This window comes from Rhamphochromis sp. 'chilingali' (assembly GCF_963969265.1).
Source record: "Rhamphochromis sp. 'chilingali' genome assembly, chromosome: 1".
In the NCBI taxonomy this organism is placed as follows: domain Eukaryota; kingdom Metazoa; phylum Chordata; class Actinopteri; order Cichliformes; family Cichlidae; genus Rhamphochromis; species Rhamphochromis sp. 'chilingali'.
The window spans coordinates 67044439-67116527 of NC_137929.1; the positions used below are offsets into that span (position 1 = coordinate 67044439).

Consider the following 72089-nt stretch of genomic DNA (forward strand, 5'->3'; position numbering starts at 1 on the left):
AAGTCTTCACATATCTCGCGCCAAAACTTCTGAACTGGTGGACAGAACCAAAGAGCGTGGATGTAATTGTCTGGTGTATTTCTTTGACAGTGTGAGCAGTTGTTGGAAGATGTAAAGCCCATCTTGAACATCCGATGACCTGTATAGTGCACTCTATGTAGTATTTTGTATTGTATTAATTGCAGACTGGGATTTTTAATTAATTTAAAGGTTTTTAAGCATACCTGAGACCAGAAGTTTTGGTCTAAGCTGACTGATAAATCTGCTTCCCACTTTGCAATAGGAAGGGATATTGATTCATCTAATTTAGAAAGTGTTCTGTATATTTTAGATAATAATTTGGGGGATTTAAGAGTAAGGAAATGTGCCGCACTTGGTGGTGTTTGTAATTCAACTTGACTGAGGTTAAATTTCTTTTTTATTATGGATTTAATTTGTTGATATTCTAAAATATTTTTCTTGTTGATCCCATATTGTGCAACTAGTCTGTCAAATGGGATAAATTCTGTTCCCTCTAATATATATTCTAAGTATTTAATTCCTTTACAACTCCATTCTGGGAAATTAATCATATTATTGTTTTGTAATATGTCAGGGTTATTCCAGATAGGAGTATGTTTGAATGGGATTAATGAAGACTCCGTTATTTTTAGAAACTCCCACCATGCTGTCAGAGAAAAGCTGATGTTGATACTTTTAAAGCATTCATGTCTTTTGATGTTTGAGCTAATAAATGGTAGGTCTGAAATCTCTAGATCCTTGCATAGTGCCTGTTTAACATCTAGCCGGGGCTCATCTAGGAAGGTATGTTTTGACCAAGTCCATGTAGAAAGTACTTCTGCTGCCTGAACCTGACCAAAGTGTAACTGAAACACATTAAAATACTAAACTGACTCTGACTGCTGTGAGTGTTTGAAGAAAACGTCTGCGTTTCACAAAGCTGAGAGGTCAGCGGTCCCCCACAGGCTCTCTGTGATGGTCTGATCAGCTTCAGTCCGACACTGAGAGTCTGTTACTGGAGCTCTTTGGTTCTCAGCACGTTTCTCCCAGTCCAACAAACCTTTGTGGACTGGGATTTGGCCTTAATGCATCCCTGTAGCAGGGCGAGGGCGCCCTCTGCTGGTGGACATCAGTGCTCACATAAAGACATTCCGCAGCTTCAGCAGCTTCAGTGAAGACTTATTTAAATGTGTGTGACATCACACAGGACCCATTTTTTACCCATTTTTTAATTTAGTTTTTACTGACAGTTTTATGAGTAATGCATACTTTGAAAAATTCTTATATTTGTACAGTCGTACCTAATCACACTGGACAACACATGTTTGCATGTTTGCAGTGTACGTTGTCACAGAAACCTTGAGACCAACACACTTCAGACCCCTGGCATGTCTGGTTGCTGGTGAAAAATGTGCATTCTCCACCCTGACTGCTGGCTCGTGAAAATAGTCACAAAGAGGGTCGTCCACCAAAAACCTCCATGTGACTGCTTTGATGGACTGAAGGTTGTCCAGATTGGCTGTAGCTTGCATGGGAGACACCAACGTGCCTGTAAACACGCTGAGGATTAGCTAATCCTTGGAAAGTGTCTTTAGAGTAAAAGTTGAAGCTGAAGCACGTTGGTTGCAGAAGCAAAGCCCAGCTTTTACTTTGAAAGTGAAGCTCTATGTCTCTTGTTTGGATTGCACTTTCTCAAGTAGTTGATTTTGCAGGTAAACTTCTATGCAGACTGTGGGCAACTGCAGCAATCTGACAAATGTTCTAGGCCCATGTGTCTGGGACATAACTAAAGCTGGATTTCCATCTTTGTGTCCCTTCATGTACCTGTTAGATGAGACAAAGCAAAATGCCAGTTCAGCACCACAAACCTGTGGAGATGGATCGTCCCGCAGTTCTTTAATAAGACAGTAGAGTTTAACCTCTGTGCTGCTGAATGGCAGCTGGTTGAAACGTCAGCTTGAATAAGAAGAACAAAGTGAATTTGTTTACTTCAAAAAGCTCTTTGTCTGTTATGATTTCTGTCTTTTCCTGGCAGGGAAGAAGTTAAGGACAAACAAAAAGCAGCAGCTTGAAAAAGCTTCACCTCCTTTAGAAGCTCTTCTACATATTTTTCTACATATGATGACAGCAGCTCTAAGCCTTGCATAGGACCAGTACAGTAACAGGACCCTGACCAGTTCTTTTCATTTAGTTTTTAACTCTGGTTAGCAAACAGCTCGTAGGCGTCTTGTTGTCAGTTTTTATTGCGGCTCTATTTTATATTTTATCTCATTTAGTCCTTTTATAGCTCTTTTAATGCCATCCTGTGACATTTGAGGACATTTCAAAGGGATCAGATGTGATTTGTTGTCCCCTGAGCCTGTTTGGTGGTTGAAACGTTAAAATACCACAGAAATGGGAAACATGATGCTCTCAGTTTAGTCAAGAAGCCGGATATGTAAATAAAGCCCTTGGTGTGCCACATACAGAGATAAGAAATTTTTCACATGCACACTTTAGTTTGTTGACAGCTTATTAAATGGTACGAGTCACTGTGCCAGTGTCATTATGAGCCTCAACATAGAGCACTATCAAACATCGCTGATTAGAGGAAAGTTTGGTCTCGTCTGTTCACCAACAGCTATTTTCTAAATAACGGTAACATTGTGCTCAACAGGAAGAGGCAGCGATTGGCCAACAATCCTAATTATTACTGTTCTTTTGGTCTGTTTGCAGAAACATGGCAGACATATTGCTGCCCTCGAGAGAACATCATTGAAGTGTAACACAGAAGGCAACAAAGATATTTGTAATGTGAGAAACTGCAAGGACATGAGCCAAAATCCAATAAAGGGAGCATCACTCCCCGAGGGGTTTAATGTCTTCCCACATTTATGGAAATGTCCAAAGTTTTGCAGTCGTGCCTAAAAGGCAACAAAAGTGTAAAAGTGTTGTGAGCGGTCAGAAAAACTTTGATGTTTGTCACTGGAGGAGGAAGTTGTCGGCTGTGTTTCTCACAGAGGGGACAAAAGCCAAACAGTCAGGTTTCACAGAGATACAGGATGGAGCTTAATCCCAAACTAGTTCAAAGCACTGACATCAAGTTATGAAGAGCAACATGTTTCCTTGGTCCTCTGTCCCAGAGTGCAGTCTGTACCTCTATCCTGGATGATCCTTGTGGCCTTTGGGACACACTCAGGATCCAGAATGACTCCACCTGAAATGAAGCTCAAAGGGAAAAAAGGCTTTGACTGAGCAGCTCAACTTCCAGTTATGCTGCTCTTTGCAATACATTAGAAAAGTTCCCCCTTTTTTCACTCTTCACACAAACATTTGAAATTAAATTATATATAGAGACAGAATGATCGCGCCAGTTCGTTTTTCACAGACAAACTCATAGTTTGAATTCTGTTTAACCCTTGTGTGGTGTTCGTATTTTTGTTACTCAGCCAGTGTTCATGGGTCTGGTGGACCCGCTAGAGTTTTGGCTTTCCAAATTAACACTATCAAACAATTTTATGTTAAATTACTCAACAGATGTTTATTTCATCCCAATTACAAGACATATGAACAGCAAACATGGTTAATTTTTTCCCTTTACCTTTGTTAGATCACATTTATGAATTAATGTGCTTCTCGTTTTTCTTTTATATAAAATGTTATAAATAAATCAGTTATAATCAAGTGGAGTGAGTGGAAAGACACAACACATTTACACGTGAAAAAATAATTAATTGTTTAATTTTTCTTTTGAAAAAAACTGAACACGGGTCTCACAGACCCGAACACCATACAAGGGTTAAATATTTTCTTTTTCTCAGCAAAGAACTATTTCTTTTTTACAATAGCGGATGTATTTTACTTTCTTAAGCTGCACCAGTGCTTGTAATGAAAAAAGAGTGACTTCCTATTGCCTGTAGAGAGCCATTTCTTTCAATAGCGGTTGTAATTTTACTTTTACAGAAAGATCATTAATGCAGCGGATTGCAGCAGCTCTTGGATTTTCACTCTCTCGGATTTCGGAAGAACGGTCACATGAATTTCATTACAAATTTTTTGCCTTTGCTTTAATGTGTCTTTAAATCACTTCTTGTTCAAATTGTTTATTCACATAGTAAAGAAGTAGCTCGGGAACTCAGTAAATAGGAACAGTGATAGTTTAAAGACATTTTCTACAATACAGAGGATTTCATCATCCGCAGTTAGTGAAAACTGCAGTTAAAAAACAAATCAGTAAATATTCACAAATGATGGACTCTTTTCAGAGGTACACTTCATGTACTGATTAACATACAGTTCAAAGATCTACATTAGGGTGCACACTGGTTGTGTGGATTTTGCTATATGAATATGCTCAAGAGTCTTTTTAGCTAAAAACTTGAATATATTTATATTTTAAATCAGTAACATAGATACAATGTTTTTGGATAACAAATGAGTCACATTGTAAACACTGTTTGAATAATCAAAGAGACATTTACAAAGGGCATGCTTCAGCAGACATGCTTACCGGGAGCTGTATTGTCTCTTTTTGCATAAGCCACACCAGAAACGCTCTGCGTGGATACCAAAGTCTGCGCTGTGGGAGTGCCTGGACCCTCCACGCCGCACAACCTCGCACTGGTCCCCAGGGGCACGGCAAACGTGTAAGCCCTAGTTCGGCTCCCGAAAGAAAGATGCTCGAGTTGTTCTTGTGTCCAACAAAAACTGAGTTCTAATATGTTTTATTTTTTAATATTACTGCGTTGAAGTTAGCACAATTTAAGTTCAAAGAATGATTAGTCTCTTAAATGAATGGCATCTTGACGTAGCTAGAGTCAGTGAATGGCTTAAAAAACTAATAGATTGTTTTACATCTTGTGCACTTGGATACACTTCAATGAAACTCAAAAAGTGGGACACACAATATGGAGATGATGACTTGGCATTTCTTAAGGAGGAATTCCTACTTCCCATTCATGTACTCTGCAATGTGCATTGTGTCCTTGTAACATGTTTACTTCTTTTTTTTTTTTCAAAATAAATAGCTGTGAAAAAACCCATCAAAGTTGAGGTAAGTATTCACCACAGTATCGTTGTAGAGGCTAAGCCTACGCTTGAAGCCACTGAGGTGGTCGTTAACGGGGGTGACGCGATGTCACTGGTATGCATGAATTAAGTTCACAGTCCAATAAATCCAGCAGTATGTATCTTGTCCTTTTTGGTCTTTATTCCGTATCGACATAGCATAACAGCGCAACGGTCACAAACTGTTTGCCTTCTCAATGACACACCTGACGCCGATTACGTGCGTCTACCTTAAATACCTTTACATTACATAATCAAAACAGAAAAAGGTGACCTCTAGTGACCACATAAGGTATTAACCCAAGAATGGCTCCTACACCCCGGCCCCTAATTGAAATGGCTATCAGACATGGCAATTCTAATCACAAAGAAAATAAGGAGCCACTAATACAGTCTACTTTAGACCTATACATTCACATAAATAAACATAAGTAACACACTTTTAGATTACAGTCTCATGTAACAAGCAAAGTTTAGTTACAGGTCTTTCCAGAATATTAGTTTTTGTTTTTAAACGTGCAGATCGCACAAGTCCTTTTTTGTCACGAATGGCTTCCAGAACTCTTCCAAGTGGCCAGGAACCACGTGGTGCATCACAATGACTATATCTCCAGGTTTTAGATTCTTCTTCTTTTGGTTCCATTTTTGTCTCTCCTGTAACAAAGGCAGGTATTCGCGTATCCATCGTTTCCAAAAAAGATCTGAGATGTACTGAGCCTGTTTCCATCTTCTCTTCAGATACATATCCTGAGGGTCAAATAGTCCGGGTGGTAAAGATGGTTTTCCTTTCATCAGGAGGATGTGATTTGGTGTAAGTGGCTCTAGGTCTTTTGGATCATCAGAAAGCTTTGTGATGGGTCTGTCATTTAAAATTGCTTCAATTTCACATAGAACCGTATTTAATGCATCGTCGTCCAACTGTTGTTGCTGAAGAACAGTATTTTCTCCTTAGTGTGGATAAGGTGTGGTTACGACCGCTATGACCAAGCTGTTGATGAATGTGCTTTAGGATGAGATTTGCTACATGTTGATCTTTTGCAAGAACAAGGGGATGCTTCGTTTCTTCTGGTAAGGAGCCCTTTGTCAGTCGTCCCCCAACTCTTAAGAGGCCTTCATCGTCAAGATAAGGATCTAATCTATAAATTGAGCTGTGCCTGCTCACAGAACTTTTCCCACTTGACAATGTAGCAATCTCCTCTCCAAATCGTTGTTGCTGGAAAAATCTAATAATGGCAAGCTCAGCTTTCAGAAGATCCTTTGAAGATAGTCTGTACAGCTGCGGTTTCTTTACTTTCTCCTTTGTAGTACTTTTACAAATTGGGTTATCTGAGTAAGGTTGCGGTCCTTTTTTCTTATCCCTCATTGACTTAAGGTCCTCCCTTGACAAACCCTTTTCCTCTGTAACCCTTTCATTAAAGTCATAGTTATATTGACTTTTCAACATCTCCTCCAGCTTACAAACAGATATCCTATTTACAACTGTTGGTGGGTGCTCGCTGTCCAAGTTGCTTTTACCATCTTCCATGGGCCCATTTATGACCCAACCCAATGCTGTTCTTATAGCATATGGGCCATTCCCCTGGCTATGAATGACCTCCCATGGTTCCAATAACTTGGGAGCGTTGCATCCAATCAACAGGTCCACATTAGCCATTATGTGGGGAATTTGAACCTTTGACAGATATGGCCACCTGATCAGATCTTCTTCCTTTACAAAGTTATCCGTGGTGACAGGCATCCTTTCCTGTGTTAGAATTTCTGGAAGTTCATAGAAGGCATTGCTGCCTAAACCAGAAACTTCAAGACCAGTAAGTGAATGGGCAGAGACGACCTTTTCTTGACCCATCGTTTGTAACAGGAATTGAGTTCTTTTGCCCACAAGATTTAGCTTTTGCATGAGGTGCTCTGAACAGAAGCTAGCTGAACTGCCAGGATCTAAAAAAGCATATGTCTGTATGACATTAGTACCTTTAACAGACTTTATTTGAACTGGCAGAATGGAAAGCAAACCGCTTTCTCTTCCGGCCCCTGTATGACCACAAGTTTTTACATTCTTTGAAGAGGAGGGCTCTCCATAGCATTCAGGGATTACACCATTGTTATCAATATGGAGGACAGTGGGATGACCTTTACCACACGTTCTACATATCAAACGCTTAGCACAGTCCTTGCTTATGTGCCCAGCACCTAAGCAACCAAAACACAGCCCTTTCTCCTTTAGAAAAAGCATTTTGTCTCTGTGCTTCTTCCGCCGAAACTGTTGACACTCCTCCAGTGTGTGTTGTTGAGTACAGCAGACACAAGATGGCTTTACTGTAAAGTCATGGCTTGTTGTAGTAATCAGCCTTTCCGTGCTGTAGGTTTTATTCATGTTCATGGGTGTGGTTGTAGCAGCAAAGCTGTTCCCTTTAATTTGTTTGATTGGTTGTGACTTCAGTCTGTTGTCAACCTTTGAGACAGGGATTATTGACGTTACATTCTGAATGTCCCCAAACAAAGGAGCCGAAAGAATTTTCACCTGCCTTTCAATAAATGCAACCAAATCTTGAAACCGAGCTCTGTGTTTAGAGGTTTCCAATATATCATATGCAAACGCTCGCCATTTCTCTCTCATTTTATATGGCAACTTGCACAAAATGATTTTCATGTTCACTGGCATGTCCAGTTCCTGCATATGTTGCAATGTTTTCATGACATTACAACTCCCACATAAGAAAAGGGAATATGCTTGCAATGATTTCACATCTTCATTTTTAATTGCAGGCCAAGATAATGCCTTGTCAATGTAAGCAGTTGCAATTTTATATTCATTTCCAAAGTGTTCTTTGAGCAGTTGCTTTGCTTGTATATAGCCTTGTCCTGCAGCCATATGTTGACAACTGCGTACCAGCTCTCTCGGCTGTCCTGTTGTAAACTGCTCCAAATAATACAAGCTGTCCCTCTTATTGGCCTTTTCTTCCACTCCTTGTTCAAACGCATTAATGAAAGAGATGTACTGAAGAGGATCACCATCGAATACAGGTATTTTCCTGGATGGTAATGACGATGCATGCTGATGCTGAACAAGGGTTGCAGTTATTTCATTTTGTCTTTGTAAAATGGTATAAATGTCCTCCGACCGTCCTTCTGCCGCTGTAGGAATTGACCTGGGCGATGGAGGATCCACGTTGTGAAATTGTGTTGTGATGACCGTTTGAGCTTGTGGCTCACTTTCGATTTCCGTTCCTGGCAGGATCATTGCAGATATGTTGCTTTCAGTCTGTACTATTTGCACTGCAGGTTTATCTTCATTGACTGGTGTACTAGGCTTGACTGTGGCTGAAGCAGCTGTTTTCTTGATTTCCCTTTCATAATATGAATTCATAGCATTGGACGATGTGTTTGATATACTTTGAACTTCAGCAGCTTGGAGAACAGCTAACTTTGCAGAAGAGGCAGAAAGCAACGCTTCAAGCTCAAGTTGTTCACGTTTCCTCCTTAGCTTTAGCTCTTGCTCCTCCAAAGCATGCTTCTCTTTTAGGACTGCCATACGAGCGAGTAATGCTGCTTTTTCTGCTTTTGCTTTGATTTTGGCAGAAGAAGTTGTGCTCACTTTACCACTAGATGAGCTTTTAGTGACTGAAGATTTACCAACAACATTTGAAACACTGTCCTCTGGCTTAACGCCATCATCGACACCATGATCACCCTTTAAATGTAAATGTTCGCAACCTGACAACCATTCTTTCACTTCATAAGTGAACTCATCATAATGCATTGTTTTTGCTTTAAACCATGTTTCATGCTTTTCTTTTTCATCATCTGGTAACAAACACATCAATGAACCATGAATTGTTTTTGCTTCATTACACAAACCAACAAAATCATTGAATGATGCTTTAACCATAGAAGTTTCATTTTTTTCCATTGAGACCCTTATACTCTCTTTTAAATTATTAGCTTTATTTAATTTAGCTTTTCTATCACGTTGCAGTCTGTCTAGTCTCTCTGCAAGTGCCTTAGCAGTCAATTTCACCACTCGTTTTTCCTTTTCTGGATGTGTCCCAGCCTTGCTGGCGTTGCTACTTTGCACAGCTGATTCTGCAGCAGGCTCCGGGGGCCTGTCAGCAGCTTTATTTGTGTCCATAGTTCAAATGTTCCAAAACTCAAATATTTATCAAGTATTGAGGGTTTATGCGCACATGCGAAAGTTTGTTTATAAATCAGTTTTATTCGGGTTGACCACCAATGCATTGGAATTACATCTTCTTAAATAAGTGTGCACACTTTTATAAATGGCCATTTATTAGTAGCGCTACTCATACCTTGCGTTGGGCGCCGTACTGTTCCGATGAAGAATTCTGAGTCCTCTCCAACATCCACGGAACACTCGCCAAGCATTCCACGTCGTCAGCTGACAGACCGCTAGTCCAGCTGTCCGCTCCTCGTGAAACCTCCACGGTAACCTTTCCAAACGGCATTCAGCTCTCCGCGGCGATCGATCACTCAGACTTTAATTTTCCTGCTTGCGCCGAGTCTCCAAAACACCGCGGCGAAGTTGGCACAAACTTTTCCCCCAAGAAAAGAAGTTTGTGACTCTATTGTAGAGGCTAAGCCTACGCTTGAAGCCACTGAGGTGGTCGTTAACACTAGCATCCCCAGGCTTCTACCTTTCTACCTATAAAACCCGAGAGCAGTCAAATGGTGGAAGTGGAAGCTAAATTGGCTAAATTGACCGCGGAGTCATCATTTTGCGTTTCTACCTTTAAAAGCCGGAGAGCAGTCAGTCAAATGCTGGAGTCGTTCATATGTATATTAGGTCGTTACCTAGGAATTCTGGAGGGAGGGGAGTGGGGGTGAGTGATTGAGGGGGTGGGGGAGTGGAGTGTTTCAGTTTGCCATCTTAGGGAGAAATCAACACATGTCCTTTGTATGTCCTTTGTTGCTGACATTTATTGATGAAAACAGTACAAAAAACCAACCATTTGTACACATATTTACAAATAATGATAAAAAGTGAGTGAGTACATTTCAACATTTTCAGCAATCACTCACAATCCTGGCACTGCCACGGTATCTGTCGTCTGCATTTACCACATGTGTACCTGTAGCAGTGAACACATCGCACAGTGGCCTGATTTTTTTTGTATCTGTGTACTTGGATTTTAGGTCGCAAGCCACCCAAAACTTGCTCCATGCACCACTCAGCAGGCCATTTGTAAATATGTGTACAAATGGTTGGTTTTTTGTACTGTTTTTATCAATAAATGTCAGCAACAAAGGACATACACCCATGTGTGTTGATTTCTCCCTAAGATGGCAAACTGAAACACTCCAAGTTGGTGACTTTTGGAGATTTGTTTCCCTGGATGATTGAGAATGCATCAAGATGAAACACAAAAGGAAGCTCACCGCTTTTAGCAGCTCCCCCACCCCCTCAATCACTCACTGAGTGATTGAGGGGGTGGGGGAGTGGAGTGTTTCAGTGTTTCAGTTTGCCATCTTAGGGAGAAATCAACACATGTCCTTTGTATGTCCTTTGTTGCTGACATTTATTGATAAAAACAGTACAAAAAACCAACCATTTGTACACATATTTACAAATGGCCTGCTGAGTGGTGCATGGAGCATGTTCATTGGTTCATGGACCTCCCTGAACTAATGGCATTTATGGCAGCAACAAAAGCGGTGAGCTTCCTTTTGTGTTTCATCTTGATGCATTCTCAATCATCCAGGGAAACAAATCTCCAAAAGTCACCAACTTGGAGTGTTTCAGTTTGCCATCTTAGGGAGAAATCAACACACATGGGTGTATGTCCTTTGTTGCTGACATTTATTGATGAAAACAGTACAAAAAACCAACCATTTGTACACATATTTACAAATGGCCTGCTGAGTGGTGCATGGAGCATGTTCATTGGTTCATGGACCTCCCTGAACTAATGGCATTTATTGCAATTGTCATCTTGCGGGGGGTTTACAGGGTTCCATCGGTAAATGACTGCTGGTCAGCAAACCTGGGAAACCCACAGATAATTGGAACTATGGCACGAAACCGCTTCCAAGACATCATGCAACACTCCACTCCCCCACCCCCTCAATCACTCACCCCCACTCCCCTCCCTCCAGAATTCCTAGGTAACGACCTAATATACATATGAACGACTCCAGCATTTGACTGACTGCTCTCCGGCTTTTAAAGGTAGAAACGCAAAATGATGACTCCGCAGGGGTCTAAGGTAGAAAACCAAAATGACTGCTCTCCGGGGGTCTAAGTGTTAACGGGGATGACGCGATGTCACTGGTATGCATGAATTAAGTTCACAGTCCAATAAATCCAGCAGTATGTATCTTGTCCTTTTTGGTCTTTATTCCGTATCGACATAGCATAACAGCGCAACGGTCACAAACTGTTTGCCTTCTCAATGACACACCTGACGCCGATTACGTGCGTCTACCTTAAATACCTTTACATTACATAATCAAAACAGAAAAATGTGACCTCTAGTGACCACATAAGGTATTAACCCAAGAATGGCTCCTACAATCGTGTTTTTTTATTAGGGTAAAATTAAGCCAACATCCAAGTGTCAAAGGTCGGTTCTAAAAAAAGAAGTCAGTCCCTGAAGCTTATTTGTGCCACAGATGCTTATTCAGTGACTGTGGGAATGTGAAAGGAATGTTTTGGGGACCTGTTTGATCTTAAAAAACTAACTTTGTTGTTACATTACAGCAATATTGAGGAGAGATTGAACGGTTGATCATGGAGCTGAATGAAGGTCAAAGGGAAAGTCCCTACCACACTTCTGGTTATGCTTCCATCCGGCGTAGTCATCCAGCCGGTCCGTGCTATATCGCCCCTCCTCCCCCGAAGTGGTATAACGCATTGTAGAAAAGTTTGATCGATTCGCGCTCTCTCTCTCTCTTAAAAAATAATAATTTTCTCTGGGGGGTTTTCTCACACGCTCAGACGGAGGAAGCATCCCGAGCTCTCGGAGGTAATTGACCGGGATGAACCGACGGTCGTCTGACTCCTTGATGTGCGTAAAACAAGGCCGTTTTCTTTTAGGGTTTCTGTCTATTGAGAAACCCTGTTGTAAAAGTGGCTCAAACATGAAGAAAAACTTGGTCTGAGAAGGAATGGCTGCACAAAACCAAAATACCGCATCAGGGTGATTTAATAAAATTATTTGGGATAGAGTTCTGAATATGTGCTTTTTTTTTTTACTCTGGGTTATTTTGTACATACAAGGAGTGGAGGCCTTTATGAAATTCTTTGCTTGGCTGGAGGCATTAAGAAATACTAATAACGATTAGAGGGGTTGTTGACTCCTCCTTGATGTGCGTAGTACAAGACACTTTTCTTTTAGAGTTTCTGTCTGTTGAGAGTTTTCTGCTAATGACAAAAACCACAGTACCTCATCCGGGGGTGTTTTAATAAAATTATTTAGCGCCGATTTCCAAATATGGGCGCGGCGCTTTTTTCCACTAAGGGATACTTTACACGTACGAGGTGGGCGCACTGTAGGTTATATGCAATAAGAAATACTAATATTGATTAGAGGTGTTGTTGACTCCTCCTTGGTGTGTGTAAAACAAGACCATTTTCTTTTAGGGATTCTGTCTATCCAGAGTTTTCTGCTAATGAAAAAAAATCACTTAGAGATCGATCTAGATTACCACTTTAAATTTGTGACACATCCTCAGTAGTGGACCTTGGGTTCATCAGGTGTTTCGGCCATTATCACTAGACACCCTCATCCAAGGAGGCCCTGCCAGGGTTGATCAGGCCCTGGAGTGTGTCACTGGTTTAATTTTTATTTCTCTTCTTTCTTCTGTTTCACCTTCATTTATGACTTCAACATGTTGAAATGAGCTTTGAAGAAACATTCAGTGAAATAAATCTTTCATCACAGGATTCATGTGAGCAGCAGATGAACTTTGTACCAACAACATCTTCAATAACAGAGTCTGAATGAAGCTCAGGGGCCCGTTCTTTGTACGTCGCTCACTACATCCAAGATCAAATGACACATCCAAGACCAAATCATCGCGCTAACCGTGAGCTCGCTAATCCGGTTCTCCGAACACACCTGCTGTTGATGATTAGTACAGCTGGTCGCAGTAATGTGACATCACTGGGTGTCGTAAAAGGGGCTACGCATCGATAGTAGAAACATTGATCGGCAACCCTCTGATTGGTCGGCGAAAATGTCGAAGGAGCGCGCTCGGTATTTTTCGGCAGCAGAGCAAGAACTCATGAGTGAGGGATTTCAGGAGTTTCAGAGTTTAATCAGAACGCAAGGGAACACTGCAAAGGCTGCAAAAGCAAGGAGAGAGGGCTGGCAGAAAGTTGCTGACAAATTAAACTCGTAAGTAATTTAATAATAATAATAATAATGGAGTGGATTGATATAGCGCTTTTCAAGGCACCCAAAGCGCTTTACAATGCCACTATTCAGTCACTCTCACATTCACACACTGGTGGAGGCAGCTACAGTTGTAGCCACAGCTGCCCTGGGACAGACTGACAGAAGCCAGGCTGCCTTATCGCGCCATCGGCCCCTCTGGCCAACACCAGTAGGCGGTAGGGTAGATTTATTATATTACATTATATTATATTATGTTATATTATATTATATTATATTATATTATATCCCCTTTCACATTAGAGCCACGACAGGACCCACTAGAACATGGGAACAGGTAAAAGTGAAATATAAGAATATGCTACAGAATGGTAATATTTATCACTTATATTGCTTTTAGTCTCTTGGAAAGAGACCCTGGAATAATCTGTTTGTTTGTTCATAACAGCAACCAAGAAAAGGGCAGAGCAAAAAAAGACAGGTGGTGGTCCTGCACCCCCTCGTCAACAAGTTGGTTAAGTAAATAATACCCTCACGGGAAAATCGATATCTCTCAATGAGCACACTGTCGCGCTGAGCTAAAGGATCCTGTCTGTCCCACAATATACGCTGGATTCTGAGGACTCTCCTTATCAATCTTGCACCTTCTGCAATGGGTGGCTCGCGTATACGGACAGGACATGGCTGCGACAGGCTTCCCAAATCCACCTTCGCTTTTATAGCCGTGGTCTCTCATCTTGATTACACGAAGTAATTTACAATTACTACTCTGAAATATGAATTACATCTGTAATAATCACATACATGTAATAGAATGTTAATAGTACATTTCCCTTTTTTAGGATATGACCTGTATGTATCTGTGTGAAATTAATAAAAGGATCAAGTGCTGCATTATCTTTAGTTACATTGATGTTATTTATTTATGGTGAAACAGTGGTGGAATATCGCTGTTGCTTTCGTATAGATGAAGCGGACATACCTGCGTGGCCGCGATCTAATCCTGTTTACATAAAGTAAACCTGCTCCCGAGCAGGTTTACGCTTACGGCTCTGTTGCTATGGCAGCAAGTCCCGGATGAGCTTCGGGGAACCGAACCATCCAAGATCACGCGAAATCGTCAACAATCAAATCCAGCTAACTTACTTAGCGAGGTACGAAGAACGGGCCCCAGGTGTTGATGCTGCTCACTGATTGGACTGTTGGTTTCAGCTCCGCTCTCAGTATTTGCTGCACAGGTGAAGGTAGAAAGTGTGACTGGATCTATAGACTGGAAACAGAGTAACATGCTGAACATTTGAAGCTTTGCAGCAGAAATGTTCATGTTGCAAATACAGCAGAGCTGATCTGGGATCAGTGTGTTCACACCTGCAGCTACAACAAGGTTTCATGTCTTCACACGTCAGCATGTGAACTTTACTCTGACTCAGTCTGAGCAGTCTATTTTTAACACATCAACACACACAGCCGAGCTCCTCCCACCTGTGTTTAGTTTCAGGTGAAGTCCCGCCTCCTTCCAGGAAGTAGCTCACCTGTGTTTCTGTGTTTAGTGTCCAGGTGTGGAGTGGAGCTTGTTGGTGTGTGTGAAGAAACTGTAAGTTTGCTTTGTTTCCTCCTTTAACAGTTCGTCTTCAGGAACTTTACTGTTTGTTCAGCTCATGTTTGATTTCTTCACACAACAAACTGTTTGTGTTTGTATTTCCGGTCTCTCCATCAAAGTCAGTCTGTAATGTTTCCTGGCTAACATCAGCTGTGTGCAGCTTACTTCCAGCACAAATCTGCCGCTCCATAGTTCACGGTAACAGACTCACAGCTGGACCAACGAGGTGTGTCTGCCACTCTGAGCTACTTTCGTGTTTGTGTTCTGTTTGTACTTTGAGTTCACTCAGTCCACAGAGGACGCAGTACGTGATGACGTCACAGTCCTTTACTGTCACTGTGATTAATATTTACACACCACATGTGTGTAACACTAAGCTAAAGCTAAGCTAGCCAAGAGCCCAGAGTGATGTTAAAGCTGAGTAAATGCTGACCCCAGACCAGCACCGTGATAAAATTCGCTGCTGCTGAACTTGAACAGGTAAGAAAGTGTTGAGCAGTCAGGCTGCACGTTTATGGAATAAACATATATTCTTAGTCCTTATTTTTTGATTATATTGTTTTATGTATTTTAATAATAAAGGCTTGTAAAGATAGGCCACTTTTGACTCACAAACTAATTGCTCAGCCAGACTGAAAAACAGGAAGTTAGTGTAGAGCTGTACAAGCATATAAATAAATACAGGAAACCAGACACAAAAAAGAGGAACTAGTAACATATAAGGAGTTGTTTGTATCGAAACTATGTGTGACGTAAGATAATAACACCTATATGAGACACATTTTTAGATTCTAATGTTAGAGATTCTGCAACTGGCTTTGGGCTGTGCAGGGCTCTCTCTTCCGGAAGATGATTGAATGAAGAATTATAAATGTTTTGACCACTCCTGAGTCGAGTTTTCTCTGTTCTATCATGGGGATCAAAGAATCGGGTTTAATACTACCTGTTCATGTTTCTACAGTAGAATCACTTTGAAGTTTCTTTGTGCTGTTTTCATCTTTCATTTGTGTTCGTAAACACTCAGAGAAAGATATAACGTGTGTTATATAGGATGTGTGTTGGTTTGTGGGGCTGTAGCCTCAGCTTTATATTGTTACATGGTCATTATCATTGTATGATCTGTTTCATAGAGTCTAACCAGCCTGTACAGTTAACAACAACAGTCACTGCATCACTGACACACAAACTTCATCTCTGTCAATAAAAACATTCATACATGGAATAAAATCACATCAGTGGATCATTGCTGGAGCTGCCTGGACTTCAGTCTTCAGGATCTCAACCAACAGCGTCGACATGCTGCTCCAGATGTTTGTGCTCCAGATGTTTGTGCTCCTGGTGAAAAGGCTCTCAGTTCCTTTAAATAAATGTTTATATTGTTGTTATATTGCTGACCCACTATTGATCATGTGACTCATCACATGATCAATAGTGGGTCAGCGACCCTCTTTCTTTCCCTCAGGTTTAAATATCTGGGACTCTCCTCCGTTTGGTTTTAGGACTTAAGAAGCTTCTCGGATGAAACGTCTTCAAGAAACTTAAAGAAGCCTCTCTTTTCTCTCCAAGCTCCTTAGATCATATGACCTGGATGGCTGAGAGCCTACAGACATATTGACCTGGTTTCTAGGTTACATGACAGGTCAGAGGTCAGCGACTGTAACTCAGTTACTCCTGTTAATGTGAACTCACTGAGTGTTTGTGGTTTACCTCTCAGACTGACTGAAGATGATGATGGAAGAAGAGGAGGACAGAGCAGAGTCTGCAGGGTCCAGCTGTCCATCTGTGAGGAGTGACCGGTCCAGAGGTCAAAATCCAGACTTCAGTGCTGAACCTGGACCAATGAGGTCAGAGAGCTGAACTCACTGAGTTAACATAAATAATTCTGCACTGACATTATAATTAGTGTTGATTCTGGTTGATTGTCTGACTGTGTTTGTGAGCTGAGAGGAAATGAAAATGAATTTGTAACAAAAATTTGTTTTGTCCAGTTTTCCTGTAAAAAGCTGAACTCTAATCTAAGAGGATGTTACTGACAGGAAACAGCTGTATTAATCTGCAGTCTGTGTGATCACAGCTGCTTCAATCACTTTATCATGTTTGTGTCTGCAGAGTTCAGAGGTCACAGTCTGCAGGATCCAGCTGTCCCTCTGTGAGGAGTGACCGGTCCAAAGATAAACCTCCAGCCTTCAGTGGCGAACCTGGACCAATGAGGTCAGAGAGCTGTGATGACTCCTTTGCATGTTTGTGTTTTCCTGGATAAATATGACCTGAAACATCCTCAGATTGTTACAAAGATTCATTAAAAAGAAAACAATGAAAGAGAAAAGATCAAAATGTTAGACTTGGTCATTTGCTGTTTCAGGACAGTGATGCTCATATCTGTGGGGAAAGTGTGACCTGAGTGGGTTCATGTTTGTCTTTAAAGAACAGAGCTGCTCTGATTCTCTTTGTGTCTGATCTGTTAAACAGTCTGAGAGGTCACACAGAGACCCAGCAGCTAAAGCCTGAATCATACTGGCTGCTGTTAATGAGACTCCATCAGGACAACACTGAACAACAGTGGTGTTCATGGAAATCAATCAATAAATTCAGAGCAACTTTACCAGAAGTACTGACTCGTCTGCCTTCACACACATGTAAACTTGAGTGACATCATATGCTGAGTCCACGGCATTTAATATGATGTCAGCCAAGAGTTCAACATATAACAGCTTAAACTGTTCTAAAAAGGTTTTTTCACAGGTTTAAATGTTTACAGGAATTTTTAACGGTTCTTTCAGAAGCACATACGTGAGGTCATACACAGGGAAGCAGCAACACTGATTGAACACAGCTTTTAGGGGCTAAATTCACATTTTAATAATGAAACTGGCTTCATTTGTGTATGTGTGTGTGTGTGTCCATGGTTCCTCCACAGAGTGGATCAGCAGAGCTCAGAGGTTCCCAGTGGTCAGTCTGCCCAGCAGCATCAAACACAGCTGGACTCCATATTTATGGTCTGTACATGTACAACAACTACTTTTATTATTAATATTAATAATAATACATTTATTTATAGGTCCCTTTCAGAACACCAAGGACTCTTCTAAGAGTTACACACCCACGCATATCTATCAAGTTAACTCTGGTCTAACACACTTAGATTTAGCTTGAAGAATGTTCCTGTACGAGGACTGAAAATGATTTAAAAAACAGCCAATGTCCAAAGAACAACTTTCACACACCTTCATTAAGCCTGCAGAGCACTTAAAAAAGAAAAACTAACTGAAAGTCTGACTCCTCTTATAAAAAGTACAGAGAGATTATGGGTCAATCAACACTTGTGCACAATATAAGAGTTTAAATAAATCTAAAGAATAACTCAAAATCCTACAATCACATTGAGAAAATCATCTACAGCTAAATATCCAAGTGGATTTGTTTAAGAAATCTCCATCTGTTGGTGGCCCTCTACAGGTGCATGCAGTAGCAAGTTTGAGTGTCTGTACCTTAATTAGAAGAGATAGCATGGCAATAGTAATTAGAGTTGATTGAGCAATGCTGTCCTTGTAATGTAGTTTAGGATTTTTATGCATCTTTTTGTGGACAAGTCCAGTTTTTCTGTAGAGCCTCTCAAGTTGGTGACAGCAATCAAACTTCACGTGTAAACCAGAGCAGCAAATCAGGTCAAAATGTGTTGTTCACAGTGAGTGGGATCATCGGTGTGCCGCTATGTTAACATCCTGAGGCAGGATTTGTTTGGTCAGAGAATGGATAGATCACTAAGTCATTGTTGAGTTTAGGGGGATGGTAGACAGTTGGAGTAGGTTCAGCCAGTTGACACATAGTAGAATAAAAATAACTAAAGGCAGGAGCAGACACCTGTATGACTTTCCACCTCTCAAATAGATTATTGTCCCTGGGCAGCACCACAGGTCTGGTAGATGTTAACAAACCTGGAGGAGAGGATTCAACTGAGAAAAGTCACAGAGTTGTGTCTTGATGCTCAGTCATCCAGGTAAGTAAATCCCAGAAAGGTTGATTCTGTTCACCTGGACGTTTTCAGTGCAACAAACGTTTCATCATCATCAGGTGACTTCTTCAGTCTCAGCTGACTGCAGGTTTCCAACCTTATAAACAGCACATTTGTATAATGACTGAAACCAGCAGCACTGAAGGAACAAATGGGCTGGTAGGTCAGTTCATTGATCATTGGTACGCATATTGTCAGGACCATTGATCAACAACCACTGATCAATCACAGCATTGTAAGATGGTGTCAGATGTACCCTTAGGCCCCTCCTCCATTCAGAGATGGTCTTTCCCTTTTCACATAAATGGCCTCCTTGACTCCGCCCTTAAACCAGCGTTCACATTTACTCAGGGCCTTCTTGATGTGATGTTCTTCTGCCTCCCTGGCTGCTGTGTCTGTGGGGATGGTGTTTGTTCTGTGTTGTAGCATCCTGATGACAGATAAACAGAGTGAACCTTTAAGACCAGCTGTCTGTATGATCAACTCAGTCACCTATAACATCTACAAGTTTCTAGCTTTGATTCTCAACCTGTTGGTCGTTCAGCTCTGAACACCAATGAAATTTTTCTCCCACTGAAATCACTGCATCCATATCAACAGAATCAATGTTTTGGGATCATGGAGTTGTGGACAAAGTCTCAGTTAATCAGATAAAGACAAACTTATAATTGGTGGAGGGATCGTTGATGATGTGCCCCTTGATCGTAAAGAAGTGGATGTTGTGTAGACTGAAGTTCAGAGTGGTGGGTCATTCATAAAGTATTCTGTTCCAGCTGCTGGAGGACAACATCATTACTTTTGTGAAGAACGAGCTGAAAAAGATCCAGAAGGCTCTGCATCCAAATAAGCCCCAGTGCTTGGAGTTTCAGAGGGAGGATGATGAGCAGAGGAGCAGAGAGGCATTTGTGAAGATCACAGTCGACTTCCTGAGGAGAATGAAGCAGGAGGAGCTGGCTGACCGTCTGCAGAGCAGTAAGAGGATTTCTATAAAGATTTAAGCTGCTGGATAAATGAGACACTCATGATACCAGTGTGTTCAGTCATTTCTCAGTGGGTCAGAAATTGTCATCAGCCTTTTGTAAAATACAATTGTTGAAGTTGTATTATTATTATTATTATTATTATTATTCAGAACTTCCAGGTGCAGTTTGTCATCGTAACCTTAAATCTGCCCTGAAGAAGAAGTTCCAGTGTGTGTTTGAGGGCATCGCTAAAGCAGGAAGCCCAACCCTCCTGAATCAGATTTACACAGAGCTCTACATCACAGAGGGAGGGACTGCAGAGGTCAATGATGAACATGAGGTCAGACAGATTGAAACAGCATCCAGGAAACCAGACAGACCAGAAACAACAATCAGACAAGAAGACATCTTTAAAGCCTCACCTGGAAGAGACGAACCAATCAGAACAGTGCTGACAAAGGGAGTGGCTGGCATTGGGAAAACAGTCTTAACACAGAAATACACCCTGGACTGGGCTGAAGACAAAGCCAACCAGGACATCCAGTTCCTATTTCCATTCACTTTCAGAGAGCTGAATGTGCTGAAAGAGGAAAAGTTCAGCTTGGTGGGACTTGTTCATCACTTCTTTACTGAAACCAAAGAAGCAGGAATCTGCAGCTTTGAAGACTTCCAGGTTGTGTTCATCTTTGATGGTCTGGATGAGTGTCGACTTCCTCTGGACTTCCACAAAACTACAATCCTGACTGACCCTAGAAAGTCCACCTCAGTGGATGTGCTGCTGATAAACCTCGTCAGGGGGAAACTGCTTCCCTCTGCTCGCCTCTGGATAACCACACGACCTGCAGCAGCCAATCAGATCCCTCCTGACTGTGTAGGCATGGTGACAGAGATCAGAGGGTTCACTGACCCACAGAAGGAGCAGTACTTCAGGAAGAGGTTCAGAGATCAGGAGCAGGCCAGCAGGATCATCTCCCACATCAAGACATCACGAAGCCTCCACATCATGTGCCACATCCCAGTCTTCTGCTGGATCACTGCTACAGTTCTGGAGGATGTGCTGGAAACCAGAGAGGGAGGACAGCTGCCCAACACCCTGACTGAGATGTACATCCACTTCCTGGTAGTTCAGGCCAAAGTGAAGAAGGTCAAGTATGATGGAGGAGCTGAGACAGATCCACACTGGAGTCCAGAGAGCAGGAAGATGATTGAGTCACTGGGGAAACTGGCTTTTGATCAGTTGCAGAAAGGAAACCTGATCTTCTATGAATCAGACCTGACAGAGTGTGGCATCAATATCAGAGCAGCCTCAGTGTACTCAGGAGTGTTCACACAGATCTTTAAAGAGGAGAGAGGACTGTACCAGGACAAGGTGTTCTGCTTCATCCATCTGAGTGTTCAGGAGTTTCTGGCTGCTCTTCATGCCCATCTGACCTTCATCAACTCTGGACTCAATCTGCTGGAAGACCAAATAACCTCCCAGAAGTCTGAAACAGGAGAATCTGCAGAGAAACACTTCTACCAGAGTGCTGTGAACAAGGCCTTACAGAGTCCAAATGGACACCTGGACTTGGTCCTCCGCTTCCTCCTGGGTCTTTCACTGCAGACCAGTCAGAATCTCCTACGAGGTCTGCTTACACAGACAGGAAGTAGCTCACAGACCAATCAGGAAACAGTCCAGTACATCAAGGAGAAGCTCAGAACCAATCTGTCTGCAGAGAAAAGCATCAATCTGTTCCACTGTCTGAATGAACTGAATGATCGTTCTCTGCTGGAGGAGATCCAACAGTCCCTGAGATCAGGACGTCTCTCCACAGATAAACTGTCTCCTGCTCAGTGGTCAGCTCTGGTCTTCATCTTGCTGTCATCAGAAAAAGATCTGGATGTGTTTGACCTGAAGAAATACTTTGCTTCACAGAAGGCTCTTCTGAGGTTGCTGCCAGTGATCAAAGCCTCCAACAAAGCTCTGTAAGTACAGAAGGCTTGCAAAAGTATTCGGCCCCCTTGAACCTTTCCACATTTTGTCACATTACAGCCACAAACATGAATCAGTTTTATTGGAATTCCACGTGTAAGACCAGTACAAAGTGGTGTACACGTGAGAAGTGGAACAAAAATCATACATGATTACAAACATTTTTTCAGGGTTCGTACGGGTGCTTGAAATCCTTGAAAATGCTTGAATTTTAATATTGTGTTTTCAAGGTTTGAAAAGTGCTTTAATTTCAGATGTGGTGCTTAAAAGTCCTTGAAAGTGTAGCTGTATTTCATTCACCACAAATAACTATCTGACTGAATAGTTTTCTTTTCAGATAGAGAAATAAAATGTGTCGCAAAATGTATAAGTGAAATTTCTCAGCCTGGGCTGCCTTGCACCGCTGTCTGTTTTAATGTGTGACCCCGCCCCTGCCCCGGGCAGTCGGGATGAGTGCGCTAACATACATGTAGGTTTCTGTTTTAATGAGTGTTTGATGGAAAACGGCAGTGGCAGAGTTTGCTTTCTCAGGTCGCATTAGGTGAGTCCTAGTAAATAATTTTCCAGTACATGTACATTACACATGCTATTTTTTTTTCATTCTAATTATTATTTTGCTAGCTATTGTTGCGAAATCAGTTTCACCCCGGTTGTTTTTATTCCTCGGGCATCCAGGGACGTACCGGAACTCAGTAGTCATTTTCACAAAAACCTTTATTCAATTTTATTTAAGCATGCATCTTCTAGAAGGGGAGATATGCAAAGCCGGGGTCCCTCTGCAGATCTTCACTCCTTTGTCTGTTACAACCAGCTTAATAGAAGTGACCCCATCATAAAACCCCCATGCTGAAAACTCTGTGTCTGTGTGTGTATGCACGAGCACGTGAGTGCCTGTGTGTGTGCGTACCCATATATCTATGTGAGTGCACGCCAGTGAGTGTGAGTGTAACAGTTTAAGCACTGTGTGTGTGTGTGTGTGTGTGTGTGTCTCTGTGTAGGTGACTTCTTGACGGTCATAACAGTAATCTCCTCACCTAAGCTACACCAAATTCCTTTAGACAACATACAAAACAGAGTTAACATATTTAAAAAAAATAGACTCCCACTCTGCATCCACTGGGCCAGTGGCCTCTTCTTGTCTTACATTTACAGATCATGTGGAGAGTCTCCTGCAAACCTACTTCTAAGTTTATAACAATTATGAGTTTTATTAAAGGTACAAGCATCAGCATCAGCAACCCCCAACTGTAGCTTCCTGTCTCCTTTTATGGCAGGCAGACCTCCAGTGTCCATAAATTCCTTTCTCTCTAAACAATTACACACTCTCAGGCCTACAGCTAAGCCAAACTAAAACACAGACAAACAAATCCTTCCCTATTCCTCTGATCTAAACACATTTAACACATCATATTATTTTCTTGTACTCACACTATCAAAGCATTTACTACAGGGAGAGACAGTAAAAATGGCGCTAGCAAAAACTCTCTGCCTGTAAGCAAAAAAAGGAAAAAAAAAAAACAGCCTTCCCTTCCCTGTTTGTGTCAAACAATCAAACATATATATGGAAACGTGACATTTGGTTGTTTAGGAAGAAGGGGAGGTTTTAGGAGTGACACAGGCAAGAGCGAGTGTAAGAAAGAAAGAGAGTGAGTTTTCACTTCTGAGAGACTTGTGACTCCTTTGTTGCCCGGGCGGTGTGTTTTGGATCATTGTCATGTTGGAAGACCCAGCCTCGTTTCATCTTCAAAGTTCTCACTGATGGAAGGAGGTTTTGGCTCAAAATCTCACGATACATGGCCCCATTCATTCTGTCCTTAACACGGATCAGTCGTCCTGTCCCCTTGGCAGAAAAACAGCCCCATAGCATGATGTTTCCACCCCCATGCTTCACAGTAGGTATGGTGTTCTTGGGATGCAACTCAGTATTCTTCTTCCTCCAAACACAACGAGTTGAGTTTATACCAAAAAGTTCTACTTTGGTTTCATCTGACCACATGACATTCTCCCAATCCTCTGCTGTATCATCCATGTGCTCTCTGGCAAACTTCAGACGGGCCTGGACATGCACTGGCTTCGGCAGCGGAACACGTCTGGCACTGCGGGATTTGATTCCCTGCCGTTGTAGTGTGTTACTGATGGTGACCTTTGTTACTTTGGTCCCAGCTCTCTGCAGGTCATTCACCAGGTCCCCCCGTGTGGTTCTGGGATCTTTGCTCACCGTTCTCATGATCATTTTGACCCCACGGGATGAGATCTTGCGTGGAGCCCCAGATCGAGGGAGATTATCAGTGGTCTTGTATGTCTTCCATTTTCTGATGATTGCTCCCACAGTTGATTTTTTCACACCAAGCTGCTTGCCTATTGTAGATTCACTCTTCCCAGTCTGGTGCAGGTCTACAATACTTTTCCTGGTGTCCTTCGAAAGCTCTTTGGTCTTGGCCATGGCGGAGTTTGGAGTCTGACTGTTTGAGGCTGTGGACAGATGTCTTTTATACAGATGATGAGTTCAAACAGGTGCCATTCATACAGGTAACGAGTGGGGGACAGAAAAGCGTCTTACAGAAGACGTTACAGGTCTGTGAGAGCCAGAGATTTTCCTTGTTTGAGGTGACCAAATACTTATTTTCCACCCTAATTTACGAATAAATTCTTTACAAATCCTACCATGTGGATTCATGGATTTTTTTTTCACATTCTGTCTCTCACAGTTGAAGTGTACCTCTGGTGCAAATTACTGACCTCTGTCATCATTTTAAGCGGGGGAACTTGCACAATCGGTGGCTGACTAAATACTTTTTTGCCCCACTGTAGGTGTAAATGTATGAATGAATGTGAGAGCGAATGGTTGTCTGTGTCTCTATGTGTTTGCCCTGTGACAGACTGGCGACCTGTCCAGGGTATATCCCGCCTCTCGCCCTATGACAGCTGGGATAGGCTCCAGCGCCCCCCACAACCCTAAAAAGGAAAAGTGGAGGCGGATGGATGGAAAATAGACCCTGCAGAGCTTGATCCGGCCAGCCTGCCTCGGCAGTGGCTGTTGGGAAATCATAATTGACCACACTGTAACGGCCCTGCCGGAGAGTCAGTAACTTTCTCCCCAAACTACCCTCAGAAATGGGATGAGCAAAAGTCTTTATAAACTCAACCAGGAAATCATCATGCGAGCCGAAAGAAAAAGGATGAGCAGATAGGTAAGCAAGAGAAACCCGCCAGTGTCCAAGGTTTCTAGACAAGTTTCAGACAGCTAGTGTTTACGGGAATAATAATTACTGAACAGAGACGTCGTGCTGTGAACTTTGTTGCTGTGGATCTAAAATGTAAAAATACATCTGAGAAGATTTATTTCTAATCATGTTTTTATGAGCCCCCACAGTTTGATTCTGTTCATCTGGACGTAGCGTTTTCAGTGGGAGAAATGTTTCGTCACTCATCCAAGTGACTTCTTTAGGCTCAGCTGACTGCAGCTTTCCCCAATCTTATAAAAAGTAAATTTGCATAATGACTGAAACCTAAACACTTTACCCTACCAACTACTGGTGTTGGCCAGAGGGGCCGATGGCGCGATATGGCAGCCTGGCTTCTGTCAGTCTGCCCCAGGGCAGCTGTGGCTACAACTGTAGCTTGCCTCCACCAGTGTGTGAATGTGAGAGTGAATGAATAGTGGAATTGTAAAGCGCCTTGAAAAGCACTATATAAATCCAATCCATTATTACTATTATTATTAATGGTCAAGGAACTGACCTCCCAGCCCATTGTTCCTTCAGTGGGCTGGTTTCAGTCATTACGCAAATGTACTGTTTATAGGGTTGGAAACCTGTTGTCAGCTGAGACTGAAGAAGTCACTTGGATGAGTGACGAAACGTTTCTCCCACAAAACGCTACATCCAGATGAACAGATTCAACTTTTGAGATTTAATAACCTGGATGACTGAGCATGCATCAAGACAAGTATTTATGAGATTAACAGTTTCTTATAATTTCTAAACCAGAAGGTGGAGGAGATGGAGCTCATGATGACTGGCTGCTGCCCTTCAGCATGCTTTATGAAATCATCCAATCAAAATTAAGTTGGCCTTTAGGGAGAGCGGGGCTTTAAAGGGGAGCTTTTAGAAAAGCAGCTTTTAGACAGAAAATGAAATGAGAGTCTGCACCAAGTCTAGGATGTGATACATTATTTACAACTACATTCACACATATTAGAATTAATAAAGTGACCAGCAGTACTGTAGTAACTGTAATACTGTATAACTCACAGGCCTGTGTCAGCAGACACTAAACTAGTGTCATTAAATTAACCTGTACTTCACTGGTTTCCATTTACATACATTGGAATAATTGTGTTTAATTTGAAATATTTTTCTTCTGTTACACTTACATTCTTTAACATTTTTTATTTAATTGTGCATTGTAGCGTACTTGTACTTTGTACGCATTTGATTACTTAGGCTCAACATATAAAGAGATTTTATTTGATAATAAATATTATTGTTTTGTTGTTCTTGTTGTTTTTTTCAGGCTGAGCAGCTGTAACCTGTCAGAGGAAGGCTGTAAAGATTTGTTGTCAGTCATCAGCTCCCAGTCCTGTAGTCTGAGAGAGCTGGACCTGAGTACCAACAGCCTGAATGATTCAGCAGTAAAGCTTCTGTCTGCTGCAGTGCAGAGTCCACGCGCCAAACTGAATATTCTGAGGTCAGATCAATTTGTATTCTTTTTTCTTTTGTTTGTTTGTTTTGTTTTATTTTTTAACTGTGAAAATAAATCAAGCAATTTAACCAGTAAAGGTAAACTTTATCAATTTACTGTGTTTCGTACCATTTTTAGTAATTTTTAAGTTAAAGTGAAGTTTTACTAATCTTCTCAGCATAAAACAACAAGGATTCTGAATCAGAATCATGTTTATTGGCCCAGTATATGTGCAGACACATACAAGGAATTTGGTTACGGTAGACAGGGTTGGTACGAGTACTTGAAATCCTTGAAAATGCTTGAATTTTAATATTGTGTTTTCAAGGTTTGAAAAGTGCTTTAATTTCAGATGTGGTGCTTAAAAGTCCTTGAAAGTGTAGCTGTATTTCATTCACCACAAATAACTATCTGACTGAATAGTTTTCTTTTCAGATAGAGAAATAAAATGAGACGCAAAATGTAAAAGAAAAATTTCTCAGCCTGGGCTGCCTTGCACCGCTGTCTGTTTTAATGTGTGACCCCACTCTTCCCCCGGGCAGTCGGGATGAATGTGCTAACATACATGTAGGTTGCTGTTTTAATGAGTGTTTGATGGAAAACGACAGTGGCAGAGTTTGCTAGTAAATAATTTTCCAGTACATGTACATTACACCTGATATTTTTTTCATTCCAATTATTATTTTGCTAGCTATTGTCGCGAAATCAGTTTCACCCCGGTTCTTTTTATTCCTCGGGCATCCAGAGACGGCACCGGCATGCATCTTCTAGAAGGGGAGATGTGCAAGGCCGGTGTCCCACACACACACACACACACACACACACACACACACACACACACACACGTGTCTATATATACAGTGGGGCAAAAAAGTATTTAGTCAGCCACCGATTGTGCAAGTTCCCCCACCTAAAATGATGACAGAGGTCAGTAATTTGCACCAGAGGTACACTTCAACTGTGAGAGACAGAATGTGAAAAAAAAAATCCATGAATTCACATGGTAGGATTTGTAAATAATTTATTGGTAAATCAGGGTGGAAAATAAGTATTTGGTCAATAACAAAAATACAACTCAATACTTTGTAACATAACCTTTGTTGGCAATAACAGAGGTCAAACGTTTACTATAGGTCTTTACCAGGTTTGCACACACAGTAGCTGGTATTTTGGCCCATTCCTCCATGCAGATCTTCTCGAGAGCAGTGATGTTTTGGGGCTGTCGCCGAGCAACACGGACTTTCAACTCCCGCCACAGATTTTCTATGGGGTTGAGGTCTGGAGACTGGCTAGGCCACTCCAGGACTTTCAAATGCTTCTTACGGAGCCACTCCTTTGTTGCCCGGGTGGTGTGTTTTGGATCATTGTCATGTTGGAAGACCCAGCCTCGTTTCATCTTCAAAGTTCTCACTGATGGAAGGAGGTTTTGGCTCAAAATCTCACGATACATGGCCCCATTCATTCTGTCCTTAACACGGATCAGTCGTCCTGTCCCCTTGGCAGAAAAACAGCCCCATAGCATGATGTTTCCACCCCCATGCTTCACAGTAGGTATGGTGTTCTTGGGATGCAACTCAGTATTCTTCTTCCTCCAAACACGACGAGTTGAGTTTATACCAAAAAGTTCTACTTTGGTTTCATCTGACCACATGACATTCTCCCAATCCTCTGCTGTATCATCCATGTGCTCTCTGGCAAACTTCAGACGGGCCTGGACATGCACTGGCTTCAGCAGCGGAACACGTCTGGCACTGCGGGATTTGATTCCCTGCCGTTGTAGTGTGTTACTGATGGTGACCTTTGTTACTTTGGTCCCAGCTCTCTGCAGGTCATTCACCAGGTCCCCCCGTGTGGTTCTGGGATCTTTGCTCACCGTTCTCATGATCATTTTGACCCCACGGGATGAGATCTTGCGTGGAGCCCCAGATCGAGGGAGATTATCAGTGGTCTTGTATGTCTTCCATTTTCTGATGATTGCTCCCACAGTTGATTTTTTCACACCAAGCTGCTTGCCTATTGTAGATTCACTCTTCCCAGTCTGGTGCAGGTCTACAATACTTTTCCTGGTGTCCTTCGAAAGCTCTTTGGTCTTGGCCATGGCGGAGTTTGGAGTCTGACTGTTTGAGGCTGTGGACAGGTGTCTTTTATACAGATGATGAGTTCAAACAGGTGCCATTCATACAGGTAACGAGTGGGGGACATAAAAGCTTCTTACAGAAGAAGTTACAGGTCTGTGAGAGCCAGAGATTTTCCTTGTTTGAGGTGACCAAATACTTATTTTCCACCCTAATTTACGAATAAATGCTTTACAAATCCTACCATGTGGATTCATGGATTTTTTTTTTCACATTCTGTCTCTCACAGTTGAAGTGTACCTCTGGTGCAAATTACTGACCTCTGTCATCATTTTAAGTGGGGGAACTTGCACAATCGGTGGCTGACTAAATACTTTTTTGCCCCACTGTACATCAGACATGCATACACATACATACACAAAGCTGTGTAAACCAACTATAAATAACCAATATAAACTTATATACATAAAATACAGAAATGAAATGAGGTGGAATAAATACTACAGAATGTACATAAGGTGCAGTTGCATTCTGGCAGTGGGATCAGTGTGACAAGTCAACTGTTTAGAAGGGAGATGGCGAGGGGAAAGAAACTGTTCCTATGTCGGGTGGTCCTGGTCTGCAGGCTTCTGTACCGTCTGCGAGAGGGCAGCAGATCAAAAAGTCTGTGTCCAGGGTGTGAGGGGTCTGTGATGAGTTTCCCTGCCCGTTTCCTGGTTCTTGAGAGGTACAGATCCTGGATGGAGGGCAGGGGGGTGCCGATGATCCTTTCTGCTGCCCGTACAGTCCGCTGCAGTCTGCTCCTGTCCTGTTTAGTGGCTGCACCATACCAGACTGTGATGGAGGAGCACAGGACAGACTCAATGACCGCAGTGTAGAACTGGATCAGCAGCTCCTGTGGAAGACTGTACTTCCCCAGTTGTCTCAGGAAGTACATCCTCTGCTGGGTCTTTTTGAGGACCACATTGATCACACATGACACCACATTATATTTAGAATAGAATAGATAAGAATAGAATAGCCTTTATTGTCATTGTACAAAGTACAACGAAATTGGAGTGCCACTCCCTTGGTGCAAGTTTCAATAATAAATGTAAAATATAAAAAGTACAAAAAAACAATCGTAAGTACTCAAACATTAGTATGTACAATATATACAGGATAGCAGCATTAATGCCTCCCTCCTCCCGCTCCACCACAACCACCCACACATGCAGGGCCTTGGAGTAGGGGTATGTCACCAGGGTGCAGAGGAGGTTACCCCCCCCCCCCCCCCCCCCCTCTGTCCCCTTCTGGCTGCCTCTGCCTCAATTTTATCCCACAACTTAGACATTCACATTACTCACACCCTCATTAGACATACATATAGGATCTTGGGGGTGGGCACAATACACGGAGTCCAAGTTACCATCAGGGTGTACACCTCACCCCTGGCATCGTTGCCCACCTCTCAATTTTAAATACATGTAGACATTGAGGGCTAACACGAGGGACTATGCGCTTACCTGCTGCTCTCTGGCAGGTAGCTCCATGCCCTCCTGGGTTTTAAATGCACCTTAGAACACACATGCATCAACACTACTATGAGCGGGTGGAGGGAGGTTTGGAGTCTTCTCTCACCCCCGTTCTCTGCGGCCTGCTGGAGCGGGGGGGCTAGGAGGAGGAGTTGGCCATCCGGCTGCGGTCTGGGGTGTGGGGCCTCCCTGCTGCTGCGGAGTCGGGGCGGTCTGCCTCTCCCCACCGCAGGGAAAAGGGTAACACCACCTGGGTCTGGGTGCAGTTCCCCCCTCCAGGGGCGAGGGTACCTAGACCCGGTTCGTAGAGTACGCTCGGGGAGTGTGATCGGGTATACAGTGTCTCTTTATGTCTGTCTCCACGTCAGTTGAGTGTGAAGTGCATATGAGAGCATGAGGGTGGGAATGGATGTTTGTATCTGTGTGTGCCTGTATGTCTGTGTCTATATGTCAGGTTGGATATCAGACGCCACCTCTCTGGGGACATCTCGGGCCTTCCAAGGTTTGGAGGCCTATCTCCACCCACCACCACTTCCCCTGCCGGTGGTGGACTCCCTCAGGTGTCGGTGCGTTGGTGGTTCTTTGTATCTGGGGGTGGGTGTCCGGGTACACACCGGCTCACTCCTTGGCGGCCGCTTATTGGGGCTCGCTCGGGCCATTTCGGAGGTGAGGTGCCCCCGGCCTCTCGGCCTGGGGCTCGGTCACTCAGGCACAGCTGGCTGCCAGCGGAGCTCACGGGCGCGTCACTGCAACTCCCCCTGGCTTCTGCTCCGCGGCTGCTGAGTGAGCCCTCATCTGGGACTCTCCTTAGCTCTAACTGGGACAGTGGCGCAGCTGCCCCTCTGTGGGTCTTCCTTGGTCTCTTGTGTTCTGGGGGCCTCTGGATGTCTGGAGTTTTGATCTCCTCCATACCTGCTTGATACCATAAAGGACAGGGCTGTGGCTCCCCACACTCCCTAGCAGATCATTACATGGAGAAACCTTTGGAATGCAAGCATGCTGATCCACACAGGTATGCACACAGGTGTACACATGGGTATTCACAGACGCGGACTACAGCTTTCTTGGCTGCTACCTCAAAGCACACTGTGCGCTGTCTATCTTGCGTGCTGCACAATATCGTTTATTATTTAGTAACTATTGATATCTACGGCTAGCTAGTTTATTGTGATGGTGCTTTTTTTTTTTTCTATTATTATGTTGCTCTTTGTTGTTTGCTGTCTCCTCTGTTTGTTTGTTTTTTCTCTCCATACAGGTGACCCAGGAGTTTTTTTTGTTTGTTTGTTTTTTGTTTGTTTTTTTTTTCTTGTTTTTTTTCTCTCTCTTCCCCCCCTCCTCACCATCTCTTCTCCCCTTTGGTTTTCTTTCTTTCTCTCCCCCTCTTTCTTTCATTCTTTCCCCCTGTCCTATCCCACAGTCATGTCTGTCCCGTTTGCAACTGTAAATAAAATAAATTCATAATTATAATAAAGGTCAACCAAATGGACCAATATGTCAAGGCCATGATGATCCACTTGGTAAAATAAATCCGCTTGGCATCTTTCTTGGCCTCAAGACAACAATTCTGATGGCTATAGATCCAAATGGGACACAAAAAAAAAAAAAGAAAAAAAAAAAAAGGATAGCAGCATTAATATAATGACAGTATGAATAGCAGCATAATATAATGACTGTGACGGTATGGAATAGGTTCAATTGTTTTTGTGCTTATTTACTACGGTGATAGCTCTGGGAAAGAAGCTATCCCTGAATCTGTTTGTCCTGGTTTTATGTGACCTGTACCGTCGGCCTGATGGTAATAGTTCAAACAGTTGATTGCTGGGGTGAGAGTGGTCCTTGATGATATTGCCAGCTCTGCTGAGGTACCGAGAGTTTGCAGTGACCTCCAGGCTGGGCAGAGAGCAGCCAGTGATCTTCTGGGCTGTGTTGATGACCCTCTGCAGTACTTTCCTGTCCGCAGCTGAGCACCCTGCATACCATGTTTTTATGCCGTACGTTAGGATGCTCTCTATGGTGGCTCTGTAAAATGTCACCAGCAGCCTCTCCTCCAGGTTGTTCCTCCTGAGCACTCTCAGAAAGTGGAGACGCTGCTGGGCCTTTTTAACCATCGCCGTAGTATTTGCAGTCCAGGAGAGGTCATCAGAGATGTGCACGCCCAGAAACCTCATGGAGTGTACCCTCTCCACACAGTTCCCGTGAATGTAAAGTGGGGCCGGGTCTGCTCTGCCCTTCCTGAAGTCGAAGATAAGTTCTTTAGTTTTCGTGGTGTTCATTTGGAGGTTGTTAACTGAACACCACTCAGTCAGTCTGTTGACCTCATCTCTGTAGTCTGACTCATCCCCCCTTGAGATGAGTCCAACCACTGTGGTGTCATCCGCGAACTTTATGATGGTGTTTGAGAGATGGGTAGGGGAGCAGTCGGATGTGTAGAGCGTAAACAGGAGGGGACTCAAAACACATCCTTGTGGAGACCCGGTGCTGAGTGTGATGGTGCTGGACCAGTGGGGGCCGAGTCTGACAGACTGTGGTCTATTTGTCAGGAAGTCCTTGATCCAGAGGCAGATGGGGGTGGAGAGTCCCAGGTGAGACAGTTTCTGGACCAGGATCTCCGGGATGATATGATTGAATGCTGAGCTGAAGTCCAGAAAGAGCATTCTCACATAGCTTCCTTGGTGCTCCAGGTGACTCAGCGCAGTGTGGAGCGCTATGGTGATAGCGTCCTTGGTGGAACGATTTGTCCTGTAGGCAAATTGGTGGGGGTCCAGAGTGGGAGGCAGACCGGCCCTGATGTGCTGACAGACCAGTCTCTCAAAGCACTTCATCACTACAGGCGTAAATGCAACAGGCCTGTAGTCATTTGGGCTGACCACAGCTGTCTTCTTGGCGATGGGGATGATGGTGGAGGTTTTGAGGCAGGGCGGGACGGTGTTTGATGACAAGGAAAGGTTGAAGATTTTAGTGAAGACTCCGGTCAGTTCGTCAGCACATGCTCTGAGAACCTTTCCATGTATTCCATCAGGACCTGCCGCCTTCCTGGGATTCACTGACCTTAGAACACACCTCACTTGATGCTCCCTGAGTGCTAGTGTGCCAGTGCTGGGGGCGGGTGGAAGTGGTGTGGCAGCTGAGGGCCTGGTCATCTCAAAGCGGGCGAAGAAACGGTTTAGATCCTCAGCCAGTGAGGCATCAGTCCTAGATGTTGCTTGATTATTGCTTCTGTAGTTGGTAATGTGATTGATCCCCTGCCACATTTTTCTGGGGTCGTTGTCAGCAAAGTGATCTTCAATCCTCCTCCTATAGGCAGCCTTAGCTTTCCTGATGCCTCTACTCAGGTCTGCTAAGTCTGTCCCCTGACTTGAAGGCAGTGTTGCGGCTTTTTAGGAGGGATTGCACTTCGCTATTCATCCAGGGTTTTTGATTTGTAAACACCCTGACCCTTTTGTTGACGGTGACATTGTCAACACAGTTCCTGATGTACGAGAGTACAGTGTCCGTGTACTCCTGGAGGTTGTGGCTGGAGAATAAATCCCATACAGTTGTTGAGAAGCAGTCCTGCAGTTGAGAAAGGGCTCCTTCAGGCCAGGTTTTTATTGTCTTTGTCTGGGGCTTTGTTTTTCTCAGCAGGGGGGTGTAGGTGGGGGTGAGGGACATGCAGAGGTGGTCAGATCCAGCCAGGGTGTCGCTCTGAAAGCATGCCTGATGTTTGAATAGACATGGTCCAAAGTGTGTTCTCCTCTCGTAGCAAAGTCCACAAACTGGACAAATTTAGGAAGCACAGTCTTTAGGCACGCTTTGTTAAAGTCGCCGGCGACAATAAAAACCCCATCGGGGTGGGCAAGCTGTTGTTTGTTTATGGTGTTGAGCAAGAGGCTGAGAGCCGTGCTAATGTTAGCATCCGGCGGTATATAAACAGCTATCACAATAACTACTGTAAACTCCCTCGGGATGTAAAAAGGTCTGCACGAGACTGCCAGAACCTCCAAATCAGGAGAACAGTGTGTGTGAATGATCCTGCTGTTACAACACCACTCGTTATGCACGTAAACACATAGACCCCCTCCTCTGCTTTTACCTGAGTTGCTGTTTCTGTCATGCCAGTGTAGCTTGCGGCCTGCTAACTCGACTGCAGCGTCGGGAATCAGCGGGTGAAGCCACGTCTCCGTAATAAGAATAATGCTGCAGTTACGTACAAAGCTTGTGTTGGCTATCTGTAGCTCCAATTTGTCTAGTTTGTGGGTGATGGATCTGGCGTTCGATAGGAAAAGGCTCGGAAGTGCTGGCCGGTGTGGATGTTTGCGTAGCCTAGCGTCTGAGCCCGACCGGCATCCCCTCTTCTGCTTTCTTTCCCTCCGTCGCCTTCTACGCTTGCTGGGCGGGCAGACCATCCACGGTGACCCTGGCGGTCTCGCTATCTCCACCAGGATGTTCTGTGTTCACTGATAGTCGCCATAAACAAACAAACTATATTTAAAACCTAGGTCAATTAGGTTCTGGCGACTGTAAGAGATGGCGGCGTTGCAAACATTCAAAAATATCCACATTAAAAGTAAAAACGAGCACCAAACTGGAGAGCTAAGAGCCGCTGCACCCGTGCGCGCCGCCATCTTAATGATCTTAATAATCTTAATTTAAAATATAAGATTAGTTATTGCACCCTGATTACACTTTAACGACAGTCTTTGTTCATGTTTTCATTTTCAGACTCAACGTCTGTGAACTTTTAGAGGAAAACTGTGAAGCTGTGTCCTCAATGCTCAGCTCTCAGTCCTCTACTCTGACAGAGCTGGACCTGAGTATCAAAAATGTGCAGGATTCAGGAGTGAAGCTTCTGTCTGCTGGACTACAAAGTTTAAATTGTAAACTAAATACTCTGAGGTCAGATCAATTGACATTTTTTTTAAATGAATCAATGAAACATTTTATTCAAGTTCATCCATATGATGTTGTATCTTAGTATGTTAAGGTTTCCTTCAAAAATAAAAAGATGGCATGTAATATAATAATAGAATAACAAACTTTACATAAGTATTATAGATTTATCTTTTATTTTTCAGACTGAGTGGCTGTAACCTCTCAGAGAGAAGTTGTGAAGCTCTGTCCTCAGTCCTTAGCTCCCAGTCCTCTAGTCTGAGAGTGCTGGACCTGAGTAACTGTGACCTACAGGATTCAGGAGTGACGCTTCTGTCTGCTGGACTAAAGAGATCACAGTGTGCAGTGGAAACTCTCAGGTCAGGATTCAAACATTAACACATATGATGATTTAAAATGTGAATTATATTATTGATTGACTTATCAATAGAGCTTTTAGCTGAACTTATATTTACATTTGAGTGGATTATTAGACTCTGAATTACTGTGTAAAATATGTCATATGTTTGTTTATTTTTTTAAAAATCATGTACTGGCCAATTTACATAAATTTGGCTAATCTTCCACAATATATACATTTGATTTCATTTGGCATAAAATGTCCAAATTACATATTTTGCTGGATATTGGGTATTAATGAAATTATTATGTCTTTAATGACCCCACATTTCCATATTTAGGAGGTTACTGGTGGTATTGTTTCAGTGTTTGAGTTTTCCTTGCAAAGAAACATCTACCCCTGAGCTACAGCCACCCTTTATTTACTGGATGATTGATGCTCAGTCATCCAGGTAAGTAAATCTCCAAAAGTTGATTCTGTTCATCTGGACGTAGCGTTTTCAGTGGGAGAAACGTTTCATCACTCATCCAAGTGACTTCTTCAATCTCAGCTGACTGCAGGTTTCCAACGCTATGAACAGTACATTTGCATAATGACAGAAACCAGCCCACCGAAGGAACAATGGGCTGGGAGGTCAGTTCTTTAATCAAAATTATACAAATTCTCATGACCATTGATCTACAACCACTCATCAAAACCCACTGATCAAAGCCCACTGATCAATGGCCATGAGAACCATTCACAGAGAGTTGGGGAATGGCTGCAATCACAGCATTTCAATCATTATTTTAAAGGCTGTAGATTGGAGCCATTGCTCTAACAGTGTATAAATATAATAGGGCTTGGTGCTGATGCTAACCGTGCTAGCTGCTTAAGCCTTTATTTACACATTATAAGCACATTTAGCTTATTTTAAACAGTATATAAAACAGCTAGTACTGCTGGGACTTTATATTTTCACAAGCTAACATGAGCCAGTCAATGAGATGTCTAGCCATGACAGTTGTATGTTGCTGTGGGAAGAGTCGGGCTACATACAGTGATGCTAGTGTTAGCCATGTTAGCTTCTGTGTTTTTGTATTTTCAACTTCTTGTTTATTGTTAGCTCCTCTGTTTAGTTGCTTTAGGGATTCTTAGTTTACTTTTCCCGCTTTATTTTGGTAGTTATTGTGCTTGGTGTCATAAGTTTAGTTTGACTTCCTCCCCTGACATTGTCTACATTAGTTTCAGCTGTCGAAGTTTTTATTGAGTGTTTCCTATGTCTTCCATTTGAACAATAGCGGTGCACTCTATGCTGCTGCTGTGTGCTAAGTTCTTCTGTCAAGGAAAATGGTGCCTGTGTTTGGCTTTGCCGCTGCTGCAGCTCGCTGGAAGCAACAATGTAGTTTTCCTTGTTGTCAATCATTTTTTGTTATGTCATTTTTGCTCTTTTGTGTTCTGACTTAATTTCTGCTGCTTTAAATTATGATTGGGAGATACTGTTAACCCTTTTACGGCCGTTCAGAGCTGAACGCTCCGTTTTGCGTAACTATTTTTAAATGCCTGTAGATCTGCAACCACATAAGCTAGTGCAATAATTTTTTTCACTCCACATCAGCCACGCCGCTTTGCTTGCTAAAACACCGGTGTCGGCACATGAGGACGCTGTCATAGCCTGTCAGCGACGTTGATTAGCTGCGTATATACAAATCTGAATCGCATCATTGGCTGGACTATGAGATAAGGTGGCATCGTTCTAATTCCAAACTGGAGCAGCCAGTAACTTACTGACTAACACTGCCAAAACGTATTTATTGTAATTTCAATTCAGGTTAGATTTATTCTTCTGTGCGCAATGCAGATTTTCTGTACGCAGAGACCGTGTCGGCGGTGCGCGATTGTGCATGCACGCAGCTTAGAGGGAACATTGATTATGTCCACTTGAATGAAGTCTGTCCGACTGGCTGCTCTATCATCTGAACTCCGCGTCTTTTAGGATGTGGTGGAGGACTCGCTGTTGTTTACCAGGACAGATTCACATGCAGTCTGATGACCTCGGACTCCTTTTCTTCATTTGAGTCACAGATGATGGTCAGTTCCCTAAAAACCATTTATTGTATTTTATTCTACCTGATGGGGTCTTTCTAACTGAATTTAACGACCTTCTGACATCCATCATTACATTGGAGAAGGTTGGGAGATTTAAGCCTTCATATTGATGAAGCATCCTGTAACACTACTGCTGAGCTCATCACTATCACTGAGTCTTTTAACTTTAGGCAGCATGTTTCTGGCTCCACACATACAAAGGGTCACACATTGGATCTCGTTTTCTCCCTGGGTTTAAATATACACAATGTATGTGTGGAGGATGTCCATGTGAGTGACCATAGCTGCATATTTTTTAATTTGTTATTTTACTTGGATCCTTCATCTGCTAAACTGATGATCAAAAGGCGGATTATAAACTAAGATGCTGCTGGAAGGTTCTCTGCCATGTTTGACCCTCACATGGCTTGTAGTGACCTCGACTTACGTATTTTGTCTTTTAATGGTCAATGTAAATTGTTAGAAAACTGATAACATGTTGTTTACATGGCTAAAATGTTATGGCTCATTCATTGATAGTATTTTCGCCGTAGAAATTGTTGTGTCCTACATTATTGAACCCACCGTGTCTATGCTGATGCTCCTTGAATGCACCACATAGGTACTCGAGGCCATGTGGTGGCCAGTGTTGCCAACTTAGCGACTTTTTTTCTAAAAAAAAAGTCGCGAAAAGACGTGAAAGTGCGTATCGCTTTTACTCTCAACAAGCAGCGGGTGCTGTAAAGCAGTCAGTTCTTCTTTTACTCTTTTACTGTTATGCTGTTTTGTGGATCACAAGGTTTAAAACTACTTATAAACACACACAAAAAGTAACTCCACCAGAGTGCCTATTTCGGGTCACTTTTGCCGGTTTAAGCCGGGTAAAGGAGCAGGGTTGGAATTGTGACATTAAAAAAAACAATAATTGCTAAAAGAAATTTAATTTGTAATTCTAAATAAACTCTAAATGCATTTAGGACGTTTTTTACTCACTTTATGTCTCTTCAACGATGTTATTTCTCTCTCCAACAACATAGGTTACAATTAGATTAGCATGACCAATTATGCAACTTAGGCGATGACGTCATTTAGCGACTTCTAGCGACTTTTAGGACAGCCAATAGCAATTTTCCTTACTGAGCAGTTGGCAACACTCTCAGTATTTTTTCTCCTCTCACCGCCAACCTGTGTTTCCTTTGTTTATTGCCGTGTGTGAATGCCAGAAGGTGTGTTCTGATTGTATGATGTTGTGTAGGTCAAATGTTATTGATTATGTTTGTTCACTTGTGAGGATGCTAATGCTATCTTATGCTAATGCGCTACTAAGCTAATTGATGCTAGTTGTAACCTTGTGTGCAGTGATTGTTGAGGTGTTGGTACCTGTAAGTGTTGAGTACAGTTTTCATAAAGTGAACCATCAGTATAGCATGCGTCAAACCTTCAATGCACCCAAACATAGATCCACGATTACACAAGTATCATCACAACAGACCGAATAAATTACCTGAACTTGGAAGTCTGCCTCCGTGTTCTTTAACTGGAACACACCCACCGTACCTGGCCACTCTAAATCAGCTAAACTCCTGGAGACAACACTTTCTCCATTTTATTTAGATACAGTGGCACCTCTGAAGCAAAGTGTTGTCCATTCTTCAAATTTCTATCCCTGGATAAATGAAAATACTCAAATTTCAATTGAAAGCTGCCATCAAATGTTCTAGTGAGTTAGCTCCCAGCTAACTAGCACACCAGCTAACTAGCAGACCGGCCAACTAGCAAACCGGCTAACTAGCACACCAGCTAACTAGCATACCACTAACTAGCAGCCCAGCTAACTAGCACAGCAGTTAACTAGCTGTTACATCCCCCAGGTGGATGTTTCTTTTTCCTACTAACTCTTTGTTTTGTCTAGGCTCCACCACCTCTGTTCTGATTGGATACTGCTCAGATTCCAGCTAATTGTTAATCAGCAGAGCACTACTTAAGACCTGTGGAGCTATGTTTCTGGGCCCTTTGGCCATTTTCATTGTCATACCTGTGCAGCCTTGCATGCCTTTGACTTGTATGTGCATTTTTGTGTTTTCATGTTCAGACTGCCTGTAGGGGAGAGCTGCCTTATGTTTTGACACCCTGTTTTCTCCTGTTTATGTGCTGTTAGGTAGGTTATGGCTATATGTTGTATATTTTGTTTACTTTGGAGTTAGGTAAGTTTCTTTTATTTTCATATCAGGGATGTTTTGTTTATTACCGTATTTTCACGACCATAAGACGCACTGGGCTAAAAGGCGCAGTCTCAGTTATGTGTGCCATTACTGTATTTAACACACACATAAGGCGCACTGGATCATAGGGCGCATACAAGTACCGTATGCGTATTTAAAAATAAAGCGGGAGCAAACCTGAGTTCGGTACCTTACTCACATTTTTATTACCAGTAATCGTCATCATCAACAACACACAAGCATACAAGTGTGCGTATTTAAAAATAAAGCAGGAGCAAAACAAAGTTTGGTACTCACATTTTTATCATCAATCAAACCCATCGAAGTCCTCATCCTCTGTGTCTGAATTGAACAGCTGCGCTAAATCTCCATCAAACATTCCAGGTTCACTTTCTTCACTGTCAGAGTCACTTTCCGTGCCGCTTTTGCGAAAGCTCGAACAACAGTGCCAGCAGACATGTTAGCCCAAGCATCTACAATCCATTGGCAAATTGTGGCGTAACTCGCCGGGCGCTGCCTTCCACTCTTGGTGAAACTGTGGTCTCCATCGGTCATCCATCGCTGGATGTGTTTGTCGCTGATGTGTTTGCTGCAGTAGGAGCGGAAGATGGCCAGCTTTTCCTTATAATCCGCTGGAAGTTGCTGCGCTACCGTAGTCCTGGTCCGGATGGAAAAATGGCACCGTTTCATAAAAAGTGAAAGTGAAACTGCTTTTAGCCGAATGGTGACCGTCGAAACGCTTCTCCCTTTAGCGTTCTCATTGTGTTCTCTACTACGTCCTCATTACAACACACAGGGCGCACTGCGCTATAGGGCGCGCCGTACTTTTTGAAGAAAATCTAAGACTTTTAAGTGCGCCTTATGGTTGTGAAAATACGGTATGTTGGCCTTGGCTCTCCCTGAAGTTAACCCTCAGTCTGAACCAGAATTTCAACTCTGGCATGAAATAAACCTTTTAAAATTACCATCTTGGCTCCTCCTTCACTATTTACCTTTATGTTCGTCCCTTCAAACCCCCTAGACTAGCCAGGGATTGTAACATTAGCACACCAGCTGACTAGCAAACTGGCTAACTAGCACACCAGCTGACTAGCGAACTTGCTAACTAGCATACTGGCTAACTAGCACACTGGCTAATGAGCAGACCAGCTAACTAGCAAACTGGATAACTAGCAAACCAGCTAACTGCAGCCACAAGCTGAAGGACGATTAAATGTAGTGGAGATATCAGGGATGACACTGGTGTGTCTGATTCACTCTTTAGCATTCCGGTCACTCCGGTGTGTCAGCCAGAACACCACTGAAGACCAAATTATCCCAGCATGTGGAATAAGGAGCTTAAGGTTTGGTTTGAGGCACTTTATTCTTTCACTGACTGTGATCACATGTGTGGTTTCTTACAAAAAGGAAGTACACAATACAAATACATGACAAATAAGAAGAATAGATAAGTTACATATCCAGTTATATGCATACGTCAGTATAGCTAACATAACCATATATAAGGACAAAGGTCACAGTGCTATAATGCAGTAATGTTAAACACAAAGGTGTATATCTACATAAATCTATCCTATCAGTGATTAGAGTACTGTAGTATACTTCTACTACTTACACTATACAAACTAAACAACATTAGTGTGACTTGAAGTTACCGTCAGTACAGACGAACTGATGGTAGTTGGACAAAATAAAGGCTTTGCAATTATTGTGATGGGCTTCCGGTTAAACTAAGATCAGCTCATTACCTCATAACAAATTGCTTGCTATAGAACACAGCTCCCACTCTTCATTAATATCGTGTACTGTAACTCCCAGGTAACCATGGTTACCCAGCCACGGCCAGTAGTCTCCAGAGAGACCAACAGCTGCTCACAGGCGGAGGATAGTCCTCCCCCCGCTGCAGATGCTCACACCTGTGCATCCAAACTGCAAAAAAATCGCGCATGAGCAAAGCCGCTATTCCCGCACTGACTGTAACGCAGTCAGTTCTTCTTTTACTGTTATGCTGTTTTGCAGATCACAAGGTTTAAAACTACTTATAAACACACACACACACAAAGTAACTCCACCAGAGTGCCTATTTCGTGTCACTTTTGCCGGTCCAAGCCTGGATAAAGGGTTGCAATTGTGACATTAAAAAACAATAATTGCTAAAACAAATTTAATTTGTAGTTCTAAATAAATTCTAAATGCATTGAGGACGTATTTTACTCACTTTGTCTCTTCCACGATGTTATTTCTCTCTCCAACAACCTAGGTTACAATTACATTAGCATGACCAATTATACAAATTAGGTGATGATGTCATTTAGCGACTTCTAGGGACTTTTAGGACAACCAATAGCGATTTTCCTTGCTGAGGAGTTGGCAACACTGGCTCTACTATGGCTTGTTAAGATACTGGATGTTGTGTTTTTCTCCACAATTTTAATTATAAGCTAGATACATTGCTGCTAACAGCAACGGGGATGAGTCAGTGAGTCAGTTGGGCTTGTGAATCATGATTCATGAGTCAGCAAAGTGATTCTCGAGTATTGAACGATTCGTTCATGATTCGCGCATCACTAGTAAAGTATCACTTCCTGCTCAAACACAGTGGTGATTTTGAGTAGCTTATCTGCTTAGCAATTTAACTAAAAACGGTTAGATACATTCTTTTTTCATAGTATAATCTGCACGTGCTTCATCCGAAGCACACTTTTTGTGTACTCACTACGTAATTTATAACCAAAGTATTCACTCACTGTGTCTATACTGTTGCACTAGCTTAGCTTAGCTTGTAGCCGACTCACCAGCATCATGGCTACTTCACCTGTCCCTCCTGCACTTTCCTGCTCATTGTGTCAGATGTTTAGTTACTTTTCGGCCACCTTTAGCAGTAATGATACTTGTAACAAATGTAGCATATGTGCAGCTCTGGAGGCCAGGATTACTGAATTGGAGACTCTGCTTCATTTACCCGTAGCTAGCCAGGCCCCTGTAGATGGTGCAGCCGAAGACAGCGTAGGCCCCGCTAGCTGATCCTCGGCAGACCCCAAGCAGCTGGGGAAAGAGGGCGGCTGGGTGACGGTGAGGAGGAAGCATAGTCTTAAACAGAAGCCCCAGGTACACCACCAACCTGTTCATGTGTCTAACTGTCTTTCCCCACTCGGCGACACACCCGCCGGGGGTCAAACTCTGGTAATTGGTGATTCTGTTCTCAGAGATGTGAAGCTAGAGAATCCGGCAACCATAGTCAATTGTCTTCCAGGGGCCAGAGCAGGCGACATTGAACGAAATTTATAACTGCTGGCTAAGGGTAAACGTAAATACAGTAAGATCATAATTCACGTCTGCAGTAATGACACCCGGTTACGCCAATCGGAGGTCACTAAAATCAATATTGAATCGTGTGCAACTTTGCCAAAACAATGTCAGACTCTGTAGTTTTCTTTGGTCCCCTCTCCAATCAGACCAGGAGTGACATGTTTAGCCGCATGTTCTCCTTAAATTGCTGGCTGTCTGAGTGGTGTCCCAGAAACAATGTGGGCTTCATAGATAAATGGCAAACCTTCTGGAGGAAACCTGGTCTTGTTAGGAGAGACAGCATCCATCCCACTTTGGATGGAGCAGCTCTTATTTTTAGAAATATGGACAAATTTATTAAACCCCCCAAAATATGACTATCCAGAGTTGGGACCAGGAAGCAGAGTTGCAGTTTTACACACCTCTCTGCAGCTTCTCTCCTCCTGCTACAACCCCCCCCCCCCCCCCCCCCCTCCCACAAATAAAAAGAAGAAACTCTTCTCCATAGAGACTGTGTCAGCTCCCAAACAGACAAGAAACAAACTAAAAACCAGCAATAAACAACGTAAACATAAAAAATCACAAAGAGTGAACAACACGGTATCCACATCTGAACCAAAGAGTAAAACAGTGAAATGTGGATTATTAAATATTAGGTCTCTCTCCTCCAAGTCTCTGTTAGTACATGACTTAATAATTGATCAGCAAATCGATTTACTCTGCCTTACAGAAACCTAGTTGCAGCAGGATGATTATGTTAGTTTAAATGAATCAACACCCCCGAGTCATTCTAACTACCAGAAATCTCGAACCACAGGTCGAGGGGGCGGTGTGGCAGCAATTTTTCACACCAGCCTATTAATAAACCAAAGACCAAGACAGACTTTTAATTCATTTGAAAGCCTGATGCCTAACCTTGTCCACCCCAGCTGTAAAACTCAGTCTTACTTGTTATCATCTATCGTCCACCTGGGCCTTACATTGAGTTTCTGTCTGATTTCTCAGACTTTATATCTAATTTAGTTCTCAGCTCAGATAAAATAATTATTGTAGGTGATTTTAACATCCACGTAGATGCTAAAACTGACAGCCTCAACATGGCATTTAATCTGTTATTAGACTCAATTGGCTTCTCTCAAAATGTAAAAGAACCCATCCACCACTTTAATCACACTCTAGATCTTGTTTTAACATATGGCATAGAAACTGAACATTTAACAGTGTTTCCTGAAAACCCTCTCCTGTCTGATCATTTCCTGATAACATTTACATTTACAATAATTGATTACACAGCAGTGGAGAGTAGACTTTATCACAGTAGATGTCTTTCTGAAAGTGCTGTAACTAAGTTTAAGAATATAATCCACCCACTGTTATCATCCTCAATGCCCTGTACCAACACAGAGCAACACATACAGCTACTTTTAGTACCATTGATGTTAAGTTGGACTCTTTTTCTCCAATTGATCTTTCTAAGTTAACTTCAATAATTACGTCCTCCAAACCATCAACGTGTCTTTTAGATCCCATTCCTACAAAACTGCTCAAAGAAGTCCTGCCATTAATTAATTCTTCGATCTTAAATATGATCAACCTATCTCTAATAATTGGCTATGTACCACAGGCCTTCAAGCTGGCTGTAGTTAAACCTTTACTCAAAAAGCCATCTCTAGACCCAGCAGTCTTAGCTAATTATAGGCCAATCTCCAACCTTCCTTTCAAATCAAAAATCCTTGAAAGAGTAGTTGTCAAACAGCTAACAGATCATCTGCAGAGAAATGGTTTATTTGAAGAGTTTCAGTCAGGTTTCAGAGGTCATCACAGCACAGAAAAAGCTTTAGTGAAGGTTACAAATGATCTTCTTATGGCCTGTGACAGTGGACTCATCTCTGTGCTTGTCCTTCTAGACCTCAGAGCAGCGTCCGATACTGTCGACCATAATATCCTTTTTAGAGCAATTAGAACATGCTGTAGGTATTTCAGGTACTGCGCTGCAGTGGTTTATATCATATCTATCTAATAGACTCCAATTTGTGCATGTAAATGGAGAGTCCTCTCCACCCACTAAGGTTAATTATGGTGTTCCGCAAGGTTCAGTGCTAGGACGAATTCTATTTACATTATACATGCTTCCCTTAAGCAGTATCATTAGAAGACATAGTATACATTTCATTTTATTATTTTAATTTGGTTTTTGTTTTGATCTGAGTTGTTCAGCACTTTGGTCTGCCTGGTGTGTTCTTAAAGTGCTATACAAATAAACGATGATGATGATGATGATGATGATGATGATACATTTTCACTGCTATGCTGATGACACCCAACCCTATCTTTCCATGAAGCCAGATAACACACACCAATTAGTTAAACTACAGGAATGTCTTAAAGACATAAAGACCTGAATGGCCGCTAACTTTCTGCTTCTTAATTCAGATAAAACTGAGGTTATTGTACTCAGCCCTGAAAATCTTAGAAATAAGGTATCTAAGCAGATTCTTACTCTGGATGGCATTACCTTGGCCTCCAGTAACACTGTGAGGAACCTTGGAGTCATTTTTGACCGGGATATGTCCTTCAACGCTCATATTAAACAAATATGTAAGACTGCTTTCTTCCATTTGTGCAACATCACTAAAATTGGAAATATCCTTTCTCAGAGTGACGCTGAAAAACTAGTTCACGCATTTATTACTTCCAGGCTGGACTACTGTAATTCATTATTATCAGGATGTCCTAAAAACTCGCTGAAAAGCCTTCAGCTAATCCAAAATGCTGCAGCAAGATTCCTGACAGGGACTAGAAAGAGAGAGCAGATTTCTCCTGTTTTGGCTTCACTTCATTGGCTTCCTGTTAAATCCAGAATTGAATTCAAAATCCTGCTCCTCACATACAAGGTCTTAAATAATCAGGCCCCATCTTATCTTAATGACCTTGTAGTACCATATCACCCTATTAGAGCACTTCGCTCTCGCTCTGCAGGCTTACTTGTTGTTCCTAGAGTATTTAAAACTAGAATGGGAGGGAGAGCCTTCAGTTTTCCAGCCCCTCTTCTGTGGAACCACCTTCCAGTTTGAGTTTTTCCTTTCCAGTCACCTTTCTCACTCACTATGTGTTAAAAGACCTCTCAGCATTGAATCATACTTGTTATTAATCTCTGTCTCTCTTCCACAGCATGTCTTTCATCCTGTTTTCCTTCTCTCACCCCAACCAGTCGCAGCAGATGGCCCCGCCCCTCCCTGAGCCTGGTTCTGCTGGAGGTTTCTTCCTGTTAAAAGGGAGTTTTTCCTTCCCACTGTCAACAAAGTGCTTGCCCATAGGGGGTCATATGATTGTTGGGTTTTTCTCTGTATCTATTACTGTACAATCTACTGTACAATATAAAGCGCCTTGAGGCGACTGCTGTTGTGATTTGGTGCTATATAAATAAAATTGAATTGAATTGATAATTGTTGGTGTTAATCAATTAATGAGTTAATATGATAATAGCAGGTTAACTTGCCCTAATAATTTGTCTTTGGTGACAAACTGATGTGATCTCCATGTTTCCTTTGTTGGACTGTGGGCGAGTGTCAGAACTGAATGTACTGAGTAACATTTAGTGTTTAAATATGTGTCAGTTCCAGTTTTGGAGCTCTAAAGTGCAGCTATCATGTTAGGAATAGACAGGAACACTGAGCACACTGAGGTCAAATCTTTATTTTACCACTCGCTGCATTCTTGATGTTCATGAATTCAGCAGGTTCATGATTGTCTGCAGCATGGATCTCATATTTCCATCTAAAGTGTTGAATTTGACTGTTTGATGGTCTTTATGATCTCTAGCACCAGTTCATCTGTAGGGCGTGCTCAGTCCATCCATTTAGTGAAAGGATGTTTAAAGGTCTCCTTGTTCTGTGAGCATGCACAGATCCTGAAGCAGAAAGCCTGGGTTAACAGAGAAATGATCATCACTGTGATGATACTCATCATCTCTGACTTACCAAGTGCTGCTCACAGTGGATTGTCTGATGGTTGGGGCTTTCTCTCTAATATTGGAGGCTGTTACATTACACTGTTAAACAGCTTGAGATGACTGTTGTTGTCTGTTGGGAATTGTCACTCATAAATAAAGTTACATTGAATGGATGTAAATGGATAGATGTTATTGTGACAAAGAGAAAATGATTGTTGACAGATGGATTGTTGTTTTGTGTGTCTGCAGTCTGTCAGGCTGTCTGATCACAGAGGAAGGTTGTACTTCTCTGGCCTCAGCTCTGAGCTCCAACCCCTCCCATCTGAGAGAGCTGGACCTGAGCTACAATCATCTAGGTGGGTCAGGAATAAAGCTGCTGTTGGCTGGACTGAAGGATCCAGGCTGGACACTGGACACTCTCAGGTATGGAGAGAATGTATGATAGAGGAAGAAGAGCTGGAAACATTTCCTGTGTCCTTCACTCACTTCCTGTTTGTTTCCTGCAGATAACACATGAACAATCACACATGCAGGAATATTTTCAGGGACGGACACACTAGTCTGACTGGGATAGTACATGGATATTTATGTAGGGGGTCTCCAAGCAGTCTGTTTGCAGGAACATTAATGATAATTGATAAGTCATGTTGAGAGTTTCATTAAAAATAGACCTACAGTTAGGTCCATAAATATTTGGACAGAAACAACATTTTGTAACTTTAGATACACTCTGCATCTGTGACCTAGATAGACTAGGTCACAGCGTATCTGTAACCGGAAGGTCGCCAGTTCGATCCCCGGGCTTTCTGTCCTGGTCGTTGTGTCCTTGGGCAAGGCACTTTACCCTACCGCCTACTAGTGTTGGCCAGAGTGGCCGATGGCGCGATATGGCAGCCTTGCTTCTGTCAGTCTGCCTCAGGGCAACTGTGGCTACAACTGTAGCTTGCCTCCACCAGTGTGTGAATGCGAGAGTGAATGAATAGTGGCATTGTAAAGCGCTTTGGGTGCCTTGAAAAGAACTATATAAATCCAATCCATTATTATAAACACAGACCCAGTCAGTGACACTGACAGAAGGATTAAACAAGGCTGTGAATCATTTCAGTGTGTGTGTGAGACAAAGAGGCAGACAGGAGCAGCTAACATTTGGAAATGGAAGCTTAAATACTGACGAACTCTATATTCACAGCTGAATTCACAATAAATTTATTCTCAAGTGCACATTTTTCTGTTATTGTTCTCAAACAACAGAATGAGATTGAAATATTGATTTTAACAGGGCCCATAAACAGCATTAGCTTAGCAGCATTAGCTTATCAAAGTTTCCATCATGGTCACACAAATCCCTAGCAGAGCAAAGTGGCCTACTTAGCATTAGCTGCTCAAGTTGTAGAAAGGGAGGGAAAACAGTATTAGCATTAGCTGCTAATTGCAGCCTACTTAGCATAAACTCTTCACATCGTTATAACGCAAGGGAAAAGAGTCACTCATGGCAGCATTATTTAGCATTAACTTGGCCGATCGCGGGCGATCGTGGCTCAAGAGTTGGCAGTTCGTCTTGTAATCGGAAGGTTGCCGGTTCGAGCCCCAGCTCCGACAGTCTCGGTCGTTGTGTCCTTGGGCAAGACACTTCACCCGTTGCCTACTGGTGGTGGTCAGAGGGCCCGGCGGCGCCAGTGTCCAGCGGTGCCAGTGTCCCAGTGTCCGGCGGCGCCAGTGTCCCAGTGTCCGGTGGCGCCAGTGTCCGGCGGCGCCAGTGCCAGGTAGCCTCGCCTCTGTCAGTGCTCCCCAGGGCGGCTGTGGCTACAATGTAGCTTGCCATCACCAGTGTGTGAATGTGTGTGTGAATGGGTGGCTGACTGAATGTGTAAAGCGCTTTGAGGTCCTTAGGGACTAGTAAAGCGCTGTACAAATACAGGCCATTTACCATTTACCATTAACTTCTCACATCATTATAACACAAGAGAAAAGGGTATTAGCGTTAGCTACTAATGCTTAGTTACCTCAAATTACTTTAGCTGCTCACATTGTTATAAGGAAAGAGAAAATGGTATTAGCATTAGCTGCTAGTAATTATTCACCCCTAATTAGAATAAGCCGCTAATGGCAGCCTACTTAGCATTAACTCCTCACATCGTTGTAACCCAAGGGAAGAGAGTATTATGATTAGCTGCTATCATTGTTAAAAAGTCAGAGAAAACAGTGCTAGCATTATCCAATAATGCTAACTCACATCAAATTAGCATTAGGTATTAACAACAGCCTACTTAGCATTAGCCGCTCACATTGTTACAGTGTTTACATTACATATAGGCTAATGCTAATTCACGTTAAATTAGCATTAGTTAATAATGACAGCCTACTTAGTATTAGTTGTTCACATCGTTATAAGGGAAAGAAAAACGACATGAGCATTAGTTGCTAATACTTATATACCTAAAATTAGACATAACTGTTTATGGCGGCCTACTTAGCATTACGTGCTCACATTTTTATAATGCAAGGGAAAATGGTGTCGTGTTACGCCCAACTCACATTTAATTACAATTAGCTATTAACAACAGCCTACTTAGCATTAGCCGCTCACGTTGTTACAAAGTAAGGGAAAACAGTGTAAACATTAGCGCGTAATGTTAATTTACATCAAATTAGCATTAGCTGCTCACATTGTTATAAGGAAAGAGAAAACGGTATTAGCATTAGCTGGTATTATTCACCCCTAATTAGAATTAGCCGCTAATGGCAGCCTACTTAGCATTAAGTCCTCACATCGTTATAATGCAGGGGAAAAGAGTTAGCATTATTGGATAATGCTAATTCACATCAAATTAGCATTAGTTAATAACGGAAGACTTCGTATCATTAGCTGCTGTCATTCGTACAAAGCAAAGGAAAATGATATGAGCATTAGCTGCTAATGCTTATTCACCTAAAATTAGAATTACCCACTAATGGCGTCCTACTTAGCATTAACTCTTCACATCATTATAATGCAAGGGAAAAGAGTTAGCGATAACAGATGATGCTAATTCAAGTCAAATTAGCATTGGCTAGTAACGGCAGCCTACCTACTGGGCATTAACTCCTTACATCGTTATAATTATCAGATAATGCTAACTCACATCAAATTTGCATTAGTTAATAACGGAAACCTTTTTCCAGTAAAAATGTGACTTTTTTCTCCTCTGATATTTTGTCCAATGACTGGAGATATGGTCTTGACGAATGTGTCAGAACTAATCCAAAGATATAATCCTGTGCAGTCTGGAGAAATGGCCATCATTCAGTCTGTCCTGTTTCCATCAATCACGGTCTGGTTGACCTCAGTCATGAAGCATGATGGGGCCAGACAATAAGGTCTTTAGAGAGGCTCATCTGTGCTGTCTTTCCTCCATCCAGGACCTGTAAAGGTCCAGAATGAGGGACAAACACATCTCTACAGACCTTTCACATCATGGAGATAAACTGTTCACATTTCTTCCTTCAGGTGGACGATACAGAGTGTTGTTAACAAAAAAACAGACACCACAGACAATTCATTCCCCCGGGCTTTCACTTTAATGTACACTGTGAATGTTCATGTTTATGAGAGCCATGTAAATGTCCATGTGTGCATGCTGACTGTGCTGGTCTGACCCCCCTCCTCCTTTCAGGGTGGAGCCTGCTGGAGTCCGATGGTTGAGACCAGGTCTGAGGAAGTGTAAGTGTGTTTTTAATGTGATTCATGAAAACAAAGCAGCACACATTCAACCATCTTCATCATGTCAGGAGTCATCATCAAAGTGTCAATCAATGAACAGATGATGGATCAATAACTGCAGCTGGATTGTGTTTGTTCTCTCCATCAGATTCCTGTCAACTCACAATCGACACAAACACAGTGAACACAAAGCTCCAACTGTCTGACAACAACAGGAAGGTGACATGTGTGGAGGAGGTTCAGTCATATCCTGATCATCTAGACAGATTTGATTATTATCATCAGCTGCTGTGTAGAAATGGTCTGACTGGTCGCTGTTACTGGGAGGTCGAGTGGAGAGGAAGAGTTTATATATCAGTGAGTTACAGAAGAATCAGAAGGAAAGGAGACAGTGATGACTGTTTGTTTGGATGGAATGATCAGTCCTGGAGTCTGTGGTGCTATAGTGGTGCTCCTCGTTCTGTCCTTCACAATAACAGACAAACACCCATCTCCTCCTCCTCCTCCTCCTACTCTGTCTCTAACAGAGTAGCAGTGTATGTGGACTGTCCTGCTGGCACTCTGTCCTTCTACAGAGTCTCCTCTGACACTCTGATCCACCTCCACACCTTCAACACCACATTCACTCAAACTCTTTATCCTGGGTTTTGGTTCTATACTGGTTCCTCAGTGTCCTTGTGCTGAGTTTAGTGTAAAGAGTGTCCTCCTGTTAGAGAAACACTCTGACTGTTGAACAGATAGTTCAGTCTGTACATATCTGTCTCTTTCACTCAGAAAAACGTTTTCAGATTCATGGATTCAATCAGTTGATGTTTGAAACGGTTCTAAATGATTCCTTGTAAACTTCTTCCTCTTCAGTCCTTTAAAGATGGAAGCTCCCGTTATTCCAGGATCCATGTGTTGTTTTCTGTCTTTTTCCACTCAAAACGTCACAGTGAATCTCAATATGTTGTGTTTGTTGTGTAGTATGTTGTGTTTCTCTGAAGCTCAGTTCACAACCAGCTCCTCTGCATTTTCAACAAGTCTGAGCTCATTAAAATGAATCCAAATGTTTGATTTCTCTTTCTTAATCAGATGTTTCCAAACTCTCCACATCCTCTTACTGTTTCATTCATTGTTGGAAGCTCATCATATGAAAATGTTTCAGCCATAGAAGCTGAAAATATTGGCTCAATAGTTTTGAATGTAGTTCTAACCAGTGTGCTGGGCTTTTAAAAATACGTGGCTGCTGCCTGATCTTGGGCCCACAGAGGAAGACGACTCACTCACTCTTCTTCACTTCCTCCGTAAACATGTGGAAGGAGAGCAAAGTGCCAGACTCTTATTTCTGACAGGAACGGAAGAAACCACAGCAAACTGTTCCAGTTATTCATCTTCATCACAATCTGTTTATTTCTGATGGTGTCTTCAGTCTGAGGGTTTGAAGTTTCCATGTCTGTGTGATGTGTGGTGGGAAGGCTGCTGGTTAAACTGGGACTCACTGTTTAAAGCACTGAGTGCTCATAGAGAGATGCTCCATGCATCCCAGTACAGACTACAAACATGGTGGAAACTTAGCTTTGATATCCACTCACTCTGCACGTCTGTGAGCAACTGTGATGAAGATGTGCAGAGATCTGTGTCCAAACAGGAGAAAGACTATAAAGACTCTGGGCTTCTAACAGCCTCTGTTAACATATGTGAGGCTGTTTGTTGTTGTTGCCATGGAGCTTTTCACTGTTTGGGTCAGCAGGTCATGTGATCAGGTTTGTTCTGTGAAAGCTCGACGATGGTTCAGTGTCAGGGTTTGTTTGCATTCATCAATAAATATCAAAATAAATAAAAGACTCCATGTTTGTTCTTTCATCATGTGACCTCTGCTCATCCATCTCTGTGTAGATCAGGATACATTTAGTTCATAATACACGAGTCAGAAAAATCAGAGGTATTACCTGTAATAAATGTGAAAGTAAAGATTCCTTCAGTGATAACCAGGCAGGACTGAAACACATCCAAGCTCACAGCTGTCACCACGGTAACAGCACCGTCCATCCACAGGTGCGGGGAGGAGTAAAAAGAGGGACTTTCACCATTTTAAAAACACTGTGTTTTCATGTTAATTCAGGTAAAATGGGTAAAATATGTGTTCAGACTCTTATTGTGAAAGGGTACACTGCAAAGTCAGAGTGAATCCATAATGTTTATGTGAAGCGTAGTTTGGATCTTCTTCTGCTGCTGGTTCATGTTGTTTTGGGCTCTTGAATAAAACTCCTGCTCAAGCGATAACGTGGAACAATAACAATCCTTATGTAGCCCTCATTTACTCAATACCATTAAATAAATGGGCTTTGGGTTCTTTTTCTAGTGTACTCTCGTACGATGTTTTTAAATTAACTTCTCTTTTGTTTCTGGGATCAATGAAGCTTATTCCTTAACAGTAGCACTACACGCGAAAATAAACACTAGTGACTACAGTGCAGTAAATCATGTCATACACCATGTAAAGTAGAGCCTTGCAACCCTCCTTTAATTTACCAAACAATGAAAACAAGAAAATAATAAAATGGCAGATTTCAGTATTCAGGCAAACCAAGAAAACACACACAGCAATTTACCCACTGTACACAGAATCTCCACACACACAGTGTAAACCACCAGTGATAAAACAATTATAGTCCCAAACTAAACCTAAAGCCGGCAGAGATAAACCCTACGTTGCAGGCCTGTGTTGATCCAGTATAAATCCAAAACGATCTCCCAACCGGAAGTTCTTCACTCAACGAGCAAAAAATAAATAAATAAACTCAGTACCTTGTGAAACGTGCAATTCCCACCAGATTAATCCAGGTAACAAGTTGCCTTCAGCTCCTTCAGAAACACTCCGCTCTGAATGCAGCAGCACAAAGATGAGGAAGGTCCGTGATCTCCACGTGCTCCACAAGCTACCTGTTTTAGCTTCCCACGTTGCCAGAGGTACTCTGAGTGACGCGGGCACTCAGAGTGACTATCTGGGGTCTGTCCGTCGTTATCCAGTTCGGTAACGATCCTCTGCAGCTTGTTACGTTCCACAACTTTAGCGAAACGGCAGCCTACAGTAGTCCTTATTAGCGAACGGCTGGGTTAGCCTCACTTTAACTTAATGCGTGCACGGCTGCAAGAAACAAAGCACACAGTCCAGCAGACTCACGCTGAAACTTTACGTGTCATGTCACTAGCTTACCGACACTGTGACTTATCTGTCCGAAAAGTCAAAACACACTTACTCTTAGTACATAAAAACAAGCTAACTTCTCCGGATGCTCCGTGCAACTCACGCACCACCGCCCTCTCTTCTCGCGCTCTCGTCTCTTTTTTCCTTTTCCTTCTCCACCCTGTGTTACCTTCACAGACCTTATCCCCGTAGGAAATTACAGTTTTCACAAACAATTCACAAGAAAAGAAAGATAACTTATTTTAAACAATGCAAACATGTTTTTAATCATTTTACATGAACTTTTACCTTTTTAATAAACAAGAAAATTTAAATAAATGAACTCTTTGATATTTATATTCTCAGACTTCACTTATCTTTTACTATTTATGCATCTTTTTAACCCGGGTTACATTTAATACAGTTTTTCTCATGGCTGTTCACATGCCAACACATTTCCTGTTCGTGGGTAAGTACTGCCACCTAGTGGTGCATGCATGTACATCAATATAGATTACACCGCAGTTCAGTCAATAATGTTTGGAGAGATAAAACCTGCAGCTTCAGAATCAGCACAAACAGGGCGTAAACACGAAGCACGGATGTGCCGAAACATCAGAATCAGTGAGCTGTCGGCTTTCAGCCCCGACCATGTCCGTGCTGTCGGGGGTGAAAGCGACATCTCGCTGATTCTGATGCGTGATCCGTAAACGCTTTGTGTTTACGTCTTTGTGCAGAGTCCGTGTTCCTGCTCTCATTTACTGTTTTAACTGTTTGGTGGTTGTCAGTGTTGGGACTAACGCGTTATTAAGTAACGTGTTACAGTAACTACGTTATTATTGTGGTAACGAGCACGGTAACTAGTTATTATGCCAAAATCAGGAACGCGTTAGTCGTTACTGGGATTTAGATAGGGTCGTTACTCGTTACTTCGTGTGGTGGCTATCGCGGAGCTTCCACAGATTCAGTAACATTAGCAAGTGGTGGAGGCCAGCAGGTGGATGAGAGAAAGCAACACGTTCTCGGGCTGGAGAAAGGGGACGCAGAAGGAAAAGAGACCCGAGGCGGCCGCCGGTCCAAGTGTGAACTGAACTTCAGGTAAGAAGTTATGACCTGCAGTCTCTCTGGGTCAGATATAAACCAAGTTTAGGTGGAGTTTATTTTCGTTATTCTGACTTTTTCCGTACTGCGTGCTAGCTAGCATGACGGAGTTTCTATACAGCTGGGTGGTGCTATGAAGTGAATGATGTTGAACTTTATTTTGTTCATAAGTTAGTAGAGTTGTCAACCGTCCCGTCTGGTATTCAGAGAAAATATTACGCGTTTCTTATTGAGGCGAAAAGAAACAGTTTGTCCCGTAATTCAGCTACAATGAAAAAGGCACAAAGCTGGAGTTATTCTGTGTTTACGCTGCACAGCTGCCTCTTCTCTCATCCTCTCCCCCTCCCTCTCCTGTTTCTACTTCAATCATGAAACTGATCAATGATCAGCTGATCGGCTTTTCTCTCTTGTTTGTTTATCGCTCACTTTGCGCCAGAAAGAGGAAACCAGCGGATGTCGCGCTAAACAACAGCAGCACGTTTAAGCTTGATCAGCTGTTGTTAGAATTTATTTAATATTAATTTCTAGTATCAGCTGATGTTTGCTGGAGCCACAGCTGTAAAGCTGCTGGTCATGATATCGGTTTGTATGTCTGGTGAGAGGGAAACATGAAGATGAAACCAGGAGATGTCCTTACTGAATCATCAGAGCTGTGATGGGGAAACAGGTTTAACCTTTTAGGTGACATGAATGAGTTGAAGTTATGAACTGTTTCTGAGAGACAAATAACACCAGGATCCTTTTTTATGTAGCTGACAGCTGGTAACTGTGCAGGGGCGGGTCTAGCAAAGTGTTGCCAGGGGGGCAGGTAGGGCATTAACAGGGAGAGGGGGGCACAAAGAAATACTTTTCTTTCTTATTCTCATTTAAAATTTCTAGCTTTTAAAAAATAATTATCTGAGTCTTACAACAAATGATTGATAGATTGATGCATATATACCATCAGAACAGTGAACATCACTGTCACAACAGTGTTTATTTTCATTCAAAGGCTTTATAATTTTTCCTATAATGGTGGGCCAGTCTCTAGTCAAAATGCCCGGGCCAATTTTCTGTCCCAGTCCAGCCATGTATGCAACTCATCTGCAGTCTGGTGTTACCAACATCTTCCTACTCAGAAGGCAGAATTTCCGAGTTCTGAGTACAATTGAAAGCACCACAACTGCAGTTTGTGTGGTGGATGTAAAAGGCGCACATGACGCTGTGACGTAGGCTAGAATCATGGCAGCAGTCAATGACGGTCCAGGCGTGGGATTTCTCTCGTGGAAATATGCACATTATCTTTTCCTTTCTATTGGTAGGTGGCACAGTGCACTTGTGGCAAGTAAGCAAGCTAGAAGACTGGCAAAGTTATGGAAGCAACACATTAACAAGAGAATTCTGAGTAAAACCAAAGTTACTTTCCCTAGTAACTAGTTACTTTGAAAGTAACGAGTAACTTGAAGTAACTGAGTTACTTTTGAGAGAAGTAACTAGTAATGTAACTAAGTTACTATTTTAAAGTAACTTACCCAACACTGTTTATATGGAAGTGTGCATCTCTTCATTCAGAGGTCACTGTGATTGGCTGGAGGTTGGAAGATGACAGCAGTGGACAAAGATGCTCTCTTTGCTCAATCTGAACATTAGCCCCGCCTTCCCCAGTGCCGTCGGCTATCTAAGACCCGCCCCCTCATCGCACGCAGACGACTGGGCTTGTCAGGCCCTCTTCTTGGCTGCAGTGGTTATTATTATGTTTACATGCTTCCAGCTCCCGTTTCTGCTCGGTGACAACTCGTACTTTTCGACTCTCCTTTTCCTTCCTCCCTCGCTCACAGACACATAACCTAAACCAAGCTGAAGGACTTTCACTCTCTGCTGTCGTCATCAGACGGATCAAACTCTCTCCTGGCCTCTGCATCCCTCTGCCCTTTCACTGTCTCCCTTTTCTTTCCGATTGAATACCAAACGTGTCCTGCTGTCGCAGTGCTGCCCGACACTCACGCCGATGCTTTGGGCGTCTGTTCCTCAGGCCAGCAGGCTGGCCTCTAGACCTGGTCGGGATCTTCCAGACCCTTCTTCAGTTTCTCACCCTTCTCTGTGCTCATGCTTGCTATGCCTTACCTGTGTTAGGATGCCTGGGTCGTTGACGCAGAGGTTTGAGTTTATTATATTATTTATTTTTTCTAGTCTTTCTTTGTTAGAGTTCTTTCTTATGGTTTATGTCTCTGTGTAATCCTTAGTTGCTGTCTCCCCTGTCGGCTATATCCCCGTGTCCAGTCAGTGTCTGCCCTGGTCCCACGTCTCTGTTCCCTCTGTTGCAGTGCCTGCCTGTGAGTCTGTCTGTAAGTTCAGTCTGTGTTATGTTTCCTGTTTTACTTTGAAAGTCCGTGTCTCATATAAATGAGTCTGGTTTTGCTTCCTTTGTCTCGTTAGGCCTGATTTGCCCCAGCTGTGTTTCCCTCCTGTTACCCATTCCCTGGTTGCTCCTCTGTGTATTTGAGCCCTGTGTTTCTGTGTCCGGGTCGTGAGCTACCGTTTCCTATGCTGTGTGTTCTGTCTGCTCGCCTGAGTTTATTTGGAGTCTCAGTTTTGTTACCTTTTTGAGTTCAGCATTGAAGCTGTTTTGAGTTTACATTGTGCCTCCGAGCGTCTGCACTTTGGGTCCACCATTCCTTCCTGCACATAGCCTTCACATAACAACCTGTGCCATGCATCAGCTTTAACGCTCATGTTCTTTTCCCTGTAGACCAGAACTCTGCTGTGGTGACATCACTTTCTCTCTTTGGGGTCCTGCTCTAATCCTCGTCACAGCTGGGTTCAGTTCTGCTGAGACGGGCCATCGGAGTCCAACCACCAAACATCTGTCCATATTCTGCTCATCAATAACTCTTTGTCTTCATTCTTTCTATTGATCTGTCCTTACTGAAACGACTCCACCCTGATGACGCCACCTGTGGCTCAGCAGGTAGAGCGGGTCGTCTGCTGACTCCTCCCACTGGCGTGTCAGTCTCGTACCAGAAGAAGCTTTGAAAACAAAAATTAGAAAATGTTGAGCAACAAGTGTCACAGCTTTTTGAATGTATCAACTTCTTTAAAACATTTGGGCAGCCGTCGAGCTTTAAGTTGCATTTAGTCGACACAAAGTTCCCACAGTGACAAACATGAGGTCGATGAGCCCCTACGAGCAAACACTTTACTTAATCATTCAGACTTTTAAGTTTAACTGGTTTACTTCTCTTCATAATGTTTAATGAATCTTAATGTTTCTGAGCTCCAGTTGGCACAGCTCTCTCTTCTTCTATTCACAATATGAGCTCAGATTGTTCCAGTCACTGCTCTTCTCTCAGTGAGTGAACCTGACAGTGTTACAGTCGTCGCCCCACAAACTAAACACACACACACACACATCCCTGTAACATTTCATGAAGTGATGGCAGTGAACATTTCTGAATCCCAACCATAAGACAACAAACAAAGTAAACACAGTGATGACATCAGAAGGTCCACACAGACTGACGTGTCTCCTGTACATGTTCCATATTTGATACTGATCACTGATGTTTAATGACTCACGTGACGCTCTGACAGGAACAAGAATGTAGAAAAACCTTTAATGAAACCTGAGGAACAGTGAATCCACTGATGACTGACACCGTCACGGCGGGGTGCGCCGATAAGTTTAGTTTACAGGACCCAGAAGCAGACACTTCTGGAGTTGCTGACTGAACAGAAGACGATCCTTTATTTAGATGTTGGCACATGAAACAGCATGAAGCTATGAAAACTAAGAAAACTGTGAACACTCAGAAAACTAAAGAACTAAGAAGTGAAAATACTACAACAAAGCATGAACACTGAGTAAACTATGACGTAACACTATGGGGATGCAAACAGACGACCTGACAACGAAACATAGAAAACAGAGGACTTAAATACACACATGAGGTGATCAGGAGAAGTGGAGACACACGAGAACACAGCTGACTAGAATGAGACATAATGACCGTACAGGGGAGAGTAACACTAACTGCAATGAACAAAGAACACCAGACTCTTCAAAATAAAACAGGAAACAGAGACATAGACATGGAGATAAAACATGACATGAACTTAACATAACCACATAGACATGAAGCATGACAGGTAGACGCACGAACCAGGCAGACTGAGTACAGGGAAGATGGCAGGAACGACAACATGAACTTGACAACATAAGACACACACACATAAAACACATGAAGGGCAAGGGAGGCTTAACACAAGGGTAATATAATAACAAACGAGCTTGGATAACTTAATGAACCTAAACAAACAAACATCAAAATAAACTAACACTCACCAACCCAGGACCGTGACAGACACAGAGTGGGTGAGTTCAGTATGAGATGAGTCCGGCAGCACTGAGGGTCCACAGATGGGAGAGGCTGTCCTTTAAGGAGGTTGGACATGTGACACATTTGTCTTTATGGTTTATACTAAAGAACAAACTGCACTAACTCATAGATTTGACCTGAGGAAGAGTCGACTTTAACCCCAAACTTTATTAAACTAACCTAAATCTAGCCGAGTAGTTCTGCTGCCTGAACCTGACCAAAGTGTAACTGAAACACATTAAAATACTAAACTGACTCTGACTGCTGTGAGTGTTTGAAGAAAACGTCTGTGTTTCACAAAGCTGAGAGGTCAGCGGTCCCCCACAGGCTCTCTGTGATGGTCTGATCAGCTTCAGTCCGAAAACAGTGATGTACAAAACGATGGAGAACACAGCAGGTGCAAAGACAGACTTGACGAAAAGGCAATAACAAAAGTCCGAGGAAATAAACCAAAGGAGTGAAAGGGTTAGACCAGGGGTGGGCAATTCCAGTCCACGAGGGCCGGTGTCCTGCAGGTTTTAGATCTCACCTTGGGTCAACACACCTGAATCACATGATTAGTTCGTTACCAGGCCTCTGGAGAACTGCAGGACATGTTCAGGAGCTAATTTAGCCATTTAAATCAGCTGTGTTGGTTCGAGGACGCATCTAAAACCTGCAGGGACACCGGCCCTCGTGGACTGAGACTGCCCACCCCTGGGTTAGACCCATACGAGTAAGGACGTTAGCGTGCTGCCCAGCTTTCGTCACGCACATATTTATAATTATATGGTCCTAAGTTTTAGTGCAGACACTCACGAAGTGTTTAGTAACTTCAGATCCTGCAACAAGCCCAGCTCCAGTTTCCTTTGGTGACTTGAACTCTTCCATTTCACAGCTGTTGTTAATTTTTCTTTATCTCCTGTACAGGCCAACGCATCTATTTGTTGTCTTAGGTTGTTAGTATTACACAACATTGTCAGATCTAATAGAAATAAAATGAGTTTCATAATTCATTCACTTTATTGTCTTTATTTATAACTGGCATCATTGTTTCATTCTCTTATAGAGTCTTACAAGAAAGGCAAAATTGTTTTCCATCGTGCTTTATTAGCTGCTTCAGTAAAAACAAATCAACAATGCAACAAAAAAACAGTTTGCAAAACAACAAAGTGGAAAACAGTGATTCATCACTTGGTTGCTTCAATACAACACGTGGGCACATACATGCAGGACTTTTGATGATAAATGACACAGCTGCTCTTAAAAACTATATTATGGCCCCACTGTGTATGTGTGTGTGTGTGATAGCACATAAGGGCCATTTGTGAAGCTAACATAAGTAACAAAGTGATGTTACTAGTATTAAATTGATTTGGTTAAAAACTGTGATCAATACAGAGAATAAAGTAATCTGCCAGTACAGAGGCCAGCAGGGCTTCTGGAAGGACACACTGTCTGTGTGTGTAGTTATTAAGGTGTTAGACCTGCTTTCTGCTGCTCTCTGATTGGTTATCAGTCGTTGCCTCAGAGTTTTTGTGGGGCGCCCCTCATTAGTGTAAGTACAGACTGAGCTGTTGGAGCTTCGTGTAACTGCAGGTAGTTAAAATAATAATGAATAAATAATAAAAGTGAGTTTGCACAGTTTGGGTTTTGAAGACGCCTCAGATTGATGTGATTTAGTGTAACGCTTGTGCTGTTAATGGTGCTGTCGAGTTCAACTCTGATGGACCCTCATCTGGATGCATCACACCAGCTGCTGTTTTTCTCCTGTGATGTGAAAGGACAAATGAATAGAAACACCAGGCTGTGTGACCTATAAACTAACTGGATCATGTGCACACCTTTGATGGAGATTGTATGATTATAACTGAACAGCCTGTTGTGCAGCGTAAGCATTGTTCAATGAACTGACACATTCTGTGGATGTTGGCTGTGCATCAGGACATCAGGAAACCAGAAACAGGAACCTTATAAATGCAAATAAAACACAAACAAGACAAAAAATCACTGCCAGGATAAACTGAGGTATGTGGGCTCACATGAAGCTTCCAGAGAAACCTCTAAACCTTCACTTTAAAATGCTCCGCTGCATCTGAAACGTCCCCCATCACACAGGCTCCACCCACCTGGCACAAACCGAGAGATAAACCAAACCACAGCATTTTGTCAGGCATTATTTTAACCCTAAAAACCTGTTTGTGATCAACCAGGCATCACAGTTGTTTGGTGTGTGTGTGTGTGTGTGTGTGTGTGTGTGTGTGTGTGTGTGTGTGTGTGTGTGTGTGTGTGTGTGTGTGTGTCCTCCTCAGGGTTCAGCAGGATAAAGAGAGTCACTCATTGTAGCTGTCAGTCCGTCAGCTTTAGCTCAGGAAACGTTTGTGTCTCAGTGTTACGACCCGGCTTGAAATGACCGTAACAAGAGCGGGGTGTCCCGTGACTTGAGATTTAAATGAAGCTATTTCATTACTGTATTTCTACACAATGCAAATGTGCTCATAGACGAGTTTGTGCTCCGTGTTTGAGGCTTTAAAGCTTCGTCCAGCGTTACTGCCTGGATTTGAAATGTTGCAGGATGACGTCGAGTGCAGAGGGTTTGCAGCAATGCTCACACAGACACATAATAATGGTGAGAATAGTCTCTGGGTCAGGACGTCCCAACAACATATCCTGAACTACACTGTGGATCTAATGGAGGCCATGGAGGGAGATGCTTTTCTTTCCTGTCTCTCACAGAAGAAGGAGCAGAAACCAGGCGAGGTCAGACTGAACGGGGAGGAGTCACAGCAGACTGTGTGGTTCTGGGAGAAGACGGCCATAATAATCTTTGTTACTGTCACATGAGCTGTACGGCCCAATGAGGGTCATCCTTGGTGTGAGGCAGACTGTTGTGTCACACTGCGCTCCAGTGCTGTGAACTTGTCATTTCAACTGCTGCAGCAAATTCAATCTTTTTAAAGGACAGAAATTTCTCCTGAATTCCTTCTGGAAAAATTGAATTTGACATTGTCCAGCTTAAGCATGGCGCTCTGAAGGAATCTGCACTTAATGCCACCATACTGTATCTCAGCCACTGCCTGTAATTATCTCACAGTCACGCTTTGATCTGCAGACACGATTCATCGTACTACAAATAACCACGGCGAATAGTTCCTCACAGGCTGAAGCGATGCTGGATTTGAAGTCCCTCTGTCCTCTCACAGTCAGTCAGGCTCTGTGGGAGCTGCTGACAGCTTCCTCTGCAGCATCAGGCTAACAGTCAGCTGCTGCCTGAGCCTGCAGACCGGTCAACACTTCAACGCTCAGAAGTCGGTGGATATGTTCCCAACAGTCAGGTCTATCCATGCCTGCTCTCACGCAGGGAACTCCAGGCTTTGTGTGAAAGACGGAGGCAGTGTTTCCTTAGCGTTGCAGTAACTGCACCTCTAAATAAACAAGCCCACTCTGGTGAGAGATGGATGGGTTTCTGGTCTCCAACACAACAATGTTCATGCTGTAGCCACACGTTACTGCTGCGTCAGCGTCCCCTCGCTTCCCTCTCGCCAGTTTCTAAACACCAGGCTGGAGGCTTTAAGATGGGACTGTGTGAGTGACTGGAGGCTTCATCCATCTCCTACATACAGCCTGTGCTCCTTGTTTCCATCTCAGATGTGCTCTTACTCCAGTCCATCTACAACCACCGTGCACTATAGTGAACTCTGCTGCAGGGTCATGTGTGCTGATCTGGAAACCGTCTGTTCCTCTTTCCTCATTTTGACTCTGATTGAATATCACAGCATCTTTACACATCTGTGCTCCAGATGTTTCTACATTTTTATTAATATGAAATATTTGGGAAGCATTTTTATTCCTAAGAAGCAAATTAAAAGTCTGTTATTCACCTCAACACACCGCCTGTGTGTGTGTGTCTGTGTGTAGATCTGCAGTCATTGTTGTGCAGTGAGCTCATGTTCAGTGAAAGGTGCATTTAGCTTTAGGGTCATAGGTCACTCCCAGTGTGACAAACGTTTTGAAGCTTGTGACATGAACGTGCATCAAACTAGACTATGTGGAAATAAACCGAACGCCAGCAGGTCAATGATAAAGTTAAGCCCACTTTAGTAATTAGTTCCCAAAACACAAAAGAACATCAGTAACATTAATAACTAACGCCTAACATTAAGCGCTCACACCTCCAGGTGGTTCAAGGGGACAGTTGGGGGGAAACTGGCCCCAGCAGGGCGCAGCAGCACTCGTGGTTGTGAGATCAGGAAATCCAAAGCGTCCAATCAGGTCCCCACAGTTCATTCCTGGTTCTTTGCCTTTACCTGCTCTCACAAACTAAACACTGTGTTTATATAAGCTGTCCTGTCTGACAGCTTTTCACATCTGAATTATGATCTGAATGTTCTGTTGGAACAAACATGTTTGTCTTTGCAAGAGCAGAAACTCTCTGCAGGCTCCTGTTGGTGCTGTTTATCTCTTTATTTATTCATTTCTATTATTATTATTGAGATTATTACTCACAGCACATGTGCAATATAACACTGTGAGAGCTGACAGGCTGGAAACAGGAAGCTCTTTGTGACACTGTGATAAATGAAGCCACAGCTTCAATGAAATGTTGCTCTTATTTTACACTTTGTTTGGAATCATCTGGATTACAGACGTTTTTAAATCAATCTAAACTCTGTGTTTTACTTGGACATCACATCAACATTTATGTTGCTCATTGAAACGACAGAAATATTTGAACATGTGAAACTTCAACAACATGAAGGTAAAAGCTTGTTTGTCAGATTTGACTCTTTCTAAAAGTTCATTGTTCAGCTGTTAAATTAAAGTGTGATCATCAAAAACATGGTTCAGCTTTCAGTGAGTCACATTCAGTGAGTGCAGCCAAACATGATGGCAGACTGCCACAGATCACTGCTGAGGAAAGAGGAGGCGTTCAGCTTCCTCATAGTTTCACACCTGCATGAAGCAGCCTCACCCTGACAGCTTCAAATCACTGTGTCAGCTCATCACTTCCTGTCCTGTGATTGGCTGGCTGGACTTCATCCTGCTTGCAGGGATTTGAACACTGTGGACGTCCAGTTCAGTGAAGAGTTAAATCCATGGAGCAAAGATCAGCAGAGGGTTAGAGATGAGTTTGTGCAGGGATCATAAGGGCTCAGAGTCCTGTGGAGTTTTCATGATGAAAATATAGACGGAGATTAAAGAAACACATTTTCACTGTTTGTCAGAAAGATTCAAAAAGGATCATAAATGAAAAAGCTCCAGTGAGTCCAGGGCCCTTCTTGTGCTGCTCTGAACCCAGAAGAACGATAATACAAATGAAACCTGGTAGATGGGACGGACGTGTTGGGCCTTCCATTAGATAGAAACATGGAGCAAACATGTGGCCGGTCCATCGGCCCAAAAGGCCCGTATGCTAGATTAGCAGTCCAGCCCTGACACAGAGAGTGTAAAGATATTAATCAGGACCACAGGCCAGTTCAGACCCTTTTTAATGTTCAAGAATCCCCAGATTTTATCAGCGCACCCCTAAAAACAACCATGTTAATAGCAGTAATAATAGCATATTTCACTGTTTCTATCTTCAAATGTTATATTTTCTTACCTTGTCTCTTGACGACAGCACAGACAGACTCGAAACACCAGCTTCAGATGTCATCAGTCCATTCAGTGGGCGTTATTAGCAGTAACCAGTTCATAGATGCGGGCCAGTAGGACCTGCTACACCTGCTAGTTTGTTCACAAGGTTGTTATCATCCATCCAGATGGAGGATCACTAACAGGAGGATGGGAAGACTCCAGAATCCACTCTCACTGGATTCTGGTGGAGTGTTTACAGGTAAGACCATTTAAATGGACAGCATTTATAGAGTTTATCATCCTCGTACTGACCCAGGGTCAGTGTAAAATACAATCCTAGCTGTGTGAACAAAGTCTGGCTCCTTTAATCCTGCATGACAAACCTCAGGATGCAGGTCAGCTAGAGACTTTGAAGTTTCGTAGCATTGGGCCTGATGATGGTGTGTAGAGCCTCTACTTACCTTCTACACTGTGTTTTTGTTACTAATTTATTCATAAGTTTTGCACTGTTTGTTGTTGTTTATCAGTCGGGTGTAGACAGATTTCAGAGGCGCAAAGAGGAGCACTGTTGCTTCATCCTTAACACTTTAAAGCAGAACTGGATGGAAATCAAAGGTCCTTAAAAGCTTTTTCTGCTCCCGACCCTCAAAGCCAAACTTCACCCATGAGAGCTGACGGATACGATTATTAAAAAGTGACGTTATCAGAAACAAAGGTGAGCAACAATACTTAATATGTGCTTTTACATAACTGTCATTTATATATCCGTCTTGTTCATAAACAGAAGTTTCATTTATCGGTGTGGGACTGCTGAGTCACCTCACTTCATTCATTCTCCACACGATGTTCATTTACAGAAACCTTTCAGAGAAACTGATTTCTCTACCAAAGTGTGAACCAGTGTTTCCATAGATTACTTCTTATAGGAAGGTCAGTGTTTGTCCTGTTTCTGTTCCTCAGGTTCAGTAAATATCAAACACTTCAGTGGGTTTTCTCTCACATATATTTTGTGTTTGCCCTGCGATAAACTGTCCTGCTTTTGCCCCGTGGCAGCTCGGACAGGCTTCAACCCTGAAGTGGAAATGTTGTATTCCAAGTATGTAATCTGATCATTTACAAAGTCAAAGTCTCTCATCAACATGTAAGTAATGATTATAAAAATGGGAAAGCAGACATAAACGTGACATATGAGGACAGCTACATGTAGTGTGTTTGCAGGTCTATCAGCACATAGAAGAGTTTGTTAAAGTCTGATTCAGTGAACCCTGATTGGTCCAGTCTGTCTGGATAAATTCAGTTAGCTGATCTGTGACCATTTATTCACACATTTTCTTAACTAATGATTCAGTTCAGGATGACAGAGGGGCTGGAGCTGGATATGTTCAATAAATACACCTTACAAAAGTCAACAACAAACCTGCATCCATGTACGTTGTTGTCCACAGGATGAGAACATCCAAATGATCAAAGTGGAAGACTGTGTGTTCATGCCTGTGTCTATCAGAGGAGGCTGGAGGCTCTGAAAGGCTCCCCCACCAGTTCCTGCTGATTTAAAGCAGCAAACTTGATGCTTTAGGCTGCATTTTATTTAATGGTAGAAAAATAAGGTTTCATATAAGTGGGTAGCAGATGTTATTACCCATTTGGAGCCCACACTCAAAAAAATGAACTCAGCCTATCTCTGCTTTTACTAAAGTAGATTTTGTTGTTTGTTCTTAATAAACTCGATTTTGCAAAAATTCTTAAAGTGTTTGTGCAAATTTAATGAAATGTTGTTACTTTTTGTTGTTACACAAAGTCATTGAACTGTGTCAACGTAACATTGTTGAGTAAATTCACAGGTTTGTCCGTCTGCACATACTGCTGCGTGCAGAGCCCGCCTAAGTAAGGGCCAATGCGCATGCGCACCACCCTCTTTCTCAAGCTTGCTTTTTCTTCGCCATGTGGACTGGTTCAGCCGCATTTTTGTCCAAAAATCAGGTAAGAAGTCATTTTTCTTGTAAAGCCCGTCTACATGTATATGTTCACACGTCAGTTAATGTCGCAAGTGCTACTAAGAAAAGAGTACAGGCAGGGTTTTGCCCGGTAAAGGTTTGCTAACGTGGACTTGCTGCACGTGAGTTTCCAAATGAATTTGGAGGGGACTCCATTGCAATAGCAAAGCTCTGTTTTCAGCCCAAATGTAGTGTAGCGCTAGCGTCGGTACAGGCAGCGCATTCGGTCCGGTATGGCAAGCCATTAGTGTCAAAATTCGCCACTTTCCTAACCCGTTTGGTTAAGAAATGGCGTAAAAAACGCCGTTTAATTATTCAAAACGCTGAAAAAAACGGCGTTCTGTTCCGACAAACGCCGCTTTTCCCGCCACTCGGATGGCGCCCTGAACGCACCATCCGAGTGACGTAAAAAACGGCGTTCAAAGACAGACGGAAACGCCGTTTTTTACGCTACTCGGCACAAAACGCCGTTTTTATGCATCTTTGAACGGCGTTTTTTACGGCGTTCTCTGCCAGCTGTAACGGCGTTTAAAACGGCGTTTTATTGAAATTATGCAGGGCACTCCCCATGGTTCCCTCATCCAATTACTTTCAACTCATTTCACCCAATCAAAGAAGAGGAAGTGCAGACCACACTAATGCATCACCGATTCACCTTGCTGCTAAGTGATTGCCTATTCAGTACCAGTGCTTGTCACAGTATTCACTTGTATTATAATCCCACTATGCATTTTGATGTGTTTAAGGCATGATCGAGCAAACAAACGACAGAATACTTTTTCTGAAACCTTAACTGTGTTACCTGTTATGGCAGCTAACAGGTAATGAGCAGAGCTAGCTCTGCTCATTTCTGAGCTTCTTTCTTATTTTCCTCTTTACTTCTCTTAACCTTTAACTTATGTTTTAGCAATCAGATCCTGCCATCTTGCATTACCGCTTCGTGCTAGTTATGTTGACTTTTCTCTTCTTTTGTCTCCACTTTTTTCACCCGTGTTTGGACACTCGGCGCATGGCTCCTTTGTTTACATTAGGGATCAGCTGTTAGCGCTGCGCCCTGCAGCTGCGCTACCGGCAGACAGACCCTACATCCCCAGTGAGGGAAGAAACGGGGGTGATGTCTCCCGAGGACACCTCACACACCATCTCTCCTTCCTGTAATCACTTTAAATGTGAGATCGCTCCCTGATATGATTGAGGAGCTAATGACGCTAACCCGGTCACAGTGGCAGTATCCCGGCACTGCCCGGTACTCCCTCTGTGAGTAGGCTGCCCGGCTTCCAGCTGCTGCGGGCGGACAAGACGAGAGACAGCGGTGAGAGGAAAGGAGGGGGGCTGGCAGTGTTTGTTAAAGACGGTTGTGGTATCTCTGGGAACATCGCTGTGAAAGAACAACTCTGCAACACAGACATTGCGCTATTAGCCGTTAGCATCCGTGGAGGTAGCCTGTGACTCTCTGTGGTCCGCAGACTGCAAACGCAATCTCCGAGAGCTCTTCTTCTAATATCAGGGGACTTTAATCATGTCTCGCTGGACTCCACACTGCCCACCTTCACCCAGTATGTGACCTGCCCCACCGTAGGCAATAAAACATTGTACTTAATGTATGCCAATGAAAAAGTGGCATACAGTTCATCACCTCCCCCTGCCCAGGGAAGATCCGATCGTAACTGAGTGCGTCTTGTCCCTGTGTGCAGCCCTTACTGTGCAGGGAGCCACTAATCACCCACGCAGTGCAGAGATGGTCCGCGGAGGGCATATAAATAAATAATAAAAGCAAGTAAATGACAGTATGCTCTTTTTTCTTTTCGAAATAAGTGGAGACATTAACTTTGATCAAAATTCTTTCCCCCGCCATCTCCCTCCTAAGTGGTTAAACTGTCACACTGCTAGACTGCAACTGCACTCTTTGGTATCAACTTCTGTAATCCTGTAATTTCTGTGTAAAAGAATTAGATTGTGTATTATATTGTTAGTTTATACACCTGTGTGCGTGTGTATTTATGTATGTCCATACACATATATGGATTGTGTTTTACTTTTTTGTGCTTGAAAGACGCCCTCAAATGGAACCAAATTCCTTGTATGTGTTTGCGCATATACTTTTCCAATAAATGCGATTCTGATTGAGATATTTCCCTCTGTATGGCACACACGAGTAAATTAAGTAGAAAAACTGTCATGTGTATAGCCTCTTTTAAAATAGTTTGTTTTTAGGCTTGTAGAGATGACAGTAGGCAAGCAGACAAGTTTCCTGAGGTTGGGCTGAATGAACCTATAACACAGAGATAAACCTAAACAAGCAGAAGGAACTTTAGCTAAATATATTTTCACGTACAGCCAAATGACTGTAATAAAGTAGGTAAGCCGTGACCATAGAAAAAGCAAAGCAATCACTGGATATACTGTCCAAATTGCTACACACTTTTTAAGCATCGTTCACCAACAAACTGAGTCTAACAAATCATTTTCTTTACTTTGGTAATTACAGTTATTGCCTTATGTATAAAATATAATTTTAATACCAGTGTTCATTATCTTGACGTGATTCTTTTTTTTCTCTTTTTTTTTTTTTTACAAAAAAGCTTTACAGCCTCTTACATAATTCTACCACAATTACATAATTGATTTTTAACCAGGTTATAGTGAAAGGCCAGGTGCCAATCTCAGAGTTAACGAGAGCTTAAAGTCAGTTTGTTAAAACTGCTTTGTTCTCGAAACCAGTAAAATTAATTCGTAACTTTTAATTCTGAGTTGAGATTGATTCTTCAGTTCTTGGTTTGAGAACAATGAGGGTAAATTCATTTAACCTTTTACCTTGACTTAAGCACATAATTGTACTACATAGCCCTCGTCAATGGAACCCAATACCAGTATTTGACAGTAACAGGTAAGCCTCAAATTTAATTTTTAAATAGACAAGACACCATGAGAACTGACATTACAATATTTTATTTTACAAAAGTCAGTGTCTTTTAGTTCAAAGTTTGTCTGGCATCTCTTGTACATCTTGAAAATAAATTAACAAAAACCACTCTATGCAGTGTACTATAATTGAACATAAACAACAATCTTTCAAAAGAATATTTCTAGATGAATTGTCATTTGAACTATTTCCTGGAAACTTTCTGAACACCACTTATTTTGCATAGCTTGATGCATGAATACCCTAGTTGTCTTAACTGGACTATAAATATAACTATATACACAATGAACAGTCATTTGTAAAAACACCTTTAAAATGTAAAATCTTTAAGAAGCCTGAGTGCCAGGAGCAATCCCCTTTAAGAACATTTACAATAAGAACTTCATCCCAAAAGCCCACAGGTTTTAACCACAGCTTCCCAGCATCAGTTCATGTATGCAGCTACACCTTTCCAAATCCCAGGGATCCTTTTAAGGCATCATTCATAAGATCTTTGAATTGATCTTCATCTGCAACACCTCTTGGGAGATACAGGGATAAGCTGCACGTTGATGTGTACGGAATACGCCGCATCCCTGACTCCTGATCGTAGAAGTCTATGTTGCAGGACTGTGGGAACCCCAGTGGTGGAAGTAAGTCAGCCCCAGTTATAAAGACGAGGAGCTCTTCAAATGTGTGGTCCACCTCTCGCTCTGTTAAAATACATACAAGTGTTAAATAAGGTGCAATGTGTAGATTTATAATCAGTTACACTGACTGCATAGTAGAACAGTTGCATTAATGACTATTTTGGAGTCAAAAACAGGTTGTTAGGCAAAACAATTATTGCAAAGCATTGTATTAAAAAAAAAAAAAAATTACTCAAAGCAATCCTGCCCTGCTAAGACAGGAAATTAATTTTGTCCTCCGAGTCAGACCTATATGTCAAGGACTGTTTATGCAATGTGTATTTTTTTTTTAAGAAGTTATTCATTCTGTCCTTGCAAGAGTACATTGGCTTTCTAGTGATGTCACATTTGCGTGGGTGTTGTCATTGCACCACTCGATTACTCTAGGACACTAATATACAGGAGGTTTCGTTATAGTCAATGTAATACCTGAAGGTTCTTGTAGTTAGGCAGTGCATCTACAGTGGGGCAAAAAAGTATTTAGTCAGCCACCGATTGTGCAAGTTCCCCCACCTAAAATGATGACAGAGGTCAGTAATTTGCACCAGAGGTACACTTCAACTGTGAGAGACAGAATGTGAAAAAAAAAAAAAAAAAAAAAAAAAAAAAAAATCCATGAATCCACATGGTAGGATTTGTAAATAATTTATTCGTAAATCAGGGTGGAAAATAAGTATTTGGTCAATAACAAAAATACAACTCAATACTTTGTAACATAACCTTTGTTGGCAATAACAGAGGTCAAACGTTTACTACAGGTCTTTACCAGGTTTGCACACACAGTAGCTGGTATTTTGGCCCATTCCTCCATGCAGATCTTCTCGAGAGCAGTGATGTTTTGGGGCTGTCGGCGAGCAACACGGACTTTCAACTCCCGCCACAGATTTTCTATGGAGTTGAGGTCTGGAGACTGGCTAGGCCACTCCAGGACTTTCAAATGCTTCTTACGGAGCCACTCCTTTGTTGCCCGGGCGGTTTGTTTTGGATCATTGTCATGTTGGAAGACCCAGCCTCGTTTCATCTTCAAAGTTCTCACTGATGGAAGGAGGTTTTGGCTCAAAATCTCACGATACATGGCCCCATTCATTCTGTCCTTAACACGGATCAGTCGTCCTGTCCCCTTGGCAGAAAAACAGCCCCATAGCATGATGTTTCCACCCCCATGCTTCACAGTAGGTATGGTGTTCTTGGGATGCAACTCAGTATTCTTCTTCCTCCAAACACGACGAGTTGAGTTTATACCAAAAAGTTCTACTTTGGTTTCATCTGACCACATGACATTCTCCCAATCCTCTGCTGTACTATCCATGTGCTCTCTGGCAAACTTCAGACGGGCCTGGACATGCACTGGCTTCAGCAGCGGAACACGTCTGGCACTGCGGGATTTGATTCCCTGCTGTTGTAGTGTGTTACTGATGGTGACCTTTGTTACTTTGGTCCCAGCTCTCTGCAGGTCATTCACCAGGTCCCCCCCATGTGGTTCTGGGATCTTTGCTCACCGTTCTCATGATCATTTTGACCCCACGGGATGAGATCTTGCGTGGAGCCCCAGATCGAGGGAGATTATCAGTGGTCTTGTATGTCTTCCATTTTCTGATGATTGCTCCCACAGTTGATTTTTTCACACCGAGCTGCTTGCCTATTGTAGATTCACTCTTCCCAGCCTGGTGCAG

The 72089-nt window shown here is 42.6% G+C and overlaps 1 protein-coding gene across 1 annotated transcript; it reads left to right on the plus strand.

The window, feature by feature from the left end:
• Window positions 1-14941: 14941 nt before the first annotated feature.
• Window positions 14942-51334, plus strand: LOC308383241 (protein NLRC3-like; the record flags this gene model as incomplete). The annotated part of the gene is made up of 11 exons (XM_080861100.1): window positions 14942-14988; window positions 16709-16838; window positions 17104-17205; window positions 17912-17990; window positions 19780-19978; window positions 20139-21933; window positions 26456-26629; window positions 35267-35440; window positions 47200-47373; window positions 50604-50650; window positions 50799-51334. The coding sequence occupies exons 2-11, from the start codon at window positions 16720-16722 to the stop codon at window positions 51332-51334; spliced, it is 3399 nt and encodes a 1132-aa protein (XP_080717226.1). The 5' UTR covers window positions 14942-14988; window positions 16709-16719.
• Between the last annotated feature and the right edge of the window lie 20755 nt (window positions 51335-72089).